At 36.5% G+C, this 72,089-nt stretch overlaps 1 pseudogene; it reads left to right on the forward strand.

Moving 5' to 3' along the window:
- The first annotated feature begins 2,951 nt into the window (after nt 1–2,951).
- LOC114099481 (RCC1 and BTB domain-containing protein 1-like) lies at nt 2,952–38,593 on the forward strand (annotated as a pseudogene).
- Nucleotides 38,594–72,089: the final 33,496 nt, after the last annotated feature.

Below are 72,089 nucleotides of genomic sequence, written 5' to 3' on the forward strand. Positions count from 1 at the left end.
AGAACCCTAAAGAGAGAAATAGAAGAAGATCTTAGAAGATGGAAAAATATACCCTGTTCATGGATAGGCAGAACTAACATCATCAAAATGGCGATATTACCAAAAGTTCTCTATAGGTTTAATGCAATGCCAATCAAAATCCCAACGGCATTTCTTGTAGAAATAGAGAAAGCAATCATGAAATTCATATGGAAAAATAAAAGACCCAGAATAGCAAAAACAATGCTAAGCAGGAAGTGTGAATCAGGCGGTATAGCGATACCAGACTTCAAACTATATTACAGAGCAATAGTAACAAAAACAGCATGGTACTGGTACCAAAACAGGCGGGTGGACCAATGGTACAGAATAGAGGACACAGAAACCAATCCACAAAACTACAACTATCTTATATTTGATAAAGGGTCTAAAAGCATGCAATGGAGGAAGGATAGCATCTTCAACAAATGGTGCTGGGAAAACTGGAAATCCATATGCAACAAAATGAAACTGAATCCCTTTCTCTCGCCATGCACAAAAGTTAATTCAAAATGGATCAAGGAGCTTGATATCAAATCAGAGACGCGCCGTCTGATAGAAGAAAAAGTTGGCTACGATCTACAGTCAGTGGGGTCGGGCTCCAAATTCCTCAATAGGACACCCATAGCACAAAAGTTAATAACTAGAATCAACAAATGGGACTTACTCAAACTAAAAAGTTTTTTCTCAGCAAAAGATACAATAAGAGAGGTAAATAGAGAGCCTACAACCTGGGAACAAATCTTTACTCCTCACACTTCAGATAGAGCCCTAATATCCAGAGTATACAAAGAGCTCAAAAAATTAGACAATAAGAGAACAAACAACCCAATCAACAAATGGGCCAAGGACCTGAACAGACACTTCTCAGAGGAGGACATACAGTCAATCAACAAGTACATGAAAAAATGCTCACCATCTCTAGCAGTCAGAGAAATGCAAATCAAAACCACCCTAAGATACCATCTCACTCCAGTTAGATTGGCAGCCATTATGAAGTCAAACAACAACAAGTGCTGGCGAGGATGTGGGGAAAAGGGTACACTTGTACATTGCTGGTGGGACTGCAGATTGGTGCAGCCAATTTGGAAAGCAGTATGGAGATTTCTTGGAAAGCTGGGAATGGAGCCACCATTTGACCCAGCTATTCCCCTTCTCGGTCTATTCCCTAAAGACCTAAAAAGAGCATGCTACAGGGACACTGCTACATCGATGTTCATAGCAGCACAATTCACAATAGCTAGACTGTGGAACCAACCTAGATGCCCTTCAATGGATGAATGGATAAAAAAAATGTGGCATTTATACACAATGGAGTATTACTCTGCATTAAAAAATGACAAAATCATAGAATTTACAGGGAAATGGATGGCATTAGAGCAGATTATGCTAAGTGAAGCTAGCCAATCCCTAAAAAACAAATGTCAAATGTCTTCTTTGATATAAGGAGAGTAGCTAAGAACAGAGTAGGGTCGAAGAGCATGAGAAGAAGATTAACATTAAACAGGGATGAGAGGTGGGAGGGAAAGGGAGAGAGAAGGGAAAATGCATGGAAATGGAAGGAGACCCTCAGAGGTATACAAAAGTACATACAAGAGGAAGTGAGGGGAAGGGGAAAAATAATACAAGGGGGACAAACGAATGTCAGTAAAGGGGGCAGAGAGAGAAGAGGGGAGGGGAGGGGAGGGGAGGGGAGGGGAGGGGGGATAGTAGAGGATAGGAAAGACAGCAGAATACAACAGACACTAGTATGGCAATATGTAAATCAATGGATGTGTAACTGATGTGATTCTGCAATCTGTATATGGGGTAAAAATGGGAGCTCATAACCCACTTGAATCAAATTGTGAAATATGATATATCAAGAACTATGTAATGTTTTGAACAGCCAACAATAAAAAAAAAAAAAAAAAAAAAAAAAATTTAAAATACTTGAGAATCAATCTAACAAAAGATATGAAAGACCTCTGTAATCAAAACTACAGAACACTAAAGAAAGAAATTGAAGAAGACCTTAGAAGACGAAAAGATCTACCATGTTCTTGAATAGGCAGAATTAACATTGTCAAATGGCCATACTAACAAAAGGACTATACAGATTTAATGCAATTCCTATTAAAATTCTAGTGGCATTCTTCATAGAAATAGAAAAGGCATTCATGAAATTCATTTGTACCCCTCCAGAATAGCCAAAGAATCCTTAGTGAAAAAAGTGAAGCAGGAGGCATCACAGAATTTTTCATTCGCTTCTGATTGGCAATTTTAGTATACAGAATCAGGATTTATTTTCTGTTTCTTTAGGTCATGTATGCTGGTCATTTAAACATGGTGCTCTTTTAAAAGACACTTCAGTGTTAAACCAGTGTCCAGTTTCCCAAAAATCTTTATATTCTTGCTACAGATAAATGTAAATGCTTATGTTTTTCTTATCACTGCCAACGACAGGGATGTCTTCATTCCTTTTTGATATGCACAACTATATTTTTATACTTCAGAGCAAAGAATGAGGGGAAACAGGCAAAGTTAGTAATGCAGTACATCACACACTTTTGAGGAGTAATCTGATAAAGCAACTGTTGGAGTATCTGGCTTGCCCCTGTGCTCTTGTATTACTCTTTGTTCTTGTGTGAGGGAACCTGGGTTTGCATGGAAAATATGTATCACAAATGAAGGGGATGGGAAGTTTGTTTATTTTTCCCCTTAGAGATACTAAACAAGCAATATATGATGCACCTGTTTTGACTGCAACCCGTCATGTGAAGTCAAGTGTAAAATTTTATGCTTATGGTGTCACATTATTGCTCAAAAATTTTAGATTCTGGAACATTTCAGATTTACAGATTTTGGATTAGGGATTCTCAACTTGTACTTCATCATGATCCATTTACCAAAGCAGAGATGTCAGTTTACAGGAACTGCTGGAAGTCACAGTCATGGTGGATGTAGGAATGTGACCAATCTTCACTTTGTTCTCCCCTCAAGAATTTGCATCTATTTTGAAAGCATGTGTCTTTGCCATCTCAGCCAATGAATCTCTGTACATTAATGACAATGATGAGATTTTTGTGTTTGGACTGAACTATAGTAATTGTCTGACAAGTGGAAATAACCAGATCACACTTGTAACTGAGACACTAAAATCCTTAAATGGAAAGATTAAAATCCTTGGTTATGGAGTTGGCCCCCATGTTTTCCTCAGCACTGAAGATGGAGTGGTCTATGCCTAAGGTCACAATGGATACATCCAGCTGGGGAAAGGAATCACCAACCAGGGTATTGCTTCCATCCATGTCTGCACCAATCTTTTGATCAAGCAGGTGTTGAAGTAGCTTGTGGATCATATAACAATGGCTCTACCAGCTGATGGAAAGGTGTTTGTTTCAGGCTATATCAACGGTAACCAGGTGTAATTAGGATCTACAGCAAATCAACTAACTCCTCAAAAGTGTACCAACTGTTTATTGATTAAGAGGGTAATTGGTATTTGATTGCCTATGGTCAGATCTTGTCTATGATAGTTGTGGACAGTGTGAGGTGCTTGGATGGGATTATAGTGGCAATGGTCAGCTAGACTTAGGAAACATCAGCAACCAGCTGAGGCCTGTGAGATTGGTAACCTTATAGATCATGTGTGTAAAACAAATTGTGGCTATGCACGTACTCTAGCATGAATAGATAAGGGCTTGCTCTATTCCTGGGGAGCTTACATATATGTATGGTTGGAAACTGGCAATAAAAATAACCTAACTCCAGCACCAATTGTGGTGGAATATAAAGGGTAGTGGGATTACTGCCTGTCATTTCATCCACATGTCTACTGACAAGACCCAGGGCATACAGATGTCCATGTGGGGCCTGTATTGGAGGCCAATCAGTAATCCTTCTCTATCTCACCAACTTCTGCAAGGACAAAGTGGGCTTTCTAGTACTACCTTCTATCTGTAGAACATGGAGATTTTATAGCAGTAGTAAGAGTCACTGAATAAATACATTTTAAAGTGCTTCTGGGAATCAATATCAAAGGCTTCATGTAATGAAGAAAGAATCTGATAGACCAAAAACTGCCTAATCTAAAATGTTTAATTCATGTCCATAAAGTTGTTTTGAAAATCAGGTGAATACTTTTCAATTCGTGTTCCACTTATATTAGAATATGAATTCATGAAGGACGTGATAGAAATAGACCAGTTTTCCTACCTCATGTATCATGCCTTTGACCAGTTACTCTGCAGAGACACACTGGATCTGTCACCCAAAGATGTCATAGGTCTTTTAAATGTGGTGGCATCTGATTGTGAAGACAGACTGAAAAAACTTTGCCACCACATTATCAAATAAGGAATCACTGTAGAAAATGCCTTCACATTATTCTCCACTGCATAAGATTTTAGAAGATAAGATTTAGAAGACTTCTGCTTTAAGTTTTGCATCTATCATTTAAGGAAGATACACAGATGGTAACATTTTGACAAATGCATGGTCCACTGTTAAAGGAGTTCATTTATAAAGCCAGTAAGGGTGGAGCTTCGAGAAAATCGACCTAACAAAAGAGATGAAAGACCTCTATAATAAAATCTACAAAACAGTAAGAAAGAAATTGAAGAAAATCTTTAAAAAATAGAGATCCCATGTTGTTTGATTAATATTAATATTGTCAAAATGATTAATATTGTCAAATGGTCATACTACCAAAAGCATTATACAGATTTAATTCAATTCCTATTAAAATTCCAATGATGTTCTTCATAGAAATAGAAGAAGCAGTTGTGAAATTAATTTGGAAAATAAAGAGGCCCAAAATAACCAAAGCAATTCTTAGTGAGAAAAGTGAAGCTGGATGCATCTCAATACCAGACTTTACATTATACTATAGAGATATGATAACAAAAACATTTTGGTATAAGAACCAAAACAGGCATGAAAACTATGGAATAACATAGAAGACACAAAGACAACCCCAAATAAATACAATTATCTCACACTAGAGATAGGTACCATAAATGTACATTGGATAAAAGATAGCCTCTTCAACAAATGGTGCTGGGAAAACTGGAAATCCATAGGCGATAGAATGAAATTGAATCCCTAATTTCACCCTGCACAAAATTCACCTCGAAATGGATCAAAGACCTAGGGATTAGACCATAAACCCTACATCTACTAGAAGAAAATGTAGACCAAACTCTCCATCATGTTGGCTTAGGAACTGACTTCCTCAACAACACTCCTAAAGCACAAGAAATAAAACAGAAATCAATAAATGGGAGGGTATAAGACAAAAAAGCTTCTTCATAGCAAATAATAATATGAACAGAGGGCCTACAAAAAGGGAGAAAATCTTTGCCACCTGCCACTCAGATAAAGCATTCATTTGAAGGATATATAAAGAATGCAAAATACTTAACACCAAAAATCAAATAACTCAACTAAAAAATGGGCAAAGGAACTGAACAGGCACTTCACAGAGAAGATATACAAATAGTCAACAAATATATGAAAATATGTTCAACATCCCTAGCAATTAAAAAAATGCAAATTAAAACTACACTGAGATTTCATCTCACTCCAGTAAGATGGCAAAAATTAAGAATACAAGTAAAAATAAATATTGGTAAGGATGTGGAGGAAAGGATACAATCATACATTGGTAGTAGGACTGTAAATTGGTGCAACTACCATGGAATACATTATGCAGTTCCTCAAAAACTTTGGAATGGAATCACAATTTGACCCAGTTATCCCATTCCTCAGTATATACCAAAATAACTTAAAATCTACATTCTACAATGACATAGCCACATCAATGTTTATAGTAGCTCAATTTGCAATAGCTAAGCAATGGAACCAATGTAGATGCCCTTCAACAGATGAATGGATTAAGAAAATGTGGTATACATAGACAATGGAATATTAACTCAGCCATAAAGAAGAATAAAATTATGACATTTCCAATAAATGGATAGATCTGGAGAATATTATGCTATGTGAAATAAGCCAATCTCAAAAACTATAAGCTGCATGTTCTCTCTGATATGTGGATGTTAACACACAACATGTGGGGTAGAGGGAGAATAGAAGTTCACTGTATTGAACAAGGGAGAATTAAGGGAAGAAAGGGAGAACAGGAACAGAAATCTGACATAAAGTTTTCCTATATACATACTTAAACACAACACAGTGAATCTCCATATAACATTCAACCAGAAGACTGGTATCTTAATTAGAATAAGATGTACTCCATATGTTATGGTTTGGGTGTGGAGTATCCCCCCAAAGCTCACATGTGAAACAATGCAAGAAAATTTGAAGGAGAAATGATTGGGTTATAGCCTTCACCTTATCAGTGGATGAATCCCTGATGGGATTAACTGAGTGGTAATTGGAGACAGATGGGGTGTGGCTGGAGGAAGTAGTTCATTGGGGACATGGCTTTGGGGTATATATTTTGTATCTAGAGAGTAGATTATCTCTCTCTTTGCTTTCTGATCTCCATGTGAGCTGCTTCCCTCTGCCACAGTCTTCTGCCATGATGTTGTGCCTTATCTCGAGCTTTGGGGAATGGAGCCGGCCTTTTATGGATTAAGACCTCTGAAACCATGAGTCTTCAAATAAACTTTTCTTCCCTAACATTGTTCTGGTCAGATCTTTTAGACACAGCAAAAAAAAAAAGCTGGCTAAAAACACCATGTTTGTATAAATATGTCACAATATACTGTCATATATAACTAAATAGAAATTTTAAAAGTTTTTTTAAGCTTTTTTTTTTTTACAAGGCTGCTGGGCTATGGGTAATCTAGGTCTCTGTTGGTGATGTGCCCAGCTTGTGCTCTACAGGTGATGTGATTCTGCAGGTAAAACCCTTCAGGTTGTTTTTTGCACATTTGTATTCTCTGTAGGAATACTGAAGGATGTTCAACTTTCCCTGAGGCCATTTTGAACAGTTCTCATTTTAGATATGTGTATTTTAAATGTGACCTTCCTTACGTTTAGGCTGGAACATTTTGAATGTTTAGCTGTTTTTGGTTTTGTTTCTGATTAGAGGAACTTCTGAATTTGTAAAAAAGGCAGTTGTTGACAACTGTCCTGGGTCAAATAATACAACTTCTTGATGCCACAAGCTGTCACAGTGTGTGAATTGTGAAATGAACCTAGTGACCCACCAGAAATTAAGGATGCTATCCTGGAGGTGGGTTAGGTGAAGTACTGCTGTTAGTTGCTAGTCGGTACAATACCTTGCTGGAAAGGACCGTTACGATTATTTGAGGCTTTTGTAGGCTTGCATTTATAATTGATGGATTTTAAGCTCTAAGGTACATCAAAGGTGTGTTCCTTTAACATAAGTTAAATATATTAAAATGATAATTGAGTAAAAGTAAAATTCTAGGCTTACAAAAAATTTATATGGATTTAAGCACATAAATAGTAGTCATGTAGAACTGTCCATGGAAAACTGAAACTTTGGATATATTAGAATCCCCACTGCTTATTCAGTGGTATTTTATTTCACTAATATTCAATTTGCAAAATAAAATTTATGTTACCCTCTCACATTTAAATATTATAAATTCTAACTAATAAAGAAAAACAAAGTATATATATAGTGTACCCTTTCCTTTCCTGCTATGACTGTTATAACGTCAGATCTGCTACATCATGACTTGAAGAAATGGTATTACAAACACCTTTCTTATAGGACTTAATGGAATTTGCTTTGTCTACATTATCTAGGCCAAATTCCATCAAAGACTTACTGATTGGAAATGTAGTCACCTTTCATGTTGTGTTTTTTCCTCTTTTAGTTGTGCTAAATCTACTGTTTAGCAGACCTTAACCTTGCAAAGGGATTCTAAAATCATAGTTTTCCTGGAAAGGCTCTATTTAAAATGTAGCTATTGTTTTGGTCTGGTTAAGGAATATGACTCTGGGATATAAGATTTTTATCAGTTTTATCATGTGTGTCTATTGAATTTGCATTAAGAACAAACTCTGCCCTGTTCTCTGGTCTATTAACTCATTTCCATTCCTATGAGTTACATTAGTATGTTGTTGTATTTGTGTGTTTATGTGTGTAATTTATAAACCTGTCATTTATTATAGACATCTTTAAATAGAAATTGTATTCATTTTTCAGTAAATTATTTCAGTGAAGTCCTATACTATAGGTTGATTTTGCAATGTTTATTAGGGTGAAATGGAGTAAACTGTGTGGAACGTGTGGGTTTCTGAATAGGACCTGCTCTATAGCATTTGTATTCTGTTCAGCTTTGACCATATTAATCTGTTTCTTCTTCTAAAACATGATCTTGTGATTACTTTATGATTTTTTTCTAAGTATTAGAAATAATACAGGTAAACTATTTAAGGCAATTTCCTCAACATAATAAGCTTTTGGTAAAATGGTTTTGTGATTGTTTTTACTGCTTCTGTTGTTGTTATTAAAGATGGTCATGAAGTTTTAAATTGTTGCCAGGGTTATATTCTTTAATGTAATTCTTCCATGTATTCATAAAGAAAAAAATATTTGAACAGAACTACATATATCATCTGTTCAACTGATATATTATATCAGCTGCTCTGTAAATGTATGATTTTAGGAGCTATGATGAATGAGAAGTTAGCAAAAATTAGGAAAGTAAAGTTAGGTATGGTTGTGAAAAGGAATAAGAACTACAGAAACTACAAATTAAATTGCTTTGTCACGTGTTTTTCTTGTGTTTATTCACCACATCATTCAAAGTATAAATGATCATAACCTGTTTATAAACAAAGAAACTGAGGCTTTAACAAATATCTTTCTCTACACCACGGAGCAAGGAAGCATAAAAAGCATGAAGCTAAACTTACATCTTTATAAATCCCTAAAGCTATACTTTTACTACCATGAAATTTGTCTTAGCAGTCATTGTCCATTAAACTTTAATGGCAAATTGAGAAAAAAAAATGTATCAAAAATGCAAGTAGCTTTTATGAAGCTGAGGTGGGTAAAAAAGGTTGGCAGCCAACTTGGATAACCACCAACCTAATGTACTACTAATATAATTAGGTAAAAATAAACTAACTTTCCTAATACCAAATTTTCATATATGTATCTTTTATATATATAAAAAGAAAACTCTCAGACAACAATTATTTCCTCAAATCAAAACATAAAATAATAAAAAAAATTGTTTATACACTAGAATGATAACACTGTAAACATATTGAACCGTAAACAAAAGATCAAAGAGAAAATACAAAAAATAAAACTGGTAGATTAGGATTAAAGAATTATGACTTTTCCTTCAAAATTTAAGTAATGTCCAGATACTTTTCCAGGATACAAAATAAAATTGAAAGTGAAGAATTTCAATGTTACAGAATTTAAAAGAAAAAGAGGAACAGAAGAAAACATACCAGATAAACAAAATTTAATGGAAAATATATCTAGATCTCATGGCAGATGACACGGAGGCGAATGCCTTGTGGTCTTTTTATCTTTTCTTTATGTATTTCAAAATAATGAAAGCGCAATTTGTTCAAGACATGTCTCATCTTTTCCCCACAGAACATTGAAATTTGCAGCTACTTCTAAATTGTTCACTCATTCACTTATTCAAACATATTAAGATTGTTGGTTCTAGCCAGGCACAGTGGTGCACACCTATAATCCCATGAGCTGGGGAGGCTGAGACAAGTGCATTGAGAGTTCAAAGCCAGCCTCAGCAAAAGCGAGGTACCTGGCAACTTGGCGAGACTCTGTCTCTAAATAAGGATGTGGCTGAGTGGTTGAGTGCCCCTGAGTTTAATCTTCCCCCCCACACACCAAAAAAAATTATTGGTTTCTTCTATCCACAGGGCACAGTGCTAGGCTTTATTAGGAACACAAAACCAACACAGTCTTGAACTCAATGCCAGAAGACTGTGAGCCAAGTAAAGCTGATTTAAGGGATTCTATATGCCTCTGGGTGATAGGGCAAGGTAGAAAGTTACCAGGGCTTAAAAGGGATAGTGCAAATGATATATTCCAAATTGAGACACAGAATCAGGATACTATGTTTGGCTAGCATTGTCAGAGAAGGCATTACAAAAGTGAAGAGCTTGACAGGGCTATTTTACGTTCATGGCAGATACTTACTTGATGTATACAAGGTCCTAGGTTTGATCCCTAGTGTTGTGAAAAACAAAACAAGCAAACACAATGACAAAACTTAGCATTTGCTGGTAAATGAATACAACTGGAGAACATCATGCAAAGTGAAATAAACCTCAGAGCATCAAGGGCCAATGTTCTCTCTCATAATGAGAAGCAAGAGCAAAATAAGAAGAAAAATTTAAAAAGGAGGGATTCCATGAAAATAGAATGGACATCAGTAGAGAGAGGAGAGAAAGGAAAGAGTGAGGGAGGAGGGATTGGGAAAAGAGCAGGAATTCAGAATGAAACTGACAAAATTATACTAAGTACAAAAATAAATATATCACAGAGTTTTCCACCCATTTACAAAGAAGAAATAAAAGAAAATATAACTAAAAAAATGGAAGACCATTAGAGTAGAGGAAGGGAAACAGAGAAAGGGAGAAGGAGAAAGAAAGAAAGAGGAAGTATTTGCAACATTTTGTAGAACCAATTACATTCTATGCTTGTGTCAAAATGAACTCCAGTATTCTGTATAACTATAATGTGCTAATAAAACATTAAAAAATACTGACACACTTAAAAAAAACTTAAGTCCTAAAAAAATAAGCTAGACATCCTCAGAAGGATATTGACACTTCTGTAACTATAAAAAATACTTCATTATTTTTCCATAAAATTATAAACCTAGTAATGATTTCTCGGCCACTTTATTCCAAAGTGTATTACACAAACCACCAGTCAACCAACAAACCATTTAATAATTTACTTATCGTAAGCTTTTGTGTTTGTACTAATTTGATTTGGAATATTATGCTCTGGGATAAGAATATAGGGGTATACTAGTTTGTTTTGGTGAATCTCAGTCTATTAAGACATATAGAATTTAATAAATTGTTATACAAAAATATTGTATCTAATTGTAAGGATTAATCAGGAGAGCTACAGGTTTGGGTGATTCATTATGCTGCTTAGCTGCTTAGCATAAGCCATGCTGGCTGTATACTTCACCATTCTAGGAGCAGGATGATCTTTAGTTTCATCCATTTACCAGAAAATGCCATAATTTAATTCTACTCTATGACTGAGTAAAACTACATTGTGTTTATATACCACATTTTCTTTATCCATTCATCTCTCCATTGGCACCTGGGCTGGTTCTATAGCTTAGCTACTGTGAGTTGTGCTGCTATAAACCTTGATGTACCTGTATTACTATAGTATGCTGATTTTGGTTCTTTTGGATAAATACCAAGGCATGGAATAGCCGCGTTCTGTGATATTTCCATTACAAGTCTTTTGAGGAACCTCCATACTGCTTTTAAAAGAGATTGTAATAATTTGCAGTCCTACCAGCAATGTATGAGTGTATCTACTCCCCACCACATCCTTGCCAGCATTTATTATTATTATTATTATTATTATTATTATTATCTATTTTTCTATTTTTTTTTAGTTGTTGATGGATCTTTATTTATTTATATGCAGTGCTGAGGATGGAACCCAGGGCCTCACACTTGTCAGGCAAGCACTCTACCACTGAGCCAAAAGTCCGGCCCCTATTTATTTTCTTGATAATTGATATTCTGAGAAAAGTGAGATGAAATTTCAATGTAGTTTTGATTTACATTTGCCTGATGGCTAGAAATGTTGAACTTTTTTTTCATATATTTGTTGGCCATTTGTATTTTTTTTTTTTTTTTTTTTTGGAGAAACATCTGATTACTTCTTTTGTCCATTTGTGGTTTGAGTTTTGTTTTTATTTATTTACTTCATTTTATTTTTTAGTATTAAATCTTTGAATTATTTACATATTCTAGATATTAATCTCCTGTTGGAGGAGTAGCTTACAAAGATTTTTTCTCTCATTCTGTAGGATTTCTCTTGATGCTTTCAATTATTTTCTTTGCTGTACAGAAGCTTTTTAATTTGATGCTGAACCTCGTATTGAAACTGATTTTATTTCTTGAGCTTTAGAGGTCTTGTTAAGATAGTTGGTATCTGTGCCAACATATTGCAATGTTGGGTGTATGATTTCTTCTAGTAGTTGTCAAGTTTCTGATCTAATTTTGAGGTCTTTGATGCTCTTTGAATTGAATTTTGTGTGGGGTGAAAGAAAGGGATCTAGTTTCATTCTTCTACATATAGATATCCAATTTTCCCAAAACCATTTATTAAAAATGCTATATTTTCTCTCATGTATGTTTTTAGCACTTTTGTTGAGTATTAAATGAATGTAACTCTGTGGGCTTGTCTCTGTGTCTCATATTGTATTCTATTGGTTTTCAGGTCTATTTTGATGGCAAGATCATGCTATTTTTGTTGCTATAGCTCTATAGTGTATTTTGAGATGAAGTATTGTGATACCTTCAAGTATCACTCTTTTTGCTCAGGAATGCTTGGGCTATTCTGGGACTTTTATTACTTCAAAAGAATTTTGGACTGTTTATTCTAGTTCATTGGTATTTTGATGGGGATTGCATTAAATCCATATATTATTTTTGATAGGATAGCCATTTTGATAGTATTATTTCTGCCCATCCAAGAATATAGGAGATCTTTCCATCTTATGAGTTCTTCTTCAATTCCATAATTTTCATTGTAGAGATCCATCACCTCCTTTGTTGGATAAATTTTCAACAATTTTATTTTTTGAGTTTATTGTGAAGGGAATAGTTTTCCTGATTTCTTAGCAGAATCACTGTTGCAGTAGAGGAAACTATTGATTTATGTATTTTGATCTGTTATCCTGCTACTTTGCTAAATTTGTTTATCAGCTCTAGAAGTCTCCTCTTGCAGTTTTTTGGGGTCTTCTAGATATATGATCATGTCATCAGCAGAAATAATTTGACTACTTTTTTCTATTTATATTTCTTTAATGTTCTTCTCTTGCTTGATTGCTCTTGCTAGAATTTCAAAAACTTTGTGGAATAGGAATGGTGAGAGTTGACATCCATGTCTTCTTCTCAGTTTCACAGGAAATGCTTTCAGTTTTTCTCTACTCAGTATAATGTTGGCTTGTGTCTCCTTGCTTACTATTGGTCTGTTTAGATTTTCCGTAGTCTCATGGTTTAATTTGGGCAGGTCATATGTGTTCAAAAATTTGTCAGTATCTTCTAGTCTTTCCAGTTCATTGAATTATTGAAGTGTAAATTTTCAAAATAGTTTAATAATCCTTTGTGTTTCAGAAGTGTCTGTGGTGATATCTTATTTTTCATCCTTGGGTCTCCCCCACAACCCTCTCTTTCACACTGTTTGGCTAAGGCATTATTAACATTATTCATCCTTTTAAAAAAACAAATATTTGTTTAATTAATCTTTTTTACTGTTTTTATTTTCCATTTCATTAGTTTGGCTGTGATCTTCATTATCATTTTTATTCCAACTGATTTTAGAAGTATTTTCTTCTTCTTTTTCTAGGCCTGGAGGTACAACATTATATTATGTATTTGGGGGTCTTTCTATTATTTTAATGTACATAATCAATAATATAAACTTTTTTCTTAGAACTGCCTTCACCCTAGCCCAAAGATTTTGATGTGTTGTATCTCTGTCCTCACTTGTTTATAATTTTTTATTTCTTCTCTGATTTCTTCTATGATATATTCCTCATTCAAAGCTATAATATTTAATTTCTATGTGTTGAAGTGGTTTTTATTTTTATATTATTGATTTCAAATTTTATTCCTTTATTATCTGATAGGTTGCAAGGAATTATCTCATTTCTTTCTATCTGTAGATTTTCTTTGTAACCTAAAACATAACCTATTGTAGAGAGTTTCATGTGCTACTGAGAAGAAAGTGAATTCAGTTTCTGATGAGTAACTATTCTATATATATTTGTTAGGTCCATTTGATTAATAGTGTTTATAGTTCTGAAGATTCTTAGTTTATGTCTGTATGACCTTTCTATTGGTGAGAAAAATGTAAAATCACCCAGTATGATTGTATTGTGATCTATTTGATTTTATATCTTATTGAATAGGGTTTATTTTATATACATATGTGCATGAATATCTGGGGCATAAATATTTACAATCATTATATATTCTTTTTAGGTGATTCCTTAATCCAATATGATTCTCTTAACCAGTATGAACTTCTTTCTTTTCTAAATAATTTTGTCTTGAAGCCTACTTTGTCTGATAGAAGCATAGCTACTCCTGCTTGCTTTTGGTCTTCATTTGCATGGTATATCATTTTCCATACTTTCACCTTCAGCCTGAGGATTTCATTCCCTATAAGGTGAGACTATTTATTGTAAACAACACATAGTTGGGTTCACTATTTATATCCCTTATTCCAGTCTTTTTTTTTTAAGAGATTAGACCATTTGCATTCAATGTTATTGCAGAAAGATGATTTTTATTTCCTGTAATTTTGACACATTTCTAATCATTCAGGCTTGAGGGTACAGTATCAAATGATAATGGAATATCTACCAATTTAATATAAAAAGTGTCATCTAAAATATTTAATTGACATTAGAACTTCTTGCGATAATCCATTATAAAATAGATTTCTCATTCAATCTTCCTAATTTACGTTTCATCAAGGTTTGCAACCTTTAGTAAATGCCCACTACTCTTTGGCTTTACTTTTTTGTTTTCCTGCATATAGAGACAGTGATCATCTCTGATTCAATTCAGGGAGACCCCTTTGCTTTTTTGGTATGCCTGGGTACTTACTACCTTTCTGTTGGGTCAGAGAAGTGACTTAGCAGACAAGTTATTCCCTTTTAGGGGGCATAGTCCTATTTTCCCTTCTGAAGGAAAACTCTGTGGATCCAGGGCTATCAAATCCACTGTGAGTTCCCATGTGTATATTTTGGAGTGTGTGTAGTGTGGTGGTCTAAGGTGGAGGTATTATAGTCTGTTTTATGTGGCACTGGTTTGCTTATGATGGGACATAGGGCTGCTTCCCCCTCTAAAATGCACAGGTTGCAAGTCAGTGTGTTTGTATTGGGCACACCTGTTGGTGTTGGTTTCTGTTGGGTGCTCCTCTGTAAAACCCTTTGTGGGGTAAACTGCCATCGTGTGTTCATGAGTTTCTCTGGGGTCTGCTTTGAGTTATCCTCAGGAATTATCTTCTATGGGTTTTTGCATCTGAATGAGAATTGAGTTAACTGGAAATTCTGGAACTCCTAGAGGACTGGAACACTGGAGCTACTTCCGTTCTTGCCTTGGTTTTCTCACCAGCCCGTTCTTATCTGTCACCCAGGGACCATAGTCTGAATGCTTGGAGGGTACCATGCTGTGTTTGCTGGCTGTTTCTGTTGAGTGCAGGGGCACTGGGTACGGAGCTCAGGGCTCTCATGATGACTACTGTGGGATACCATCCTCCCCCTCCCCTCTACAGGGGCTTCTTTAAAGTATTATAGAGCTTATTGGCTGTCTGCAAGTATGAAACCTGTAAATGCAGATTCTCTGTAGGTGATCTGTGGTGCAGAAGCCTGTATCCAGGCTGGTGTAGATCACTGGAGTACCATCCCCGTGACTGGGCCAAAATGTCAGTTGGTCTGCAGCATCTGAGCTCTTACTACCAGTGGCTGTAAATCATGAATGCCCACTACCTTCCATTGAGAATTCTATAGAATTCTAAGCACTTGCTATCTAAGCACTTGGTGGCTACCTAGAATTGTGAGGACTGTGAGTACAAGCACTCTATGGGCAGCACAGAAATTTCCACCCTGTCTGCTATATTTCACTCCAGTTTTACCTGTCACGTTGATGGGGTAAGGATGTCAGTTGACCCGTCTTTGACTGAACTTCTGCACACACTGTGGGGAGCATTGGGTTGGAGTTAGCACTTCCCAGTAGTGATTAGTCCTCAGATCAATTCAGATCCATTCTGCTTGTCTTCCATGGGGGTGGGGGGTTAAGTTCCACTAGCAACAATCCCTTCACAAATTTTTCTATAAGGATTACTGAGCTAACCCATTTCAGAAGCATTTTCCTAGTTTTATTTGTTAAATCTATCTGAAGATGAAGAAGCTGTATTGATTGAATTTCTTCTAGAAAGGCTGACCAGCTGTGGAAGCTACAAATTGGTCCTGCCTGGCACAGTTTTCAGCCCATAATTTGGGCTAAACTGTGTGGTTTCCTTCACTGTTTTTGGTGGTCCTCTTTTAATTTTGTCTGCTTTTCTTTCCAACTGTTGTTAAAGAAGTAAGCCTATGGGCTTTTCCTGTCCCGTTTTATTATTTTTGTTATGCTCTACCTAGACCCTACCCTGATCAGCATTTTTACTTGAGTTTTGTTGTTGTTGTTGTTGAAAATGCATCAGCTTTTATATAGAGAAGTAACATTGACAACAGAAATTATGATTAATTTCATTTCCAAAAGCGCAGTAGTTAGTTTCAGCAGTCTTAGCATGTTAGAGAGTTCCTTGGTTCATATTCACTAATTTTGTATATAGTGAGGAAATCTTTCCCTATCTTCAGTTCCTGGCATAGCACCATGTTTGGGCTTGTGGTTCCATCCCAGTAATTACAGATCATCATCTAGAGTCTCAGTATTCCCTCAAGAAGTTCTTGGCATAATCTGCAGAATCTTTATATTTTCTGATATATTAACTAAAGAAAAGCTCTCATAAGCTGCTTCTTTCTGACTCTTAGCTTTTGGTTTCATTTATCTGCAATGATAAGCAGACTATCCTGATTTAAATTTTAACTCTGCTTGCACTGGATGAATGATTCCATGTACCTTATTTGCCTATGGGTGAACATTAAATGTCCAAATCTATGTAATTATGGCCAGCAAATTTCAGTTCAGAGCTGTTATTTTGCATTTTCTCCAAAGGATAAACCGTAATCATTATTTCCTTCTAGTCTATATTTCTGAACACTGCCTTACCTTTTACCAGGAAGTCATTTGTGTTTGCTTCAGACCCAGTCTCAAGATGCCTATTGCTCCATTATGGTGAAATCCCTGGATTTATTTCTAGATGATATACTTTGAGGGGAAATCTGCTATGGGATCAGTGTATGCAGATAGATTGCTGTTTGTTTGTCTAATAAAGAGGTATGATTACAGTGTACAAAGAATTGGGAAGGACTTAGTAATCAAAAGCCAATTGAAGAATATAGAACAGAATAATGATAATCTGTATTCTGCAGGAAGAAAGAGAATCTAAAAGTCCCTGTTATCAATAGTTTTGTAGATTAGTATGTACACTATTGCTTATAAAAATATATCACACCTTATATTAATTACAATAACTTTATGAGGTAAAAAGGGATAATATGGATGATATAATTCTCATTTTACAGGCTGAGAGAATTCAATAAGTTTAATAGTAACCCAAATTGGTTTTAAGAGATCTGAATTCTGGGCCAGCCTCTTATTAAGCCAGCTATTCTTTTTTTTTTTTTTTTTTTTTTTAATTTTTTATTGTGGGTTGTTCAAAACATTACAAATTTCTTGACATATCATATTCCACACTTTGATTCAAGTACAAATCACTTATTTTCTCTTAGGCACTCAGTCTTATCATTGTAACAGAGGAACTGGATTTTTTTTCTTGGTACTGGAGATTGAACCCAGAGGTGCTTTACAGATTTTTCACTGAATAGAATATTTCACCAGTGTTCAAAAAAATTGTTCCTCTTCATTTTCTCAATCTGGAGAGGAGGCAGAAAATGAAAAGGAACTATAAGAAAAAGAATGTATACACAGGAGAAATGAGAGAAAGGAAAAATAAAGAGACACTGGATTAGATGAGAAATGATAGTGAAATTCTCCAGAAATATGGAGGCTGAAAATTATTTGAACATTGGTAAAATATTCTATTCAGTGAAAAATGTTTTTTTTTAATATTACAAGTGTTATGTTCTTCACCCATCCTACCCATTCCTGAAATCCCAATAATGAAATATCACTGAAGTCTAATCTACTCAAGGCACTATAAAAATATTTTCCCCTAATTGTAAAAAATCTTGCTAAATATTAAATATAGACAAGAAGAGATAATTCAACAAGGAAGTGTAAAGTTGAGAGGATGGAGAGGACATGAGACTATAAAAGCTGAAAACTGGTAGAGATTTTGGAGCAAATAAAGATTTCTTCAGGACACTGAATTTAAAGAGTTTGAGAATTTTTCCACATATTAATATCAATAGGAAGAGAATAGTCTGAGTTTTCTCCTTATCTCACCAGTCTACCCTGGCATTTTCCTTGCTAAAGGAAAAAACAGAGAAAGAAAGGCAAAGAGGAAGAAAAATAGGGGAACCAGACAAAAAGAAGAAATAAAGGAAGGAGAAGAAGATACAGAAAATTACTAAAAGAGAAAAAAACAAAAGAAAAGAAAGTAGAAAAATTATGTATTATTGCAGGAAGGCATCTTAAACTTTGAAGCCCAGTCTTATCATCCATCTACCACTAAGACAATTTTTAGAAGCCTTGACTCACTCGGGGTAGCCACTGGAAGAAGACCAAAAGGCAAAGTATATGTTGACATAAACTTTTAAGGAAAAATTGGTATTTGACTATGAAATTGTAGTGTCTTTGAAATAGCACAAACTACATGTGATTTGAGTTTAACAGGAAATAGAAAAATCAGCAATTTTCACATAAAAGATGAAAGGAGAGAAGGAAGATCCAACTTAAAAAAAATCTCCTGGAATGATAATTCCACGAGTAAGTTAAAGGTGCAGAAAGATGATGATATTGGAGTTTTCAGAGGGCATTGAGACATAAAGTAGCTATGGGATTTGAAAAAAAAGTTCATTTTTAGAAGATTACTCTGACAATAACGTTAGATGGATTGAAACTGACTTTGGTATTATAAGGCTTTAAACATAGTCCAACTGGGAAATATAAAAAAGCCTGAAGAACAACAAATATAGAGGGAATAATGGATGAAGATAAGTATAAGTGATATTTAAGATATAATGTTACTGAAATCTAGAGCTAATTGTAAAAATCAAACAGAGGAAGTGTTAGGAACTATCTTTTAGATACATGGCCTTGATCAAGTTTGCCATTTATAGAATCATTCTTGGCCAACAGGGAAATAGAGAAGATCAAGTGAGTGAGTAAACTGGTTTCTAAAATGTCATGTCTCCCTTTAGAAACTGGCCAGTGTCTCAAGATGAAAGTTCTTTCCAGGGAACATCTGCACACCTAATGTCCCACTTTCTGGTCTTCTCAACTTCACTGGTTTTCATCTCTTTACTATTTTTGCCCCCATATTCTCAAAGTCACACCATGAATGTCACCAATATCCTTTATCTTGCCATTTGTAATATCCTCAATTATACCAAACGCTCTGTTTATTGTAATCATTGATTTATGTAGTCTCTGCTTAATACAGTATACCTACAGATCAGATACTCCTTATATGGCAGTAAAAGTAACCATATCCTTCCCTTTCAATATAATTCTACAAGAATCTGTGATTATTTTATTCAAAATCAGGTCCTTCCCTCTGGAAAATAATTCCTGGGGGAAGCCATTTCTTGAGGAAGGCCCTTAGTAAGTACTTGACACATTCTAGGCAAATGTTGACTGACTCTAAAACTGTATTTGAAGAAAACAAGTCTAGGGGCTTAAATTTATCTTATACAAGGATCCATTTAGTTACTCCTTTAAAAAAAATCTGTTTGCTTTGGATAAATCACTTACTCCATATCTCATTTATGTCATGTCATGCATTAAATGTATATAATGTTAACTTATATATCTCAAGTACTTTCTTTGGAATCCAAAGAGATAATTTAAGATTGCTAAAAATAAAAAAAAAAGTGAATGAGATATTGTAAGTAAAAGAATATAAGTTTAGATGGCAAAAAATATATGAATATGTCTGTTCTTACTATTTATTGCCAAGGACATAAGCTCATTGATCTTTTTTTATAGCAGTATGTAATCCAAGCTTCTAGTTTATTTGCTTTAGATATGAAAGCATAAATTTATTTTTCATTTACACTCCAGCAAGTTGGAGTTGTGAGTACAAATAGAGTAAAATGTGTGTTGATTTCCACAGTCTCTAGAAACTGGCATTTCTGTTATTTCCCAGTCCAGAGATTTTTAATTTAACAGTATTTCACATTAATGTTAGACTTGCTGTAGGGTTCTTTCTTAAAACATCCAATGCCGTTAGGAAAAGTTAGCTCTCAAGCTTTCTGAAGTATTACTCATTTATAAAGTATTCAGAATAGAGAACAATGGAAATAGCAGAATGGAGACCCACCCAGAGGCAACATGTCTTCGTTCTGTAATGTTAGAAATACATGACTTGCTGGCTGCCTTGCTTACTTAGTGCTGTATAGCTATTTTTTAAGGTGCTTATGAGAATTATTTTTCCAGATCACCCACATTTTGTGTATAAGCAAATGGAGTTTGCTTCTGCTGTTCTAAGAACATTAAATCAAATTGTGTTTCAAGTTATCTGTTGAGAATAACACTGCATTATTGTATGTAAAAAACAATATACATATTGTATACTAAGTGAGTCCCGCGGACATTTTGAAGCTTATAAATTTGTTTGATGGACAATAGCTCATCACAGTTTCAAAACAGGCTTTTGAATTAAGCAGAGCTGCAATTGTGATATCCTTGCAAGAGACTTGCTTAAAATAATTTGAATATATGGTAGGGTACAACCACAGATGTTTGGGATTAACTAGAATCTTTCAATAAACAGTTCTGTTAAAGCATTAACAATCATCCAATGGGCTGATAATTTGAATTGTGTAATCAGGGTAGGTGTTTTTATGATATATAACATAATATTTTGCCATGTTATTGATGGATTTGTGATTATCACTAATTAACTAGGTTGCATCTGCTGGTGTTAAAAATGAAAGAGAATATTTGGATTAGACAAAACTGGATATAAATCACCATGAATTTCTTTCTATCTTTGTGTTTTTTTGAAAGGTTACTTTTTGACTTTGAGATTCTAATTCTTTATTCTTAAAATGGGAATAACAAAGCTTTCTTCTTAGAGTGGTATATTAGTGAGATTTTTCACTGCTGTGACCAAAAGACCTGACAGGAACAAGTTTAGAAGAAGAAAAGTTTATTTGGGGACTCACAGTTTCAAGTCTCAATCCATAGATGGCCGACTTCATTCCTCAGATCCTGGGATAAAGCAAAACATCATGCAGAAGAGTGTGATGGAGGAAAGCAGATGTGAACATGATTCCAGGGAGCAGAGAGAGACACAGCTCAGCTCACCAAAAGTAAACCCCAAAGGCATTCTCTCAGTGACCCACCCCCTCCAGCCACACCCTAGGGGTCTGCAGTTATCACTCAGTTAGTCCCTATCAAAGGATTATGCACTTATTGGTTTAAGGCTCCTAATCCAATTATCTTACCTCTAAACCTTCTTGCATTGTCTCAAACTTTGGAGGGACACCTCACATCTAAATTATAACAGGTGGTTATGAAAATTAAGTGAAATAGAATGCAGCTATTTCACTAAAGTAACAAACACAAGTAATGAAATGTAATTGTTTTTCTGCTCTGCCCCTCCCCTTTAGCCTGTGGCCAGCACAGGCTTCATAAATGAAGGTTGAGCTACCTGAGAAATCCAAAGGGAGTTTGAATTAAAGAGACAGACTCTAATTACCTTTAAACCAGCTCCAGGAGGGCTTCTCCTACCTATAGCCTCAAGCTACCTATTAGAGTAGCGAGGTTTACTGAAGAGGCCAGCGAGAGAGAGAGAGAGAGAGAGAGAGAGAGAGAGAGAGAGAGAACACGCCAGGGAGTGGACTTTTATTGGGGAACAGGAAATCCCACAGAATGAAGATTAAGGGGGGCAGTGTCCCAAGGTCAGGTGCCACGATTGGGTCTTCAGGGGTAGTGGCTAAGCACGCCTCCACACAGACAAGCCCTCAGACCTTAGAAGGGTGGGGAAAGCTCTGGACACAAAGATGTGTCTAAGCGCCTCTTGCCCATCCAGGAAGGTAACTCAAATCGCATGGGAGGATGGCTTCCCAAACTCCCCCCCCACCCCACTGCAGAGAACAGTGGGAATGAAAGTCACAGGGCATTGTATATGCATGTTTAAAGTACCTCTTCCTGCATTACCTTAATATTATGCAATTCTATTATAATGAAAATACAAAATATTACAAATTTCAAGGAGAATTTCTATAGTAAATAACAAAAATATCCATTATATCATCCAATTAATATTACCATGAATATTCCAGGTGAATTGGAGACAAGCTGTGTTATTGTACTGAACTATAAATACGGCAACCTGTATAAGACTACTGGGAAATGTAGTGAAGCATTCTATTGCTATTATTCATAAGGATTTGTTTTTTTCATATGAAAACAGTGGGTCGATATTTTTTATATCTATGGTGTAATTCAACAATTAGTTGAATTTTAATACATTTCAAATTTGTCTATTTTTATTGAATTTATGTCAAACAACATGGCATTTTATGAAAATTGTTACCTATTAATGTATACAATTTGGACATTAGCCACGCATAGTAGTGTACACCTTTAATCATAGCGGCTCAGGATGCTGAAGCAGGAAGATTGAGAGTTCAAAGCCAGCCTCTGCAATTTAGCAAGGTGCTAAGAAACTCAGTGAAACCTTGTCTCTAAATAAAATACAAAAGAGGGCTGGGAATGTGACCCAGTGGTTAAGTGCCCCTGAGTTCAATCCCTGCTACCAAAAAAAAAAAAAAAAATAGATTTTGACATTAACAAATAACAATAGCCACTTTTAAAGCATAGGTTAAAGATATAGTTATTTTAGAAAAAAAAATGGTAACAATAGTTAAAAACCACTTAATAATATCTAAAACTAAATCATTTTATATACTTGAGAACATATTTACAGTGCAGACAGTCCCTCTTTTATTTATTTATTTATTTGCAAGTTTCCTAACATACATACATTTTGGTAATGATTTAGTTAAATACAACCAGCTCCCAAGAACAAGGTTAAAATTTCAGTTACCATGAAATATTAACTATGAGTAATTGAAAAAAGTACAAACTTTACTGCTGTACCGCTTCAGTCCACAATCACTAGGGAGTTAACTGATTCACATCATGATAAATGATCAATTGCATCACTCCTTTCAGAGTCTGTTGGTGTTTGGTCAGTGTGCATCTGTTATTTATTATCTCGACTGACTGCAAAGTAGGTGATTGTGTTGCCTCCTTGTCTACTGAGGTTAAGCTCCTTGACATTTAACAATGGAAAGAAGGAATTGGTAAAGGTGAAAGTCCAGTGAGAAAGGAAAAGTGAAAAGTGATGAAAGTGAAATTTGAATAAAATATAAATTGGAATTGTAAAAGGAATAGCTGTTTGTGAGAATGTTGACACCTTATGTTCCAGAGACTGGATATGCAGCCAAAAGAACTTCGTAAAGGCCAGCTTATTAATGTAACTGTGGAAAGTGTTTATAATGTAAAAGATGTCCCAGAGAAAAATGATAAAAGGGTAAAGGAAAAGATAAAAGACTCTAAAACATTTTACGACACTGAAATTATAAGAAGTTAAATATTAGAAAGTGATCGAGAATGACGAGGATGGCACTTTACCTAGGCACAGAACTTCACCTAGGCAGGAAGCCAGGTGACGTTCAGAAAGCTCAAAATTTATCAAGTTTCTAATGTGTTCAATTACAATGTACAAAAATAATTTTACTATTTTTTAATTACCTTATACATTTATACCTATTTTAACAAAAAAATAAAGGTCATAGATAACCAGAATGTTTCTCATTGGTTATTATGATACCCTTGTGTGAATTCAGGTTGCATGGGCATTTTTACAGCCCCGTTTGCAAAGTGAAAAGTGCTTGTAATGAAGACATTAAAAAGTATAAAGTGAAACTTGTACATAGGTTTCACATTTTAGATGAAAGAGATGAATAACTCAGGGGAATTTTTTTCTTCCAAAGGGCATGAGGAAACCTAAATATATTCTTGTATATCTTTCATCCATACTTATATATGCTTTCATCTCCTCAGGGTTATCCAGTGGTATGGTAGAGGCAGGAATTCAAATGTAATTTCTTTTAATCTAAATTATGTATCTTAGAAATATAATAATGAACAAGTCTTTATCTGTGAATGTGGTCATTTCTGTTTTAAGGCTTCTCACATCTAGAGCTCAACCTTTTAGCATAATATGTGTTCACAAGTGAAGTTGAATATCCTAAGGAGCTAAATACTCAAATAGGGCTGACAAATTTTGAAGGCTCAAGGCCTTTCAGAGAACCTGCTGATCTGAAGGGTTTCCTTCTGTTTACTCCAAGTCCATGGATTCAAATTTTTTTCTTAGAAGCTAGGAAAAGAAATGGAATGAGTCACTTTCTTATGGAAGTCTGGTAGGTTTGTTTGAAGTGTCTGGTACATGTGTGGGAATGGCAGTTTTTCGACTCCCTCCTTTTTATAACTATCTGTTCCTATCATTCCTTTCTGGATTTGCTCTGATACCTGGTTCCCAAAGTTCACTGCAGTGATTTAACCTTTTTTTTTTTTTAAAGGTATGTCAAAACAGGAAAAAAAGAGAGGTTAAAGGTCACATGATTTTTTGATAGTATAATTTTAAAAAAAATATTTGCATCTCATACCCTAAGGAACTTAAAAGTAATCTGACATATGTCACTGAGTTCTTATGTTTTGAGTAGAGAGAGACCTAAGTAAGTCACAGTTTGATAACTATTTTCATGACCTGTATTAAGTCAAAAAAGTAACTAATTGACACATAACAACCAAATTTAACAACAATTGCTTTTTTAAAAAATTGAATTTGGAGTCTAATGTGTTCTTGAAGATTGAAAGGAGTTGGGGTGAGGTTTTGCCCCATGAATTCAATAAGGGTTCCAGTGGTCTATCACTCCAAGGGCACAATCTGCTGTGTTAACGGATGATGAACTACGGAAAGGAAGAAGGCACATCTGTTCCTCATTGCCTTGTCCTGTAACTAGTCCACCTCACATCCAGGCATATTATGTTGGTGACAGTGTATCACATACATGTACTACATGTAATGGGTGAGATACAATCAATTGATATATCCAGAAAAGTGGTGGGATGAATATTGGTAAACATTCACTTCTTGCTATATGGCCCTTTTTATACCCAGATTGTAGAAAAGCAATCACCGGCCCAGGGTCAGCCACACCATTCGGGTGGTCAAGTGCAAAATGAAAATTAAGGACTCCTTGTTCTAACAGGAAGAAAATGGAGCTAGTGATTTTTTTGTTGTTGTTGTTGTTGTTGTAAGGTGTTCATTATATATTTTTATATTACAAATTTTTGTTGTAAGGTATTCATTATACATTTTTTTTATGTTAAAAATTGCAAAAATAGGGGCTGGGGATGTGGCTCAAGCAGTAGCGCGCTCGCCTAGCATGTGTTCAGCCCGGGTTCAATCCTCAGCACCACATACAAACAAAGATGTTGTATCCGCCGAAAACCAAAAAAATACATCTTAAAATTCTCCCTCTCTCTCTCTTTAAAAAAAAATTGCAAAAATATAAAAACATGTTTCTTTCTTCACTCACTTTGTCTTGACATACCATGTGTTTGTTTCTTAATTTTAATTTGCCATTTCATGTTTTCCTCTTTGAGGCATTGAGATACTTTTAGGGCTTATATAGAACCTCACATGCATGGAGAGCTCTGTTTCAGGCATGTGTTGTGCGCATGATTTAACAGCTGCTAGTGCCCTGCCCTGCAGCTGCTGAGCCAATGTGCCTTGCTGGCCATGATTGGAGAGGTCAATATTCCTTCCTCTCAGCCTGTCACCCCAACAGCTGGTAGATAAGTGGCCCTCAAAGGATTGCATCCACAGCCACGGGTAGTACCTGGATCTGAGGTGAGCTGGATTCATATCTCCATGGAGTCCCTTATCTAACAGCTCTGGGGCTGCCCAACTGATGTAAAGAGAGTGTCATCATGAGGCACTGTGGAATGTGCATGCCCAACCTGGAGTCTCCTTATGATTTTCCCAGGCCCTTGCTAGGAGTGAATGAATAAAGTGGAATTCTGCCTTCCCATAAAAGCAGAACCCAGTCCCTATTTCAGGAGAAGAGTTATAGCAATCCTGGAGCAGAGGAGGAAAGAGTGAGGCTAGGAAAACACAGACTCCAGGGAGTGTCAGTGGTTGAGAATCTGTGCTGGGGAGTCAGGGAGGTGGTAAGAGTTGGTTTTATCCCTAAGTCAAGCTTACAAACCAATGTTCTATTGTCCCATTGAATTTTACCTACAAAAGACAAATTTGTTGATAAAACCATTGATAGTTTCAAGACAACTGCAGAGTATTAATATTCTAAATGAGGTCCCTGTTCAACTCCACTGGTTATATATATACCCATGAAGCCTGCTATGAACAAACCACATTATTTTATGCATCCCAGGCTCCCTCAGAGATGCTGTCATTGCAAAGGTAGCCTTAGGAGCCCCCTTTGTGTCCCATTCATCACCCTATTGTGTCTCTGTGGAGGAGGTAGGTCTATACAAGGCTTTTAATATGGGTGCCCTTTCAAAATTAATAATTTGTGAACATTTTGCCCAAGGCTTTTAGAGGGTCACTTTTTCTTCCTGAAACTATATTTTTTTCTTAAGCTTTGTTTGGTTAAATAATTTAAGGAATTATTTTTAAGTTATTTCTTACTAAAGATCTTCCATGATCACTCCAGATAAAAAAGGGCTCTCCCTTTTATTGGGTGATTTCCTACAAGTGACAGCATATGTATAAAAATCACCATTGAGAATTTCAAAACTCTCTTTTATTACCTCCATTCTATACACTGAAAAATTTCATCATAACAGGCATACACAATTGGAAATCTTTCTCTTGATTTTTCTGAAATAGCATTGTCCCTGCCTACATGGAATTCTAGGCTTTAATAACTAGCCTTTATGCAGACGCCTTTTTTGAATCAATTGTTGCCTAATTTTCTATTACATTTGTGCACATGACAGTCTCTTCTGGATTAAATACAATTTCCTCCCGAAGAAGGTCTTATTTATCTATATTTTCCTATGATGCATCCACCCTTATGTATCACATACTAAGTACTCAATCATTGTTTGTGATATGAGTCAATGAATTTAGATTAATATAAATTTTTGTATTGGGAACCTCAAAAGGAAGTACACATATAAGAAACTAACCAGGACTGGCCATGTCAAATTCCTTTGTTTTAGGGTAACTGAATATCCTTATATCCTGCCTGAAATCAAATGAGTCAGTCTTCTATTTGGGGGGAAAAACAGTATGAACATAAATATTTGGGGAGCTTGGCTCTCTTTGCAACCTGAATCTTCTGACAAGGGATAAAACTGGGATTTCATGGGTCTCCTGTGTGCCTTTTTTTTTCTTTTGATATGTCATTTTATCTTTCAGACCATTTTCTGTTTGCTTTCATCTGCTAGAAAAGGTTCTGTCCACTTGTCTAAAATGGTAATCTCAAAGTTGTAAGGATCCCCAAAGTCAGACTGTACATATGTTTGCACACCTTCTTAACTCAGAGTACTCAGCCAATTGAGTGTGTCTTCTATCTTGAAAATAGTAAAGTCCCTGGGGTTAGCACCATCTCCCATGGTTCCCGTAAAAATCAAGTTGCTTCTTCACTTTCCGTTGCGTTATGTTCACATAGCATCCATCAAGGGAAGCTTTGGACTGATACTGCTTTGCCTTTTAATTCATTGACTAAAATATGCATGAGTGAGAAACTCTTAATAATCCAAGATGCTTTTTACAAAGAATTGCTCAAAATGATAAATTATAATATACTACCATAAAGCTGGGACTTATTATTAGAATATCAAGGTGATTCAGCCAAGTTAGTTCTCACTCATTACTAAATGCCATGTTCTTAACAGAAGTAATTGCTATTATTTTTCTGCTGATTCAAGGCTCATCACAACTCACCAACACAATGAAACGTTATTGAATTAACTCATTGTGAACTTGAACACATCTCTGCGTCCGTCCCTTTACTTGTGGTATTTCAAGCTTCTTTTTTATTTACTTAAAATGTTTTGCATTCATTTGTACTATAAAATAATGTAACTCAATACCACATCATTTGACATATAACATATGTAGTTTGGCTATCACTTATTATATAACTGGCACTAAGTGCTTTATCCAAATTAAACCATTCAATCATCTTAACAGATTGTTGGTATTATTGCTATTTTATATGTGAGGATCTTGAGGTTTAGAGTTTTTTTTTTTTTTTTTTTTTTTTTTTTTTAGAGCATGACCATCAAGGCATATTCCAGAAAAACACAAAGAAGCTACTAAACCATAAATTCTCAAGATAAGGCCAAGGAATCTACATTTGGGTTGTTCATTGAGTGGTTCAGCATAAAAATATTTTTAAATGTGTGTTTAGTCTCCCCCCCACTAGACGTTTCTCAAAGAAAAGGAACACAGCTTTTATCTGCTCCAAATTTCTCAATTATTACTAAGAGATGTTGTATATATGAGATCATTCTTTGTAAAGCAAAAAAACATGGTTTGGGGAATGAGGTAAATACAAAATTCTCATTTTTTCTTGGCTAAAGGAGAATATCAGATCAACTTCAATGAAACCATTGGGGATCAATGAGACATGTTTTACAAAGATTTTACATTTGCATTCCATGTATTGAATATTAAAAAGAAAATCAGACTACTGGGTTAGAGAAAAAATGATGCCTGTAATCAGTTCCATGTAATCAAATTTGGAATATATCACCTATAAATAATTTTTCATGTGATTTGCTATGTCCTTTTTTTTTCTTCTTTTTTTCTAACTCAAAGCTTTTACTGTAGATTTAAATACATGATCCATATACCAATAACTGTGTTAGTATAGTAGTAGCCAGCAGAAGTTATTTAGGGGTGAGTGAAGGTTCAGATATGTGGCAGCAGTGCAGAGGAGAGGTGACAATTTTGAAAATGAAATTCTGTTTGTTTGATCAGGAAGGTACCCAGTGTCCTTTTAAAAACCAATGCAGCAAAAGGATGAGACTTATAATAAGGAGAAGGAAACAGATGATCAGAAATCAATTCTAAAATCTATATTCAACCAGGCTCAGTGGAAAGGTGAGCACTTGGGGTGATGGTCAAGAGAAGAGTTGGAACTTTCTGTTTGACCCTCCTGCCCTGGCCAAACACCATTTGTTGCCAGAATATAGAAAAGTTAGAATTGTTCTCCGTGAGGTTCTATTTTTGTTGATAGAGTGATTCTCATAATGGATACACATTGGAATCAAGGAGCTATAAAACATGGATGCCTGGACCTCAACCCTAATTCTGGCTGAATTAGCCTGGAATTTAATGGGCATAAGGATTTTTATAAGTGTCCATGATTAGAGTTTGCCACTAAGCCTGGAACAGCTGCTGAGCATTTGTCCTTCCCTTGTATTTTGATTTCAGCCAAGCAGCCGAGCCAAGTCTTTGCATCCATCCTTGCCAACACTGAGAAGGCCCTGGGAGCAGGTGATTCTCACCATCATTGTCCTTGTTACCACTTCTCTGAGCTCCCCTATTTTTCTCAGGGCTGGTCCTGGGATTCTTTACTTCCATTTGCACCTATTGCCCTTGGAGATGGCTCCTGCTGTAAATTTTTCAGTGACTTCAATGAATGAGTCAATAAAACATTTAAGCAAGGAAAAAGTATCCTATAGTGAATTGCAAGGACTAACGAGGCAAACTGGCAATCCTGTTTCTCACTTGGATGGAACGTACCCTAACCACATTAACAACTACTTTTGCCTGTAATCACAAAATGAAGAGATGGCTCCCTGATCTGCCATAATCTGCTAATGAATGCTTTATCAGGGGAATGAATTAAAGAAATTCATTAGGGAACTAGGATGAACGCTTAAGAGGATGATCCTCCACTCTGCTGACACTGGATAACCTGAAGAGTTTAGAAAACTACCTCTGTCAGGGGGTGACCTCCACAGGTTCTGAGTTAATTTGCCATCTCCAGATCTAGACTTTGAGGTTTTATAAGCTATTCAGTTATTTCAATATGCAGCTAACTTTGAGAACCAATGCTTTAATGAGAAACTAGTTTTTAACATAAAGAGATTCAGTTTAACAAAATGGTAATTAAGGTAGGAGGAAGCCAGGAACAACTGATGTCAGTTGTGAGTATTTAGAAGGAAGAAAGAACGTTGCTAGGCAATGGTATAACCCAGCCTGGGAAAGGAATATTAGGAGGACCCAGAAGAACAAATGAAAGCCAGATGGAAAAGTCACATATTATCAAAAACAATAGGGAATATTTCATTCCTAAATTGTGTGGGTTTTTTTTTAAGCCTGAGATGATTCTTAAAATTAGTATGATTTGAGGAGAGCAATGATTTCAGTGTTATTATTCTTTTATGCATTTTGGTAAATGATGTTTTTGAAGACTTGGGGGTGGGGTGCAGGAAAAGCTGTGAATAAAGATGAAAGAAGAGAACCTGCTGGCTTGTCACTTCTTAATTTTGGAGAAAGGAGATAAATTAGACAAAGGAATGCGAAACTTTAGTATGCATGCCTACAAAACACAAATTTTAAAACCTAGATCTGTCTCATGCCCATAGTACTGTTTGTCTGATCTTAGGCACGTTAACTGTCTTTGTATTTAATTTTGTTATAACATATAAAACAAAGGAATGAGTAAAATAACTCATAGCATTGCTACAAGTATCCTGTAATACAAATGATGCAGAAGTTCTTTGCTTAGGGAGCACATAGTAGGTTTTCAGCTAATTGTCTAAATCAATACACAATATATCTTAATTATTCACTAAAACATTTTTTCCAAAGTAATATTTGAGCACATTCTAGCTGTTTACTACTTATTTTTTCCAAAAAATATAATAACATTATATATATATATATATATATGTTTATTATTTATTATAATATTATTATATATGTGTGTATATATATATATATATATATATATATATTTTTTTTTTTTTTTTTTTTTTTTTTTTTTTTAACTTCCTGTCTTGTAGGTCATGAAGAAGCAAAAGAAGATTCTCTTAAGTTAAACAGGTTCACTTTTTCTTTTCCTAACAAGAAAGTAGTTATGGTTTTGTGTCAAGAGCACTGAGGTGTGCTCACATTTTTATTCCATGGCAATCATTGTGAGGCATGTCAGTGCTAGTTCTCCATTAGCAAAGAGTTTTGTTTCCATTTGGTCCTTGTTCTAACAACTAAAAAGCTGAGTTTCTCTTGAGCTTTACCCTCAAACTTGCCCATCTATCTCTGCCGTTGCCCCAATGTCTTCTCCAATACTTTAGGTGTTACAAGCTTACCCTTGTCCCACAAAACTGTGGCTAACTGGCTGCAGTGTAAGTTCCAAGGAACTTTTAGCTGAGAGTTTCTATTTCTTGAATAGGCATTTCAATGCACTATAAGATGCAGATTAAAAATCATGGCAATTTCAATTGTGTAATATGAGCTTTGTGGTGAGTGTGTTAGGGGAGATGTTGGGGAGCTAGAAGCTTTGCTATGTGCCCCTCACTCATACCGTGCAGGTGACCATGCCTTTGTTTCCTCATAAAAGCAACTCAGTTTTCCTGTCCAGGGCTACTTTTGATCATGTGCTATCTCTAATTATACAGAACAATTCTAAAATGCATCAGTCTAACTTGGTTGCTCTTATTTTTTTGACATAAAAAACTAAACATGTTTATGGAGAACCATGTGATGTTTCAGTATATGTATACTTAGGGTGATGTTCAGATCAGGGTAAACATATCTATCGCCCTGAATATTTGTCCATTTTTGGTGGTAAAAACATTTAATATCGTATCTCTTAACTTTTTTGAAGTATATAGTGTATCATTGTTATCTATAGTCACCTTACTCTTCAATAAAATACTGGTTATTCTCCAGTATTGTAGAATGCATGTATCCATGTAAAAAGAAAAATCTAGATTGAAGCTTAGCACCTCTGCTTGAACACGAATGAGTTTAATCCAGGTGAATAGTCTTTAAGGAGTTAACTTAAAAAAACTAATACACTTCCAAGAGAAGGCTTACAAATACAGATCATAGACCAATTGCAAGCTTTGTCCCTAAAGTTTCATGTATACCCAGAAATAGGTCATTCCCTGTCCAGGTATGCACACAGAGCACTATCCTCCTCAATAACCAACAAGTTATTGTTGGTTCCATAGCAATCATTGTGAGGCATGTCAGTGCTAGTTCTCCATTGAGTTGAAATTAGTACTGAATAAAACAGTGACCGGCTAATCACTTTATTAATAACAGTGAAGACATATAGTATTTATTATGTGAAAAATGTTTCTCTAGATGCCTGTATCTGTGAACTTTTAAAATCCTGACATTGACTTTATGAAATGGGTAATAATATTTTTCTTCATTTTATATCTGAGAAAAAAAATATTTAAGTATATTATATGTAAAGTATATTCTGCAGTTAATTAAAATTACATTAAAACATGTAAATTTCTACAGATTTGATTAAATTCAAAATAAGCATTTAAAAATATTTTTAGAGTAGAATTGTGTTTTAGTCAGCTTTTTCTCTGCTGTGACCGAGTGACCTAAGAAGAACAATTAGAAGAAGAAATGTTTATTTTGTGGCTCTTGGTTTCAGAGGTATTAGTCCATAGATGGATAACTTTATTCTTTGGGTCCAGAGGTGAAGCAAAACATCATGTCAGAAGTGTATAGCAGAGGAAACCAGTTGAGATCATGGCATTGAGGCGATGGGGAAGGGGAAGGAGAGCGGGGAGAGAAAGAGGCAGAGCTTTTCCATTTAAAGATCAGTACCTGATGGAAGAGGCAGGAAAAGATTTTATTGTGAGAATTAAAAACTAGAACATAATTCCAAGGAAGGAAACCTATACTGAATTCCAGAGTTTAGGTTACTCCTCAAAAGCAGCCCTTTCTAGCTCCAGGATTCTTTCCAAACCAACTAGATAACAGTGGCCAATAAACAAAGAAAAGTCCATTTGGACCAAATTAATTTGATAAACTAGTATGCAATTATCTTAATTTGTTAAGAAAATAGGACTCTATTTTATTCAATTATGGTACTTGGAATAGTGACACCTTGTTTAGACAGAAGTCAAATCAAATGCATGTCCAGCTGTCTAGAATTAAACAAAACACAAAATACATCTAGGAAAAAAAAAAGTAAAATAATCATCCAAATAGCCCAAATGACATCTGGGCACCAAAGCGTCATTGAAGATTCCACAAGATTATTGATCAGATTCAACTCAATTTATTCAACCTTGATGAGTTTGCTTCTTGCCTGTTACTATATTATGTGCAATTAGTATAATAAATTTTATGCTACTAACAATAGAAACCTTGTTTAAGATGGTGCAATTAAAGGTACTGATGAACTCATCATGAATTGTCCAGATAGGCCCAACAAAAGCACTAGCATCCTTTGTTAGAGTCTGTAAACAAGTCAAGATGTTATTTTGCTACAGCCGGACTACTGCAATCCTTGAGTGGGGGGTTCCTTTCATGGTCTTTAAAAGGGAAATCAAGGAGGAGCATCAGAGAAGTAAGAATGCTATTTACTAGCTTCAATGATTGCAGAGGACCATGAACCAAGAAGAGAGCAAGGAAAGATACTCCCCTAGAGTCTCTAAAGTGGGATGATTTTAGTCCAATGAGACCCATTTCCTACTTCTCACCTCCAGAACTGTTAAAAATACATGTGCTTTAATTTGGTACAGAGTGAAATTAAACAAATACAAGTTATTTGGTTCATGAAAAATTCAGTTTGAGACATTTGATTAGCACCCCCATTTTCTGAAATAGAGAGAGAGAGGGAGAGAGAGAGAAAGAGAGAGGAGAGAGAGAGAGAGAGAGAGAGAGAGAGAGAGAATCATCATATGAGGTTGATTGTTGTGCCATTTATTATCCAGTTTGTACTCAGACCCTCTCCTCACCCTTTCCCTGCTTCACTCAGTGGGGCAAGGCGGGTGACCCAGCAGACTTAATTTCTCAGGCTCTTTTGACTAACTACTTTACTACTAGATTCAGCCAGTGGGGTAGGAGTTTGCTAGTTTGGTTGTGAAGGCAGGAGGAAGGGAAATGACAGAATATCTCTGCACCGGTCTCCTTTCACTGATCTCTGAATGTGATAGGGATCTTTGTGCCTCAGATACAAACCTAGGGATATTTTCAGCAGCTTGACAAACATGTCTGTGGTCCTATTCTGTGCTAATGTTCCTGGCTTTAGCCTGTGTTAGATGATTTCAGGCTCCCAACATGCCAAAACACATTCTCTTCCCATTGTCTTTCAGTTTTTTTCAGCAGTTGCATATTATTGAGGAACTGCAATATGACCTGAGAGTCTAGTAGCTTTCCTATCATCTGTTTGACCCAGTTCATTGGATAAATTCCATTAATACCTCGAGAGCTTCTGTTTTCCTCACTGGAACATACTATATGTAGTAAGCTCCCAGAAGTATGAGGTTGTATAGGTAACTTCATATGTAATTCTAATAGCCACAGTTGTTGGTGAGCAAGATCATGTTTAGATAGACTCTCAGTCCTATGATCTGTGCATAGGATTTATTCACTAATCAATCAGGGAACAGTATCCTGTATAACATGATAAGTTTGAGGCTGATGATAACACTGATATTGCTCACTGTGCTCATGACAATATCAATGATGATTATAGAATTGCAGAAGTGGAAAACCATGATTGAATGATGGTTTTGAACTGGGCCTTTGTTATTGAAACAGGTTGTGTCTGGATAGACTGTTTGCCACTTTGTAACTCTGACCCTTGATGGCTTCATCTTGGTTGTTGCAGCTGTAATATGATTACTATGCACCCTAGTGTTATATTTGGAGAGAATATTGAGAGTCATAGAAAGAATCAATGCATTGGCACATAAGAAGTTCCCAAATGATAGTAATAGTACTAATATTTTATAGTGAACCTCAGTATTAGTAAAGAATTCTGCTTTTCCTAAATATGACCATTCTCTTTTAAATAAATTAAATCTGCTCACATGGATTTATAATTTAAATCCACCTAGCATTTATCGTTTTGCAGTTCTTTTCACTTATGTTCTAAAGCACTGCCCATCTAGCATAAAGAATTCCACATATTGGTTTTTCCTTGGTCTTGTGTTGCCCTGCTCAATCTGCCTGAAGGATTTCTCTTTGCAAATCCATGTTTAGGCTCCATAGACTACCTCATCACAGTCTCAATATCAAGCTCTGTCTACCTGGCTGGAGTGTTCTATTTTTTTGCTACTGGGCTACTTCTACAGTAGGGAATCATTTGTTTCTTTTAACCCTTTTGTATCCTGCATAGTTGAAGAAACAACAGGAGTCACTTACCTGCTTGAGGACAATAGAATAATATTCTGCATAAAAAGAAAGACGTTTCTCCCAGATATTGAGGACTACTGAACAAATTGAACAAATTGTTGTTCCCCTTGTTCTATGAAACAATGAATACAGCCATTTTCTGAAAATGAGTATTGTTAATCATTGGATCATTAACCTTTACAATGTCAATGTGTTCCCCATATCAAATTCAGTTAAATGACTGCTAGAGGTAACAGTTAAGGGAACATTTCACATAGATGAACATATTAATGCTTTATTTAGTTCTAAATGCACTGTGAAGGATTTAGGTAAGAGCTAATCTATGTTAAAAAAAGCAAAGTACTAGAAAGAACAATTTCACAGCAAGAAAGTGGGAATTTGACAAATAAAATGTAGCCTGCCTTCTAATCTTTCACAGTTCTTTGTTCCCTGCCTTTCATTGTATCTAATATTTCTCCTTCTCTTTCAATGAAGAATTCACACCAAGAAAATTGTGTACAAAGTAGAGAAAAAGGGATTACATTGTGTGTGCACAAGTGTGTGTGTGTGTGTGTGTGTGTGTGTGTGTTTGCACCCTAAAGCCAGTGTGTGTGAGGCCATCTCTTGTTCTCAGTGGTAATAAATTGTTTATTGATATCTTCCAATTTTAGACAGGAGAGTTACTTGTTTCCTAGCTCAGAATTACATTTTATACACCCCTTTTCTTTGTTCTGATGTTCCATTGTTTCAGAGCATGTTGAAGTTCATGAATTTTAAGTTTAAGAAAGTTTTGCATTGTAAGGAGTTTCTTGGATTAGCTCTTTACATTTAAGTTTAACAGGATTTGTTAAATAATCTCTTTAAATTTTAATTTCATACAGAGGGCCCAGGTTGAAAATCAATAAGTATTTTTTTCTAGGTATCTAATATGTGGTTAGTTTTCTATCATTGTCTGAGCAACATATTTGAAGAAGTTGATTAAATATGTTAAACTTGCTTTGAACATGGAGAAACATATTTTATGTTGGAAAAACCAGCCACATTCACAGGAGGCAGCTTGATAATGAACTTGATATCATTGAATTAAGACATACTGAGAAACTAATGTGACTCCATTTTTAAAAATAAATAAATAACAGCAGCTTCTACTTCAAAGCCTGTACTAAGGAAGGGGGCATGACCCTTGTCCTTGGAAAAACCCACAGAGCACTCCTAAGCACATACTCACCCTGCTGAGTTGTTTGTCTGTAAATAGCTGGAGAGGTCTGTGGGGCCAGGTGTCCTTGACTCATTCAGGCTAGGTGAGGACCCATAGCAACCCCCCTAGCAACCTCCAATCAGCATGAGACAGGGAAAATACCTAGAATGCCAGATGACCCCCAAGTAGTTTATGGTGTTATGCTCGAATTCGGGACCCCCAAAGACCACCAGAGACCCAAGATCGACGTAAGCAGCAAAGAGGTGTTTATTGCGAGCTAGCTTGGTCCTCCGCACGCACACACAGCAACTGGTGACGCTGAGAGGCCCTGAGCCCAGGGTTTGCAGCATTTTTATACATTTTTTGGAGAGGGCAGGGACTTCACATACATCATAGCCTCTTTTAGCAAATCATCACACACCGCGGGAAAATCAAATAACAACTCTAAAACATGATTAGTACATTCACTGGTGGGAACAAGTTGGGTAGGGGTGATTGGTCAGTACAAAAGGGGTATTCGTTTGAACTGATTGGTTTGAACCAAGAGGGGTGTACGTGCTGAACTACATGGTTTCCCAACTTGTTATTAACCACCATAAACCACTGGGAGGGTTATCTGGCATCCCAGGTATTTCCCTGTCTCATGCTAATTGGTGGCTGCTAGGGGGCTGCTATGGATCCCCACCTAGCCTGACTGAGTCAGGGACACCTGGTGCAGCAGATCTCTCCTGTTATTTGTAGCTAAACAACTTAGCAGGGTGGGAATGTGCTTAGGAGTGCTCTGTGGGTTTTTCCAAGGACTAAGGTCATGTCCCTTCCTTGGACAGGCTTTTCTCCGAGGTAGAGGCTGTTTTTTCATTGGTAGTTGATAACATGTTGGGAAACCATGTAATTTAGCACATACACCCCTCGTGGCCTAAACCAATCAGTTCAAACGAATCCCCCTATTGTACTCACCAATCACCCCTACCCAAATTGTTCCCGCCATTGAATGTGCTAATCAATGTTAAGAGTTGTTTGATTTTCCCGCAGTATGGAATGATTTGCTGTGTGATGTTGTGATGCATAGAGTATCCCCCCAAAACCTATAAAATCTCACTGAACAAAGGACCGGGACTCACTCCCTGGGACTGCTGCATCAGGAACAGTTGTGAGTCCAGGCTTGAGCCTGCAATAAAGACTCTTGTGTGCCTGTGAAAGACCCTAGCCCAGTAACCCCGAGGCTTAGTTACAGAATAACCAGGGCATGTCACAAACCTGCGCAGGCACCAGAAGTGTTTTTGAAATCAGTTAAGTGAAACCGATTAAAAGGGAAAAACAGGATGGTTGGGAAAGAGCAGAAGAATAGATTCCAGGGCATGCCTGACTAAACAGGGGCTAATAAGCAGGAATAGAAAAAAAAAAAAACAGAGTGTTCATATGTAACTGTCATATGGTGTAATTCCAGGAACATAAAATGAAAAATAACTTTACCCTTTAGGTAACCTGTATGTTGGGTTCAAAATAACTAATAAGAAACCTGTTGCTTACCGCGCGCGCGAAACCTGCCCCTTGACCCTATAAAAAATCCTGTACCCCAAAGCCCGGTGTGCCAGTTCACCGAAGCTCCGGCTGAGGTTTCGCTGGGCACCCGCAGGCGCCTGTGTATCAATAAATCACCTCTTGCGTTTGCAGCCAGTGCCTCGTGCGTCTTTCTTGGACAGGGAATCGGTGGGTCTTTCATTTGGCGAGCCAGCCAGGAGAACTCCTGTAACCCCGTCCGGATCCCTGCCCGAGGAACACCCGATAACCACTGGGAGGTAAGCTGGCCAGTTCGTGTCATTTTGTGTCTCTCTCTGTCTGGTTGTTATCTTGTTATCTGTTCATGCGCAGCGTCTGTACGATTACGCGTAATCGCTCTGTATTCTGGGCAGCTTGAGAAGGAGTTGACGAACTCGGACTTCTCCCCTGCCACCCTGGGAGACGTCCCAGGGGCTCAGGGAGGCCCATCTTGGGGGGCCTCCAATGTTCTGTAGAGTACACTGTACTCGTGGGTGATGGAGGTGACAGTATCCCTCCTCTCCCTAATCCGTCAGGTACGTTCGGTTTGTGCTCGAGCCGCGCAGCGTTCTCTGTGTCCAGTCTGATATTTGTGTCTGTCTTCTTGCCTTTGCCCGAAGCCGCACAGCGTTCTTTGTGTTTTGTGTCCTGTCTGATTTGTATCTGTCTCCTTGCCTCTGCATTTTCTCACTCCATCTAAGACTAACATGGGACAATCTATAATAACTCCTCTGAGTCTTACTCTTGATCACTGGCAGGACGTTCGGAACCGGGCCGACAACCTGTCAGTAGAGGTCAAAAAGAAAAAATGGATAACACTCTGCACCGCAGAATGGCCATCGTATGACATCGGTTGGCCTAAAGAAGGGACATTTAATCTTGATTATATCTTGCAGGTGAAGTCCCGAGTTTTCATCCAGGGACCACAGGGGCATCCTGATCAAGTGCCCTACATCGTTACTTGGGAAAATTTGGCTTCTGACCCACCTTCTTGGGTTGCCCCTTTTTCTCACTCTAAGCTTCCTCCCTGCTCCCTCTCCGGCGGCTCCACGCTTCCAACGCTGCCGCCTGAAACTCCTCCCCTACCTTCTGCCCCACTTATCCCAGTCCCTACATCCCCTCCCAAAACCTCTAGGCTTTACCCCATTCTTGACAAATCTGAAAAATCGGCCCCAACAGGGACAAAACAAAAAAAGGTTTTGCCCCCAGAAGATGCAGTTCTTATAGATTTGATGACTGGAGAACCCCCACCCTATCATCCCCAACCTCTACCTGCCCCTGATCTTAACCAGGCATCCTCAGGGGAAGAAAACGAGGGAAATCAAGAAGATTCGGCTCCCCGTAATCCTCCAGAGCCTTCCCCTATGGTGGGACGACTCCGCGGGCGCCGAGAACCTCATGCCTTAGGGAATACATCTAGTGCCTTCCCCTTACGGCAGACGGGAGGCCCAAATGGCCAATACCAGTATTGGCCCTTTTCTGCTTCTGATCTTTATAATTGGAAATCCCTCTCTTCCCTCTCCGAAGTGGTGTTACAAAATAGAAGAGGATTAGATCTATTGTTCCTCAGGGAAGGTGGTCTCTGTGTAGCTCTAGGAGAACAATGTTGCTTTTATGCTGACCATACTGGGGTAGTCCGAGAAACTATGGAAAAGGTTACTGAAAGGCTGGCAAAGAGACAGAAAGAATTTGAAGCTCAACAAGGATGGTTTGAACACTGGTTTAGCAAGTCCCCATGGTTAACTACTCTGCTATCCACCATAGCAGGACCTTTAGTTATCTTACTGTTACTCCTGACATTCGGACCTTGCATACTTAATAGACTAGTGCAGTTCATGAAAGAAAGACTTTCTATAATCCAGACTATGGTTCTAACTCAACAATACCAATTGCTCAGACACCAAACAGGGTCACAGACAAGCTTAGCCCAAGAACCTGAACAGGCAGGACAATGGATATAAGATTCTATCCATGATAAAGAAAAAGGGGGGAATGAAAGACCCTAGCCCAGTAACCCCGAGGCTTAGTTACAGAATAACCAGGGCATGTCACAAACCTGCGCAGGCACCAGAAGTGTTTTTGAAATCAGTTAAGTGAAACCGATTAAAAGGGAAAAACAGGATGGTTGGGAAAGAGCAGAAGAATAGATTCCAGGGCATGCCTGACTAAACAGGGGCTAATAAGCAGGAATAGAAAAAAAAAAAAAACAGAGTGTTCATATGTAACTGTCATATGGTGTAATTCCAGGAACATAAAATGAAAAATAACTTTACCCTTTAGGTAACCTGTATGTTGGGTTCAAAATAACTAATAAGAAACCTGTTGCTTACCGCGCGCGCGAAACCTGCCCCTTGACCCTATAAAAAATCCTGTACCCCAAAGCCCGGTGTGCCAGTTCACCGAAGCTCCGGCTGAGGTTTCGCTGGGCACCCGCAGGCGCCTGTGTATCAATAAATCACCTCTTGCGTTTGCAGCCAGTGCCTCGTGCGTCTTTCTTGGACAGGGAATCGGTGGGTCTTTCACTTGCATCGGATTCAGCTCCTGGAAGTCTACTGGGGTCCCACGAATCTGGCATAACATCATACATACCAACATACTATAAACTGTTAGTCCTCTAGTATAGTTTCAGCATGTCTCCATATGGGAGACTCTAAAAGGGTCTAACAAGATATGGATGCCCATGGGTTTTCCTTTTCCAAGAAAGAGAAATAGAATAAAATAACAGAAATTATTTTTTAATGGGTGATACTTTGAGTTAGATTTAACTACATGATAGTAATTTGCACATTTGTGTGATTTAATTAATATTAGTTAAACAAAAAAAAAAAGGATGGGAAAGGCAGTGGAGCACAACAGACACTAGTATGGCAATTTGTAAATCAATGGATGTGTAACTGATGTGATTCTGCAATCTGTGTATGGGGTGAAGGTGGGAGTTCATAACCCACTTGAATCAAAGTGTGGAATATGATATGTCAAGAAATTTGTAATGTTTTGAACAACCCACAATAAAAAATTAAAAAAAAAAAAAAAAAAAACTTATGCTTCCAAACTGTTCTTGACACTCAATATGTCTAATACCTCACAAACACCAACAACTTAGAAATTAGGATCTTGTGTGAGGAGGCTTCAAAGATTTGCTTTTTCAGTTGTCCATCATCTAAGCCTTTCACTGTGTGAATACTATCAATCAACTACAACTTCTCCTGCCACTTCCATATCACTCATGTTAGGCTGCTTCTATCGGATGCCAAATCAGCCCATCAGCTTCATCAAGTGGGTGAAAATATCCCTCAAACCAATCATTTCAAGCCCTGTAGACAAGACACCTCACCGATTAAATTAATGTTTCACTCTTCAAAACACTGCACTAGTGTCATAAAGACACAGGCTTTATGTCTAGGTTTTAACACCTTGGTGCAACATTACTTACAGCCATATTGCTATATGGATAATTTATCTTCAGCTTTTTATCACTTTATATTTTATGCTCAATTGTCCTTCTGTAGGGATCCCTAGGGCTTCTATTTGTCATTTTTTTCTTTAAAATTTGCTTTCAGAATTAATTCTCATTCTTAAACAAAAGTTAAATTTTATTGAACAACATTTACACTAGTTTGCACACAACTGAAAGTCCTTAGTGTGGTTTCTAGATGATAGCTTCTATTAAATACCTTAATTTAAAATTTTGTGTCTCGGATGCCAGAATGAGAGATATTTTACAGGACGGAGCCCCCGTCTGGTGGCCCTGAAATCACTCCATGCGTACAGCAGCAGATCTCATTCACCTTTAAAACCTCCCATTCTAGTAGGTTTATGCGATCTTATTTTTCATTTTGAGCATTGCCTCTGCAGAGCCCTAAACTTAGGAGTGTAAGTAGGTCTGTAGAGAAGGTAAACAAAGAAAGGCTTGGAAAAATGATGTGATTGTCAATGTCTACATATCTAGCTAGTGACTGGGTCTAGAATTCAGACATTGTGGCCTCTATCCCAGATTTATTTCAATTATTTCAAACTTTCTACATCACTTTGGGGATGAATTGGAACATAAAATTGCTCATATAACTATACCTTTAAGTATGGTACTCATACATCTCGGTTTGATGGGAACAGTCCAGTTTATGTCATTGTCTAGTGTAGTTAATATCTCCACCTTTTATTCTGAAAAATGTCAGCCTTTGGCTGTTAAAGTATACAATTGCCTTAATTTAAAAATTTTAAGAGATGATCCTTTGGGAACGAGGCTTTATTTCCTTAAAAGAATCCTGACCATAGTATTTGCACCAAACTTTTACCTACCTCAAACCCTAGCTTTGTTTTAATTATTCTTGTAGTTATTCATTGGCCTCAGATTTCCTCACGAATCCTGAATGTTACATTTCCCATTTGGGACTTGGATTATACAGCTGTGATAACTGACATTCATGCCTAGATAAGGCCTTGCTTTTGTTTTTGTATTTATATTTTGGCATCTTCTGCCTGCACTTCCTGGTTTTCAAACTCTTCTCCATCTCAGAGTGCCGTTTTTCTTCTCACAGCTCAGAACAGAGAGTGGGAAACATCTTTTCCCCATTGTGCTGTGAGGTCGCAGGCTATTCTATGATCCTGACTCTTCTACGACTGTTAGGAAAATTCCTAAATCCTCTAGCATGTTTTAATACTTTCCCCTGGAATAGTCTAAATTCTGAATCTTTGTGATTCTGCTTGGTGGGAATGATGGTCTACTCAGTGACAGTTCCAATGTGCAGCAGCTGATGGGTTTGCTGCCCAAACATTTGTGATTTAATAGCTGTCAGAGCTTTCCAGTTGGATTCCAGCTGACCATTTGGCAACTAGGAAAGGAAATAATTAATAATGAACCAAACCTTTCTTTCAGTTTGTGACCTCATCACTACATACATTATCCTCTTCTATCATCTTTTATAGGATTTGAAGGGTGCCTTCTTGATCAATTTTGAGAGGAGCTTCAAACCAGCATAGTAAATAAACATGTTGTATCAGAACTTCATTAGTTGAGCCCAAACTGTGTCTCAAGTATGAACTATCTAATCTTTAATATATTAAATACAATACAGAATCTCACTGTGCCTCAGTTTCCTAATCTGGATAATGGATACTATTATAAAAATCCTACATTATAAGGTTATTTTGAGATTTGGAAGAGTTACAATACGTTATGCACACAGTGTATGCTACCAATTAGTGTGGATATTTTGGTGTAGAAGAACCAGTGTGACTGGAAGTAGTTAGCATTCTGTGAATACTGGCCAAATGGTATGTTTGTTGTCAGGTGAAGTTTAGTGCCTGGTCCAGGTTAAGGTAGCATAAGCTCTGATTTTTTAAATCATTGTTCTGTTTTAGTGGTCACATGTTTTTCCTGCCTATAGGGAAATGGTTGAAGAAGAGGGGATCAGAAGGGAGACAGGTTAGTATATTGTAGGAGAGATGGCCACTACAGATAACCCTCTGTTACTGGAGAATCTCATGCCAGACAGGAACTTTGACTTGGTGATGGTAGAAAGGAAAATAAGTGAGAAGTAAGAACATACAGGGTAGGCTTTATATTAGGGCTTCCTAGAAGGAGGGAGACACAGCACTAACCGGTGTCAGGCTGGCTTCTGAGGCCTCTGTGGAGGGCTACTCCAAAAGAGTGCTAAGGCTTTGAAATGCTAATTGGCTTGAGGTACAATTCAAAATCCTGCTTTCTTTCTCTATGAGGTTATTCTAACTGTGAGCAAGACTTGGTCAGCCAGTCATCCTGGAACCAAATGTTAGTTTCTTATGTAAATGCTGAGTCTCCTATATAAATATCTCTGTCTTGTGATAGGGATGAATTACTGTAGCTGTTAGGTGGGAAATGGAAGAGAACAAAAATCATGGCAAATAACAAGTTAAGGGAGAGTCCTGGGAATTTTCCATTTTGGTGGTCTCCAAAGTTTTTATCCTTTATATTGTTTGTTCTCAAGAGAGTCATGGCAAGAGTATCCTGGCCCTACTGATGCATCTGGTCTCTGAAGCTTGTAAGGTTGTTTAAGGAGAATGGGAAAGTGACACAGCAAGCTTTTAATACCTCACAAGCTATGAGGTAAAATGTAAGAACAGAGAAAAGAAACATACTATCTTTTAGCAGCTGAGTTAAGGACCAGGAGTGCACATTACTGAAAGCTCAATCCTAGTCCTGATGCCAATTCAATAACAAGGATGCGGTTTTGAGAAAAAGGAAAGAATAAGCTGTATTTGCAAGCAAAGGAAAAACACAGGGGATTCCTGTCCCACAGACTGTGATTCTGCCCATGGGAGATGGGGGCGGGGGGACGACGACAGACAGAGGGGTTTAAAAAAGCTATTCAAAGGCTACATTCCAGGTGTGCCCTGACTGGTGGTCCCAGGTGCAGCCCTGATGGTGCATTGAAATTGATTTGTTAATTTAGGAGATAGTCACTTGCTAGTTCTTCAGGTGACATCTCCTTCCTGTGGAGAACAGATAGTTCAAAGTGACCTTATTCCCTGTCCCCAAGTTGGAGAAGTGGAGAGAGAGAAGAGGAAAAGAAAAACATGGCCCTTTTAAAATAAGCAGCAAGGGCTATATTCAAAAGGTAAGGGGGACCATTGTTAAACATTTTTTGCCCCTTGTGATAGACCCAACCTGATCTTTTCTTAAAATTGGGAGCAATCTCACCACAAAGCCATGAAAAAGATAATTTCAGCTTTACTATAAATTACTGCAAATTCTGAACCTGCTTGGAATGCCTGCCCGTGCCTTGAACTCCCCCATGCCTGGCTCTCTGACCAGATAGCAGCCCTCTCTGAAACTTTAGTGGCACCTGACAAATCTTGGCCTTCCCTGGCCAGACAACGACCCTCTCTGAGGCTCTAATGGTCCTCATAAATTCTGATGTTGGGGCCAGCAAAAAATGTAATCTTTGTCAGAGTTCTGTTATCTGTAACCCCCCTTTTGTGTAACTTTCTGGGCTATAAAGCTGGGCTGTAGGAAAGGTGGGGTTGCTGTCTTGTTCCCGCCGTTTTGGGAGGGAAAGGCAGCCCGGCTGGTCGAAATAATAAGCTTGCTTTAATTTGATTTTAATTGGAGTCAGTGGTCTTTTCTTGTGTCCTGGTCTAACACCTTGTACCTATGATGGTTTGTCTCAAAACGAGGAAGAATGAGTAGGCTTGCCTAAGTGTGGAATTTAAAACAGGTGGAGATTTTTTTTTTTTAATTATCCAAACCAATATATCAAAGTCATGATTCGAATCAGTCAGGGCTGAGTCCTGTTCTCCCAGATATTGAAGATTGAACACCCAAGAAATGCTGATGCAAGGTTTATTTAACAGATAGAACAGAGACAGTCTTCCCCACTCAGAAGGGGCCCCAGAGCCGGGTGTCCAAAGAAGTGGGGGTGTCTTGCCCCTTTTATAGGTTTTAGATTTCCTCTCATGCCCTCTTCCTCCACTAATCTTGCCTACCTAAGTGCCTGCCACTTATCTTGACTAAAAGGTGAGCCAAAAGGTGGGCAAAAAGTCTTCCAGGGGTGCCTCCCCGTTCTGCCCAAACAGGCAGGAAAGGAGCCCAGGAGCTCCTTCATTAAGACTCTCTCCCCTGAGGGATTGGAATGTTAATTCCTTCAGAGCCCTTCCTCCACCCTTACCAGAACCCATCCCTGATCCAACCGGTTGCTAAGGTAACCTGTCCCAGGAATTGCCCCTCCCTACCCTACGGGGAGCTATAAGGTTATGAATTAATGTGTTCTGGGCTGCACCATCCTGCCCTTCTGCCTTCAGCCCACCTGTTTCTCACCTTTTGGCCATCCCACCTAGCATCTCCTGGGCCTAGTCTCATAAGCAGTTAGGAGAGAAATATGAGGAAGAGAGCAGGAAAACAAAGGAAGCCTAAGACCTATGAAAAGGCAGAGCCACCTGGCTTCTTGGGATACTGGTGAAGCCAGATTTAAAATTAGGTAGTCAGTGTAGTTAAGTAAATCGGGTCTAATATCCAATGAAATCTAAAATGGAGGCCATGCTGACAATGATTCCGGGAAAACTCAGGACAACTCATGGAATGTTAATGAAGTCCCAAAAAAGCCCTAGGTCCAAAGTCCATCCCAAAGGAATGTTAATGGAATCCAGGAAACAGCCCCCAACAGATTGGGAGATAGCCCATCCCAAAGAAGTGATAATGAAGTGCTTCCTGCCCGGATTACTTCTTTGGCCCACCTGTGTTCCAGCCCTTCCCCCTTACATTCCATCACTGTCACGAGCAGCTTCTCAGCCTTGTCTGGTTACCAGGAGTTCCCTTCCGGATATCTGCACTGGACCCCGGACCGCGACGTACGCGAACACCAAGCACGAACTCGATTGCCTTTTGAAATGCTGGTTTATTCGCACACCACACAAAGCAATACACGAGGTGGCTGGCACACAACTGCACGATCTTACTCTCAGGCGACGAGAGTTAGTTGTGAGCAAATACATGGAGTTTCCCTCGCGCTTATATACTCTATATGTTTACAACAAACTTGTTTATGTCTAACTTATCTAACATAAGCACACTACCTAGTTACATCATCAACTTATCTAACATGGGCATACTATCTAGTTATCCTATAACCAAAACATGTTTACAACTAAAAAGTCACTTAGTCACTGCAAAGTCCAAAACAAGTCCAAAACAAGTCCTTTTGCTGATTCATGTTGTTTATTCATCCTTGATGTTTACTCCTGTCAATCACCAAAACTATAAAAAGGGGAGACAACCTCACTTCCACGGATTCCACCTCTTGGGTTCCCTTTTTTCTCCAGGAGAAGTCTTTTCTGCTGTCCTTTAATAAACTTCTAATTTCTACTCTGACCTTGCCTTGGCGTGCTCCCTGGTGTTATTCTTCAACATTGGGGAAGCAAGGACTCCTCACCAGTCAACACCGGTAACACTGGGATACCAGCTATGGTCAGCTTCTCCCTCCTGGGAGACGTCTGTTACCCTTTTTAAAATAAACCCTGCTTTATATGCTTGCCTCAGCGTGCTTCTCTAATGTTCAAACTTCAATACTTGAGGGAGCAGAACTCATCAGCAATAACCGGTGATATCAATCATACCCAATTATTTATTACTTACACTGACTGTCCTTTTGCACCACCCTCTCAACCTGCCTCCATGAGAACATGAGGATTGCAGGTGAGAGCAACAAGAAGGGTCTGAAAGCTCTAAGACACAACCCAAGAGTCGATAGGAGGAAGAATCAAAAGCCAAGTTCTCAAAGCCACAGAAAATTCAGGAGAATCTCTGAGAGAAAAAACTGTGAACTTGTAACAGTTTCATGCTAAGTTCATCCAGATTTGATTCATTTGCAGGTTTTAGGTGAATCCACCCATATATGAACACGTAGAGGTAAAGAAATAGTCTTGTGTATGAGCACTCTCATTTAGAGAACTATTATTGCTCTATAATGAGGCGGCCACTGGAATGGCCATTCATTAACATATATGACCTAAAAAAATTAAAAAAAATGAAGAACCAACTTACTGATGCTTTCATCTTTATTTGTTTCTTGTCAGTCTTTTGTGGATGTATATACCTGTAAAAAAGCCTAAATAGGGTGTATTTATATAACTTATGTAAATTAATTCTGTTAACACATACAGAGAAGAAAGGTCAAGGTAAAGAATATCAGATCTTCTTGGTTTAATGAGCCACTTAAAACTACAATTGAGAAAAGGCAATATTGAGCATGTCTGTAACAACAACACAGATGGCTAACAAAAGCCTTTCTTATGGAAATGAATATTGAATTACACTCCAATTGCTGAGAGGAATAAAGATAAACATCAGCACAGGGAGATTCCATGAAAAGGGGAGGGCCATTGCTATTTCAGGAATAAAGTAAGGGATAACAAAAACTATTAATAGGAAGTAAGAATGGAAAGGAAGACATGGAAAATTCTTGAGTCACATCTTTGGGCAAGACAATATCCTTTTTGTTCTCTTTCATTTTACCTTTTCAAGCACTAAATAAACAAATGGTAAAAGGAAACTGTGATGAATAAACTCAGAGGTACAGAAAACACTTTCTCTAAAGTTTAGGACAGCATATACCTGAATCACCCTGAATGACCCATTCCATGATATTTTTTTTTTTAAACATGATTACATCAGTTCATCCATCCCAACTCCCAACATGTAATTCTAATGAGGAGTAGAAAATACTCTTTGTTTTATTACAATATCAAGGACTCCACTCACATGCTTTTTGACTCATGTATTTTCTCTGAAATTTACATTGATCTGAAGCAAGATTCCTCCCTGAACCTGCTGGTCTCTTGGTTGAGATGCTATTAGATGAACATCTCCAGTCAACACTTGTTGCAAACCCCTCTCTCGGACATTTTCTATTTAAGCAAATCACATCATAATTGTAGAAACTCAACCTGAACATTTTCCTTTTCTTCTTACCCTTCTTTCAATTCCCAGTTCTTCCAAAAATAATAAATATAAAGGAAAATAGATGGAACCTGAGAATATTGTGTCAAGTGAAATAAGCCAAACTCAGGAAGTCAAGTGTCATATGTTTTGTCTCATATGTAGAATCTAGAGAGGAAAAAGGAGGTAGTGCTCTGGGAAACTCATGGAAATCGAAGGGAGATCAGTGGAGTGAAGGAAAGGGACCAGGGGGTGGGAGGAGGAAAAGAAAATGGAAATAATGGGGAATGATATGGGCCAAATTATATTATGATATTGTGTGCATATACAAATATTCAACAACAAATTCAACCATTTTGTACAACTATAATGCACTAATAAAAATCAATTGGAAAAGATACTTGAAATCAAGCCATTCTCCCCTCCTCCTATTCTGCACTGACTGCATCCAATTTCATTTTCCTTTCATCTAAAAGAATTTTTTTTTTTTTTTTAACTTTCAATCATCCTTTTGTCTTTCTATTTTGGTCATCTTTTTCCCCTGCTGTGACCAAAAGACCCAATAAGAAAAATTTTAGAGAAGAAAAAGTTTATTTGGGGGTTCATGGTTTCAGACACCTCAGTCCATAAAGGGTGGCCTCCATTGCATTGGGCCCAGAATGAAGCAGAATATAAAGACAGAGAGGTGGTGGAAGAAAGCAGCTCAGGACTTGGCAACCAGGAAGCAGAGAGAGCTCCTCTCAGCAGGGATGAAATATAAACCCCAACAGCAATCGCCAGCAACACATTTTATCCAGCCACACCCTATCTGCCTACAGTCGCCACCCAGACAATTCACTCAAGTGGATTTTTTAACAAATCAGCTTAAGGCTCTCAGAACCCAGTTTACCTCTGAAATTTCTTGAATTGTCCCACACATAAGCTTTTGGAGGACACCTCATATCTTAACCATAACACTCTCCCTAAATCAATCTTAATTTCCTTTCCTAGTATCCAAATGACTCTTAGGGCCATACTTAAAAGCATTCACACCATCCTAAATTCTCTTTATTAAAAATGAAATGACTTTCTAACACATGATTAAAAAACAAACCAACTAACCTAAAACAGAGTGTATTTCTAGTCTGTAGGGTTCCCAGATGAAACAAAACCAGTAGAATACACATATAGAGAAGATTTATTATTAAAGAAATTGGCTCAAGTGATTGTAGAGGCTGGAAAATCTAATATTCTCCTTGTGAGCCAGCAGGCTTGAAACACAAGAAAGCTAATGGTACAGTTGCATGGGAGGTCAGTCTTTGCTCTATTCATGCCTCTGTCTGATTGGAGAAAACCCACACACATTATGAAGGGCAATCTTCTTCACCAAAAGTTTATAGATTTAAATATCAACCTTATCCACAGACACTTTCCAAGTGGACATGAAACTTTAACCATCACACCTTCAGAAACTTAAAACTAACCAAATTGCCTATTTTTTTTTTTTATATTGCCTGCTTTATACCTAGTGCTCTAGCTACATGGAACATTCTCTTTTTCTCTATTACTTTCAATATATTCTTAATAACTACCTACTTTGTGCTAGTCCCTGAGGAGAATGTGAAGACAAGTGATAATCTTTGTCTTTTGTTTCTTTACCTTTGTTTAAGTTTTACTTTGCTGGATGGAGCTCCCTCCCCCACTTCCCTCCCCAAGATCAGCATTGGCAAGTAAAATCTCAATTATCACGAATGTTCTTAAATCCCACTTCTTTCTTTAAATCTAAATCCTAACCATATTTTTAAAGTTGCCTTTATTAATTATATATTTGCACTATAATATTATAATTAGACTTTTACATTTTTGCTACGTATGTGCATACATATATTTTGATTTCTTTTTATTTTTGAAATTTATTTATTTGCTGTTCTATTCTTAATAGCTGCAGGAAGGAATTTTATACCCAGTCAACAACCCAGTTCCTGGCATATGGGAAATATGACAGACACAATATCATAGAGAGAGACTTGGTAAGCCTACTTCTTTCATATTCTGAAAAATCTTAAATTCAGGACTTCTGCACCCAGGTGGAAAAAAAAATAGCTCATCACTAGAATATAGTGATACTGTGGAGCTGATATGTTTTGTTTCACTAAGTCTGTGACCCTTAAATGGCATCTCCAGCCCCCTCAATATAGAGAAGATTCAATGCCATTGGATTATCAGAGGAAATGGTTTAAAGAGCCATGTGTTTAAGAGAAAACAGTATTTTGTGTGTTATGTCAAATTTTCTTATGTCACGGTAAAAGGATCCCACTGTCTTTTCCTTTTGAGCACATTCTCTTTATATTTCCTAGGTCACACTTTACAGGTTTTAACAGGATGCTCAATAAAGCTGAACAAACTGAATGAGAGAAGCCCTTCAGATATTTTCTTTCTTCTCCAGTCAAGTCTACAGGTTCCATAATTTATGGAATTATAAATATTTTCTTATGTGAGTTGCTTTCAGACCTGAACACGTTATACTCTTTTAAGAAAATTTTAAAAACTGTAAGCCTTATTCCTACATATTTTTTCATACTTACATATTTTTTATTTAATAGGATCTTAGTATTTCATAATTTTACACATATGGCTGCACACTCTTGGCATTTGAGAATCATTGATCTGGGCAAATTTGTCACCTCTCAAATGAGGAGGCCACTGAGTTAATCAGCCAATCAATGTTACAGTTACATTTGAACTTGGTTCACCTGATTGCTGGTTTGAGCATCTGCTAGTTAACATTGCCACTCCTAATAATGGATGACACATTTTATTAACCTGACTAATAAAGAGGCAAATTTATTGAACTTTAATTTGGCAAAAGCCATAGGTCCTGAGATCCAAAATTTCCACAGGAACCACCTGTGTCCATTTTCCTGCACAAACCATCAGTTTGATGAAAATATTTCTGTAGAGAAGACAGAGTATTCAATTTAAAATAAAACCAGAAGAATTAGCCTCATATACATGGTGTTACAATGAGCTTAATTAGGAGATAAGCCAGGATGGATAGCATCTCATCTTTGTACAAATACTCAAAAAGCAGCAGAAGGAAAGAAATGGTGTCACAATCTGGAAGGACCAGTAAAGTCAATAAAAAATTCAACTTACACCAGAGCCACATATCAGGTATAATTTGCTAATGGTCTGGCACATTGAACACCTTGGAAATAAAATTAGGAATGAAATCCCTTTGCATTCAAAAGGTGCAAAGAGTTAGTGGAGTTAATAGATTTTATGAAAGCATTTTCTGGTAGTTTGCTCTGACTGAATGTAAAGGCTAACCTGGTAATTGCAGAATAATGAAGCACAATCCAAGGCAGGGATGATAATGTCCATGAATGGCAATAACTTTATCAGCTAAGAAGGGATTTTCTAAAGCTGTTTGATCCAAACAAGATGTTTCAGCTGGAGGTGCACATATTTTCCTATTATGATAGTCTGCTGATATCAATGAAGAAACAAGATTGGAAGAAAGAAGGCAAATGTGCAGATGTACAGAATTCCAAGTTAGGTTGCACAGCAGATTTCTTATAAAAATAACGAATAACATTTACTCAATAAGTCAGAAGAATGTTATTCTGCTTTCAATAGTGTTATTTTAGGGTTCATCATTTTTAGAAAGATGACATACAACAATTCCCCGAGATTTCAAAATTTTTAATATTTTTAAAAAATTACTTTTGCCTTATTGGCCAATAATGGAATACCTAATATTTTCTTTATATGAGTGATCTAGACTTCCCCTCCTAGGTTCAGCATTTCTAATTACAGAACATTAGAGTCAAAATAGAATCATCTGAACTTGGTTCTCACTGCTGGTTTAGAGGTAAGACCAGATTAGAAGCTTCAGAATCAGCTGGGAAATGAGAATTACAGACACTGGTTTCCTTTAAGGTGACTATTTACTAGGACTGAGAGGATCTAGGAATTTGAAAATCTTTTCAGGTGCTACAAGTATATAACCATTTTAGGAATTTTGTTTAAGTGTAAGAGGCTTCTGTAGCATCTCAGAAAAAAAAAGCAAAATTCTGACACTTAAAAAAAAAAAAAAAAAAAAAAAACCTCCCATGACAGAAATTAATTAACACTTAAGTCACACTTTAGTAATAAAAAAAATTATATTGAGTCACTAGTTTATTCTATATCAAAACAACTTTTGTTTAACCTATGGCATAAATCTATCTGTACATGCTGTCATCAACCACACTTGTGTATATGTGTTATTAAATGCAAACTAGGTCTCTGTGCTTCTTATCTCATCCTTGTTTTTACCATTTCCAACTTAATTATTACACTAAAAGACAAATTGCTATTTGCCAAAGAAACTGTCTTCCTGCACCCAAGTGTCAGGTTACACCCAGGCTCTGGGATAAACATGGCACCACATCACATGAACTATCAAAATGTAACAAATAATATGTTTGATTTTTTTTTCTCCTATAAAAACTATCAATTTTTCTGTCTGGGAAAGCCCAGGTATGTAGATTAAGGAAAATGTCACGAATCTCTCCCTTGTTCTACAATATATAGAAACCATAGGAAAACATTATCCAAAACAATCACGTCTAATTGAAAAAAAAAACCAGTAAAACTTCAGTAATTTTAAAGTTGTATATGTGCATATGTATGAAAGTATATCTAGGGTATATAGAATGGAGGGTTACAATGAATTCAAATAGATATCTCTACAGGCCTTTTTTAGTCAAAGAAAATTAGGGGATTAATTCAGGTGAAAACACTGTTAACACTGTGAGATTCAATCAGACTCCAAAATAACATTCAGGTGGCTATGTTGAACGAGAAGACAAAAATCATAAATATGAAAATCTCATGTTTATTTTGAATCTGGTGATTTGTATGTTTACTGTTTAAAAATTACCAGAAATGTTTCCCTGCAGTTATACTATAATTAAATTCATGCAAGTCTCTATAAAAATAAAATAATCTTTTTGTGCCAAAGAGTGAGCAAATTTATTGTCCTTCAATCTTCATTTGAATGCCTATATAACTGGTTTGAAATGACTAGTGACAAAGATGATACAGAGAGAGGTACTATGAATATCTAGGGAGCATCTACCCTTGCTACTATTTCTCCACTTATACCACTGGGCAGCTATGAAAAGTTTTGGCATATTCTCATCACTGTGATTTTATTCCTTGTAAATACTGCCCCCCTCCCACTTTTTTTCTTAATACTTCCAATACTCCCCTGTATTTGAAAAGCTATGATTATAGGCATCGTTCCCACTCTAATTGATTGTAAAAAAGCCAAACTACTATACTTCTTACAAGGCTATTTGCATTTTAACAATAATCAAAAGTTTCCTAAGTGGATTATATTTTAGCTATGGAATTTCAGGTCTTCAACTGTTCATTCATTTAACTATTATTCAGTGAATGACTTATGTAAAGAACTTAAGGCTAGGAAATTAAATAATGCTCAGCATGCCTGCCACTAAGGTGTGCATACTTGTGTGGATGAGACAGGCAAACCATTTTAAATTGCACATATTACAGTGAATCCAGGTTTCCCTAGGAGTAGAGAGAAGGAGTGTTTCCCTGGCAAGTGTGTCTGCATGTGCAGGGGCAATCTGGGGGACATTATTATTGTAGTAGGACAAAGACAAGTGTTCTTCAGAATCAGTTTATGGTAATCTGGATGAATGTGGTGGATGAAGAAAGGGTAAGGGAGCAGAATTCCAGATGCAAAAAAAATGTATGTGCAAAAGTCCAGAAGAATGAGAAAGAAGAGTGATTTTTGAGGAATAACATGTGGTTAAAGATTTCAAGGAATAGAGGAAGAGATAAGAAATAAGGAAAAGTGAATTACAAACAGAAACCAATCGTTTTCAGTTTGTGAAAGCAGATATTGAAGTATGCCATTCTATGAATACAGAAAAAAAAATTTTTTTTGCTTATTTTTGTTTTTTTCTTCGAGATATAAAGTACTGGCAGCAATGTATTATTCATTTCTTGATTGAGTAGAAAACAGACCAAATTCATGAACCTTTATGATATAGGACAAGATATTTGTGGTGGGTGATAAGCACTAAGTCTTTCATTTGATTAAAGTGTTAGCATTTTCATCATCTTCTTTCCTAGAGACTTTAATTTTTTTTTTTTTTATTTCACTATAGCACCACATTTTGATGTTTGACTCTAAAAGTAAGTTGAAATGAATATGTGCAAGCTTTCTCTTGATTCATCATGGAAACTATTGTTCTACAAGAATAATTTTGAATTTTATTTTATTTTTTTTAGTTTTCAAAGCAATGTAGCTGTGCTAGTTTCCTGCTACTGTAACAAGATACCATGGGAATTATCTTAAAAACAGGAAAGGTTTATTTTTCTATATATATATGTGTATATATATATATATATATATATATATATATATATATATATATTATAATTGATAGACCTTTATTTTTTTATTTTTAATACATGGTGATGAGAATTGAACCCAGTGCTTCACACATGCCAGGCAAGTGCACTACCTCTGAGCCACAGCCTCAGCCCCAGGAAAGGTTTATTTTGGCTCACAGTTTTGAAGGTTTCAATCCATGTTCCGCCAGGTAGAACATCATAACAGGAGCATGTGGTGAATGAAGCCCTTTCATCTCATGTCCAAGAATGAAAGTGAATAGAAGAGACAGACTGAGGTGCCTTTTAAGGGCATGGTACTGATAATGTAAGATTTCCCACTAGGTCCCACCTTTCGGTTTATATCACTTCACAATAGTTTCATGGCTATTTTACAAGACCAGACATTTTCACATGACACTCTAGATCCTAATTATAGTGGTAGATATGCACGCTTGGATTTGGAAATACATGATTCTTAGCTTATTTCTGTTCTTTATATCCAGGAAGCACTGTTACCCCATGCTGACTATTAAGCTTAAATGTACATGTCATTACAATGAGCTAAGGGTTAGCACACCTATGGTACTGGATATAACAGTCAAGTCTCACATATGAGTAAATCAGAGGGGTATGCTTCATATTTTTTGTATTAAAGTAGGCCCTTAGCAACACTGCCCCTTAAGTATACTGGACTTCCATTTCCAACCAACTGTGCTGTATGAATATTTCAACATTTTGTATATTTGAAAGAACAAATAGTATCTAGATACATATTATAAAACACAATAATCCTGTAGTTTGTCTTCTTCTCAACCCCTGTCCTAATCTTCATGAGGCCACCATAGTTCTTAAACATGTAACCTTCAAAGATTTTTTTCTCTGTATTTCTAGATAATTTGCTTATAGTTACTATGTTTTACTATATTTACATCATGTTTATTACTTTTTATTGTTGAAAACAGGCTTCCCATACAGACATCCAAATTCAAGTTCCCATACTTCAGCTCATTTTGTTCAAATGTTTACTTTACAGGGTTTTTAATCTACATGATGATTATTCCATAAACATTCCTTACTGATCAACCCAATAATAACTGCTGCTAAGACTTTCTTTCTCTTATAGAATCTTTATGAACATTTCGGTCACAGGCGTCTTTGTCTTTATTCCAGAGACCAAACATAGTAGCAAACAGTCCATCATCTCCATTGTTTTTCAAGACTTGTCCCTCTGTTCATTTATCTTCCTTCTTTGTTTAGTCCTGGGAAATTCAGGTTGTGCTGTTACATTGTAGGCGACATTTATTTGCTAAAGAACTAAAAATGTTTGATTGAGTTACAGTTGCCAGAGAAGAGATTTCTTGATTGAAATAAACTTTCATCAGATTATAAAGTTTATTCACAAATCCTGGGTTATCAGTAAAACAAATAATGAAATTCTTTTAATCCTCATTTCTTTTGCATATGATCTGTTTCTCTTGCCCTTATAAATACATTAGAGATTTTTCACTTTAGTTTATATATCCTTTCGTAAGAACTTGAATTGCTGTGAGCTTTTTATCATTGGATGTACCAACCACTTATTAATATGTTGTTCCAATTTCACATAATCCAGTCTTGGAAAAGGTTCTTATTGTATACTATTACATATTATATTTATTTGAAATTTCTCTACCTCCACTTCTCCTCTTTCATTTCTCTAAAATTCCCATCATTTCTGATAGTTGGACCTCATTGGATGTGATCATTTGTCCTTTTTGTTCTACTTTCTAGAAGATTTTCTTCACTTTATATCAACACTTTTAGTGTTCTTTAATTACTTCAGGTCATTTAAAAAATTTCAAATGCCTTTTTTTGGGTGTTTTTATAATATTCTTCTTTTGCATACTTAGTGATATATATATATATATATATATATATATTTACATACATATATAATGTGATAAATATATATACATAATATATATACACACACATATATTTATTACACATATATATATATGTATCTCCTTCATGTACTGTTTGAATTATTGAATATGATTTTTATATATCCTTCCCATTCATGTAAGATGTTTTCTCAAACATCTAGTGATCATGGACTTTTTAAAATAATTCAGAAGAAGCTACTGAAAAGCTGGCTGTGACCTCAAGTTAATAGATGGGGCTGATACAGGATATAGGACTTAAAGAGGTTAGGTAAGAGAGCTGGATTTTTGGAAAGAAGACCCTACATTCTAGCAATTCCAGCTTTTAAAGATATTTTCCCATCACATTGAGTTTTTCTGGAACCTGCCTTCCAATGTCCAGCTTATACAGAAGACAGAATGACATCAGGATGACGGAAGGTACCTGGAATATCTCATCATTCACTTTTCATCTTCCAGTTTATTTCTGTTTCCTTTGTCACCTGAGCTCTCCACATACCCCTTCCCTACCACCATGTCTAGAAATATAGGGGCTGTCAAGTAAAATATCTTCAATGAATACCTTTCCACAATCTAAGCGGGACTTGTTATATGACCAGCAGATTGAGGGTGAAGCAGAGGAAGAGAGAGAATCCCATGCTATCAGGACTCAGAAGACAAATTTTCATCTCTCCTTTTAGCTTGACACACAAGCCTATCTTCTTTGGTAACCTGTGCCATCAGGCCCAGTTCTTCAAAACTTGAGTCCTGTGAACCTTGCTTCTCAATTCTACCTCTTCTGTAGGCACCACTCTGGTCTGCTAAATCAGATAAAGATCCTTCAACCTGCTGAGTCAGTTAATCTTCCTCTCCTGTCCATTTCTATCTTCTAGGACTCCATTGGCATGTTGACCCCACCATGGCTAAAATCTCAGTTTTTCAACCTTTGTCGATTTCTACCATCTCTTTATTGCCATGGTAGTGAAATCTGCAGGCAAATACATTTCTGCCTTCAATTCATTGGTTTAACTCCTTGTCAAGATCTGGCACTTTTCTCTCCACATTTTAAAAGAAGGATTAAAGTACCACTGTACTAACTAGTAATTAAGAAGGCCCTTTCAAAAAATTACTTTCCTTCTGAAAGCAGTATTAAGGTGACTGACAGAATTCCATTTCCCTGACTTTTAGTACAATCTCAATTCTTTCAGCTTCGTAGCAGTCCCTGGGTTGTTAGAATATCTAAAATGACAGGGAAAAGTATCTGAAGGCAAAAATATCTTATAGAAGAAAGGACCCTAGGATTTCTGCCCAGCATAATGGCATTTTATTTCCCCTCCCACTGACTAAGGGGGGGTGGAAATAATTTTAAGAACTGACAAAACTATATGAAGGGTTTTATTAAAAACACATTTACGACAACATTAAGTAAGTTCCCATCAATTGTAATGAGACATTCATGTATGGGCAAAGTAAGGAAATAAAAACAGAACAATATAGGGTGTGTTGCAATCAATTTATGGCAAGTTCATCATTTCCATAACAAAATCATAAAGTATTTCAGATGCATGATTCATTTCTCGATTATCGGGGAAAGATCTCCACATTCTCAGTCCTTCTCCCCTTTTCACTCTTCTCTCCAGTGCTTTGGTGCACAGAATACTTTCCCCTCAAGTGGAGCTTTCAGTGAGCTCTTAGAAAGCAGCACAGGCCAGGCATGGTTGGGCAGGCTTATAATCCCAGCAACCCTGGAGGGAAGCAGAGACAAGAGGATCCCAAATTCAAGGCCATTCTAGAAACATAGTGAGACCCTTTCTCAAAAGAAAAGATCAGAAACCCATAGTGGAAGGGTGAACATTACCCTTTCCCACACTGGTGTTCTGTGAAACTATGTTAAACTGATAGAAATTAGAAACCTGCAGATAAATGACTCTACTTTTCTGCACCTCCCAAAAAAGCATGACTCCCCAAAGTATTGAGATATATTAATACTTTAAGTTTATGCTGTGTCACAAGGCTCCTATAAAAGTGAAAGCAGTCTTTCCAACCCAATACAACATGTTTCCTCTAACACCAAAAGGGGACTTCTAGTCCCTGACTGAAACCTGATCTTAAGCTCACTCCTATGGAGCCAGACAGACAGCTACAGCTACTCATCTGTCCCCAGGACATGGAGTCCATTCCTCACTTTGTCCAGGTAAGTACTTTCTTTCTGCTTGGTGCAATTCTCCTACCCCTGCCTCCTTCCTGAAGATGAACTCTAGGACAACAGCAGTCATAACTCAGATGGAGAAGCCATTGAGCGTTGTCACTAAGTCTCTATTTCATTACTGCCTTCTGAGTCATGCCCATAGGAATGGATAATTATGATACAAATAAAAACACTGATATATGAGAGGGAAGTTATTTCATGGTCTATATTGCTGTTCTGTGTCTCCATTATATTTGATCCCAGCCATGTGGGGCAGGCAGCAGAGGAACTGGGCTGACTTCTACTTCATATAATTTTAAACAGTAAAAGTGAACTGAGTTCACAGAGGATGGACTAAATTATTGGTCTTTTTATACCAAATCTAGATTCATTTCTAACTCAGTACAAGGTCAGCCTTTTTTTTCTTTTTAGCAATATGAAGTTAACTTTTCTGTGTTCATATATGTATATAACACAGTGAATCTCACCTTTTGTATAACCACAAGTCACTAATTTTAAAAAGCATATAAATAGAGGAAAGATCAGTAGCATAGAGGAAAGATAATGGAGGGAGAGAGGAGGGGAAGGAGAGGGTGTGTAATGGAGACTGAATTAGAGCATGCTTGTATAATTATGTCATAATGAACCCTAATATTTTGTATACCTAAAGTGAACAAATAAAATAAATAAAAAATAAAGAAAATAACCACTGTATCATTCATTCTCCAATATGATTGAGGAATGATTTACAGTTAGGGGCACAGATGTTGCATCTGGTTTGATTCAGGACTGCACAGCCATGTGGCATAGACCTATACCAGAATCCAGAGACTTAGAGCCCTGCAGAAGAAACTGCCACTTAATCTCTTGTTATTATGAACCAACAGTAGGGTTGGGGAGGTAATTACTAACATTAATTTTAAAAGCAACAATAAGGAATAGGAAATAGGTGGTGGAGATTAATCCATCTACCTAACACAGACCTTGAAATATGGGAGAGCTAATGTTCTGACTTTTCCAACTAATAGCTGGAAAACCCTGGTAAATTACTTAACTTTTCTTCTCTGAAACCCATCAGCTCTCACCTACTCTGTTCTTTCAATGATGAAATTACAGCTTTCTCTCCTATATCTTTTCTATTGAAACATTTCTAACATTATTCTCACATGATGGAACACCTCTTATTAAAAATAACAAGAACAATAAAACCTGTTTGTCCAATATTTTCTTTCAGCTGTAGCTGTGCCCCTCTGTACCACTTAACAGTAAAAGTATCTTTGAGATTAAATTTTTGTATCCATTACTTATGTACAATCTTTCCCTTTTAAAAATGCTAAAGTGAAATACATCATGTATTTTAAAATAGTGGAAAACAGAGGATAATTTTGTTTTCTCAATCCATTATGTTCTAATATTATGGCTTAAGGAATGGAAAATTACTAGTATCTTAGGGTGGTTTGTGTACTCCTAAATCCCAAAACACTCCCCATTGCAATGAAAACTGTTCTGATCATTTTGTGAATTCTTATTTTTCTTTATATTGTTTATATTCTTCTTCTTTTTTTTCTTGAAGTTGTAGTTGAACAAAATACCTTTATTTCATTTATTTGTTTTTATGTGGTGCTGAGGATTGAACCCAGTGCCTCACATGTGCTAGGAGAGTGCTCTACCACTGAGCCATAACCCCAGCCACTGTACTGTTTATGTTCTTAAATACCTTGTTTATTTTTGACAGTTTTTGAAAATGGTGTTACTGTATTACTGCATGCATTTTTGGGGGGGACCAGCTGCTTTTCTTAATCCGTGGATTTTTTGAGATTTGGCCAAACTTATACATGTTTTTGAAGTTTGTTTATTAGTTCTCCTGTAATTTCTTTAATTATATAGATATCTTTTTAATGAATAAATAGATATAAAAATTATTCATTTAACCATTAATAGATATTTATGAGGCTTATATATTTTATTACATATAAAGCAGTTACTTTCTTTTTTATTTTCTCCTCCTCCTCCTCCTTCTTCTTCTTCGCAGGGGATTGAACCAGTAGCACTGGTTCAATTGGTACCGGGGCACTTAACCACTGAGTGCTGACCCCAACCTCTGTGTATTTATGTATCTATGTATCTATCTATCTATTTTTGAGATAGGAACTTACTAAGTTGCTTAGGGCCTCTATAAATTGCTGAGACTGGCTTTGAACTTTTGATTCTCCCTCCTTAGCCCGAGTAGCTGAAATTACAGTTGTGTGCCACCATGCCCAGCCAAGGCTGCTACTTTCTTAAACACATATCTTAGGTACACAACTGAAAGAATTTCCTTAAAACTGATATTTACCAATGGAGTGGAAAGTCTTACCTGATCACTGTTCTTCTTTATGTGTTATCATGTGATTTTTTGACACATGTATACAATGTATAACATTCTAATAAGGGTAAGTGTATCCATCTCAGCCAGATATGAATGTATTTTCTTTGTAGTGAGAACATGTAAAATACTTTCCTATTTTTAAAAATATATCATACTCTATCAAGATCTATTTTCAACATACTCTCCAATAGAACAATAGAACTTATTTCTCCTATCAAACTATAAATTAGAAATCATTGATCGGCCTCCCCCAACTTCTTCCCCTGCCTCTGGTAATCATATTTTCTCAACCTCTCTGAGATCCACTTCTATAGATTCTACATTTGGGTGAGGTCATGTAGTGTTTGTCATTCTGTGCCTAATGTCTTTCACTTGACACAAAATCCTCTAACGGTATCTATGCTATCACAAATAACAAGATTTCCTTCTTTTTAACTGAAAAGTATTTCATTTAATATTTCTACCACATTTTATTTACTATTAATCTGATGATAAACTCTTATGTTGATTCCATTTGATGAATTTTTTACTTGTTTGAGTTTCCTGTATTCTGTACATGAACCCCTTTGTCATATGCTTTATTTTGCATTTATGTGTTTAATCCATCTTGAATTCAATTTTTTGTAGAATAAAAAAAATAATAGACAATTATCATAATAAATTATTATAACAAAATTTTCTTAAAAATTTCTCTTAAACTTAATGATTTAAAATGCTTTATTCCTCCTAAATTAATGTTCCATATATGGAAAAGCCTTTTTATCCTGGCATTTATATGTTGTTTTGTCATTTTATTTTTTACTTTAACACAAATTTTAATTAAATGCACATACACAAAAGGGCAAAAAGAAACTACATTTCAATGAAGGATAACAAATCAGATATCTGTGTAATAAACACCCAAATCAAGAGGCATACATTTGCTCATACTTCCAAGTCTTTCAGGTGCCTCTCCCTAATACTAACTTTCCATCTTTTAAAAAATTAGCTTTTTTAATTTTATTTTTTATTGTAATTTGTTATATATGACAGCAGAATGCACTACAATTTATATTACATATATAGAGCACATTTTTTCATATCTTTAGTTGTATGTAAAGTATATTTACACCATTAGAGTCTTCATACATGTAATAAATTAGCTTTTTTACTTGTAGAATTACAGTTCTTTTCCTGTGTTTGATTTTTAAAACGAAAGCAAATGATGGTTTTCTTCTGTATTTTGTTTCTATTATTCAATATTATAATTCAGTCTCTGAGAAGTCAAAAATGACATTTGGTTGAATTCACCAAAAGAAAGTTTTATTGAAGGAAAACTATTTCTGAAATGGTTCTCTCTAGTTTTTATATTTATTGCCCCATGGTTATCTAAAATATTGATTAATTTTGTGATGAACTTCTCTGGAAAAATTTTGGCTATACATTTGGCTATACATTTGTGGAATGTATCCCCATGGATGGTTTTAAATTTGGACACAATTATGTATAATTAGTGAACTGAAAGATAACTGAATAAAAGTTATCTACATTGAAGCATGTTGAAAAAATGCCATACACACACACACACAGATATGTGTACATATGAATTTCAGGATGGTGAAAATTCAGTCACATGTATATTTGTATTTCTAGTTGGACAGAAGTAAACAGACTAAGGAAGGTTAAATATTATCATTTTAATATTGTCCACATTTTCAAAATTGATCAGGTATTAAACAACAGAATCAGAATCACTATGATCTTCAAGTAGTATAAAAAATAAAACACACGCTATTGCAGTTTGGGTTCCCCCAGAAGCAGAATCTGAGATCAAGGTGTAGAGGAGATTTTTTTGAAGAGTGCTGTTGTGAGAGACACTTGTTGGGAAGAAGAGTCGTAGGACTTCTCAGGAGATAAGTTGATCATCATTGGAGGTTAAGGCTCAACCCATTCCATGGGTATCTCTAGAGTAGGAGTAGTCATTTTAGAGTTGTTCTGAATTGGAGGTTTTGTCAAGGCCTTTATGTGTCTGTTTCAATCAGATTCTGAATGGAGTTTCCCACAAGGCCCACCGTAGGAAGGGGCTGGGACTTTCTTTTATCTTCTAAAGATAATCCTAAATATAGACTCAAGTGAGTATCCTTGATCCTGAACACTCTCAGAAGATGGATGGATGGGTACCTGGGTCCTAGAGGCAAATTCAGATGTGACACAAAGCCATTTTCTGCTATTGCATATATACCTAAAATCCTGGGTGAAATTAGTGAAATGCCTGAAATTCAACATTAAAGAGCACATCTTCAAAGCCACATGAATGAAAAGGTCATTGCCTACAAAATACAGACTTTCAACTGACTTCTCATTAGAAATAATGAAAACTAAAGGAAAATGTTATGACAGACTTAAAACATAGTAAAAGGAGTAACAGCAACAGAAAAAATGAAGTACATGTAAACTAAAACTATTTTTAGACAAAGGGAGGATTTATTGTCAGCCAACCAACACTAAAAACAAAACAAAACAAAAAGGAATAAAAAGGAGGATTTATTCAGAAAGAAAAAAAAATTACAGAAAAATCACAGAATTTTAGGAAGAAACAAAGAGACAAGTTGAAAATGTGCAACTATATAAGAATGTTGATTAGATTGTAATATTTATCATGGGTGGTTTTTACATGAGTTTGTTCATATTTTCATGATAGTTTATGATGTATAACTATATTTTTTCAGTTTCTATTTGTATGTTGTGTTGCTATACCATATGTTCCAACTATACCTTTATATGTCAAATCCTTCAATTCTTAAAGTACATATTCTTTTCAATATCTCAATATTGTGATTTTCCCCCCATTACTCATTATTGGATGAGTAGGCTGGCATCCTGTTTTATTGCTAGCATTGAATTTGACTCTAATTCTTTGTAATAAATATGACTATTACATTCAAATCTGAAACTGTGACAGAATAGTTAGTTTTTTAATTGAGGTAACCAAGAAGAGGATCCATTCTCTCTTGTTTGTGGGTTTTTGCCTTCATAATTATTTTATAAAATTTAAAGGACTTCCCATTTATCCCATTGAGACACAAGTACAATTGCATTTGTGATGGCAAAAGCCCCAAAGAAGTGCTGAAGAAGTGGGTTATTATGATGAAGGAAAGTAAGATGTGTTGGTCTGACAGCAGTAATCCCATGTGGAAAGGGAAGAATTCTGGATTGTAAGAGGCTATTTCTTTGTTTTTAGAGACACCAAGAACAGTTATTTGAAGAAAACATACTTTACCCATTTCTTTAGGGTTTTATTCTAATACCAATTGTTCAGAATATCCCTGATGCCTAGGAGATTGTTCAGAACTAGTCTTCATTTCTATTGCCATTGATGTATTCATCCTTTTCTCTGTTTATCATCTTCGGATGGTGGGGAAGGAGGATCACAATTGTCAGCCAACGGGTCACTGGGACTGTTCCGGGTGCGGGATGCGGCTCAGCTCTGCCCCTACTCAAATTGGGGTGACATGACTACCACGCCAGCGGGCCGCTGGGCCTGTTCCAGGAGTGGGCGGTGGCTCTGCTCTGCCCCTACTCCAATTGGGGTGACGTGTCTACCATGCCGGCAAGGGCAGAGCAGAGCCACCGCCTGCGCCTGCAAGGTAGGCAGACCTGCGACCGACCGGCAGAACAGGCCCAGCGGCCCATCAGCATGGTAGACAGATCACCCCAATTGGAGGAGGAGCACAGCCGCTGCCCGCCCCTGCAAGGGAGACTTTTCAACTATACAAGAGCAATATAAATACATAGGGGGAAAATTTCAATAACACAACAGTTTCACCAAGCAGAAAGAAACGTGAGCAGTATGAAAAGACAAGGAAAGAAAGGACCACAAGCAATGCAGGTCAACTCAACTTTAGAAGAGGTAATAGCTGCAGCAGAAGGAATGTCAGATAAAGAATTCAGGATATACATGCTTCAGATGATCTGGAGTCTCAAGGAAGACATTAGACAGCAAAGTCAGACAATGACAGATCACTTCGAGAATGAATTACATAAACAGATCCAAGAAGCAAAAGATCAACTATACAGGGAGATAGAGGTTATAAAAAACAAACAAACAGAAATCCTAGAAATGCAGGAAGCAATAAACCAACTTAAAAACTCAATTGAGAATACTACCAGCAGAGTAGAACACTTAGAAGATAGAACATCAGTCAATGAAAACAAAGTATTTCAACTTGAAAAGAACATAGACAGCTCAGCAAGACTGTTAAGAAACCATGAGCAGAACATCCAAGAAATATGGGATAACATAAAGAGACCAAACTTAAGAGTCATTGGGATACAGGAAGGTATAGAGGTCCAAACCAAAGGAATGATCAATCTATTCAATGAAATAATACAAGAAAACTTCCCAGACTTGAAGAATGAGACAGAATCCCAAATCCTAGAAGCCTACAGGACACCGAATGTGCAAAATCATAAGAGATCCACAACTAGACACATTATAATGAAGATGCCCAACATACAGAATAAGGAGAGAATTTTAAAAGCTATAAGAGAAAGGAAGCAAATTACATTTAGGGGTAAACCAATCAGGATAACAGCTGATCTTTCAACACAGACTCTGAAAGCTAGAAGATCCTGGAATAACATATTTCAAACACTGAAAGAAAATGGGTTCCAAACAAAAATTGTGTATCCAGCGAAATTAAGCTTCAGGATGGAGGATGAAATTAAAACCTTCCACAATAAACACAAGTTAAAAGAATTTGCAGCAAGAAAACCATCTCTTCAAAACATCCTCGGCAAAACATTACAGGAAGATGAAATGGAAAATAACAATGAAAACCAACAGTGGGAGGTAGTACAGTAAAGGGGGGGGGGAATAATCAAAGAGGAAAACAAACCATGTCTAGTAACATAAATAAACAAATATGGCTGGAAGAACAACCCATATCTCAATAATAACCCTAAATGTTAATGGCTTAAACTCACCAATTAAGAGACACAGGCTAGTAGATGGATCACAAAACAAGACCCAACAATATGCTGCCTACAGGAGATGCATTTGATAGGAAAAGACATACACAGACTGAAGGTGAAAGGTTGGGAAAAATCATACCACTCATATGGACTTTGGAAACAAGCAGGAGTGTCCATACTCATATCAAATAAAATAGATTTCAAGCCCAAGTTAATCAAAAGGGATAAAGAGGGACACTACATACTGCTCAAGGGAACCATACACCAACAAGACATAACAATCATAAATATATATGCCCCAAACAATGGTGCAGCTATGTTCGTCAAACAAACTCTTCTCAAGTTCAAGAGTCTAATAGACCACCATACCATAATCATGGGAGAGTTCAACACACCTCTCTCACCACTGGACAGATCTTCCAAACAAAAGTTGAATAAGGAAACTATATAACTCAATAACACAATTAATAACCTAGACTTAATTGACATATATAGAATATACCACCCAACATCAAGCAATTACACTTTTTTCTCAGCAGCACATGGATCCTTCTCAAAAATAGATCATATATTATGTCACAGGGCAACTCTTAGACAATATAAAGGAGTAGAGATAATACCATGCATCTTATCTGATCATAATGGAAAGAAACTGAAAATCAATGATAAAAGAAGGAAGGAAAAATCATGCATCACTTGGAGAATGAACAATAGGTTACTGAATGATCAATGGGTTATAGAAGACATCAAGGAGGAAATTAAAAATATTCTTAGAGATAAATGAAAACACAGACACAACATATCGGAATCTATGGGACACATTGAAAGCAGTACTAAGAGGAAAATTCATTGCTTGGAGTTCATTCCTTAAAAAAAGAAAAAAAAAAAAAACAAATAAATGATCTCATACTTCATCTCAAAATCCTAGAAAAAGAAGAGCAAAACAACAGCAAAAGAATTAGAAGGCAAGAAATAATTAAAATCAGAGCTGAAATTAATGAAATTGAAACAAAAGAAACAATTGAAAAAATTGACAAAACTAAAAGTTGGTTCTTTGAAAAAATAAATAAAATCGACAGACCCTTAGCCATGCTAATGAAGAGAAGAAGAGAGAGAACTCAAATTACTAGCATACGGGATGAAAAAGGCAATATCACAACAGACACTTCAGAAATACAGAAGATAATCAGAAATTATTTTGAATCCTTATACTCCAATAAAATAGAAGATAGTGAAGGCATCGATAAATTTCTTAAGTCATATGATCTGCCCAGAATGAGTCAGGAGGATATAGACAACCTAAACAGACCAATATCAATTGAGGAAATAGAAGAAACCATCAAAAGACTACCAACTAAGAAAAGCCCAGGACCGGATGGGTATGCAGCAGAGTTTTACAAAACCTTTAAAGAGGAACTAATACCAATACTTTTCAAGCTATTTCAGGAAATAGAAAAAGAGGGAGAACTTCCAAATTCATTCTAAGAGGCCAACATCACCCTGATTCCTAAACCAGACAAAGACACATCAAAGAAAGAAAACTACAGACCAATATCTCTAATGAACCTAGATGCAAAAATCCTCAATAAAATTCTGGCGAATCAGATACAAAAACATATCAAAAAAATTGTGCACCATGATCAAGTAGGATTCATCCCTGGGATGCAAGCCTGGTTCAATATACGGAAATCAATAAATATTATTCACCACATCAATAGACTTAAAAGTAAGAACCATATGATCATCTCGATAGATGCAGAAAAAGCATTTGACAAAGTACAGCATCCCTTTATGTTCAAAACTCTAGAAAAACAAGGGATAACAGGAACATACCTCAATATTGTAAAAGCAATCTATGCTAAGCCTCAGGCTAGCATCATTCTGAACGGAGAAAAATTGAAGGCATTCCCTCTAAAATTTGGAACAAGACAGGGATGCCCTCTCTCACCACTTCTGTTCAACATAGTTCTCAAAACACTGGCCAGAGCAATTAGACAGACAAAAGAAATTAAAGGCATCAAAATAGGAAAAGAAGAACTTAAATTATCACTATTTGCAGATGACATGATTCTATACCTAGCAGACCCAAAAGGGTCTACAAAGAAACTATTAGAGCTAATAAGTGAATTCAGCAAAGTGGCAGGATATAAAATCAACACGCATAAATCAAAGGCATTCCTGTATATCAGCGACAAATCCTCTTAAATGGAAATGAGGACAGCCACTCCATTAACAATATCCTCAAAAAAAAAAAAATACTTGGGAATCAACCTAACAAAAGAGGTGAAAGACTTATACAATGAAAACTACAGAACCCTAAAGAGAGAAATAGAAGAAGATCTTAGAAGATGGAAAAATATACCCTGTTCATGGATAGGCAGAACTAACATCATCAAAATGGCGATATTACCAAAAGTTCTCTATAGGTTTAACGCAATGCCAATCAAAATCCCAACGACATTTCTTGTAGAAATAGAGAAAGCAATCATGAAATTCATATGGAAAAATAAAAGACCCAGAATATCAAAAACAATGCTCAGCAGGAAGTGTGAATCAGGCAGTATAGAGATACCAGACTTCAAACTATACTACAGAGCAATAGTAACAAAAACAGCATGGTACTAGTACCAAAACAGGCGGGTGGACCGATGGTACAGAATAGAGAACACAGAAACCAATCCACAAAACTACAACTATCTTATATTTGATAAAGGGGCTAAAAGCATGCAATGGAGGAAGGATAGCATCTTCAACAAATGGTGCTGGGAAAACTGGAAATCCATATGCAACAAAATGAAACTGAATCTCTTTCTCTCGCCATGCACAAAAGTTAACTCAAAATGGATCAAGGAGCTTGATATCAAATCAGAGACATGGCGTCTGATAGAAGAAAAAGTTGGCTACGATCTACATACTGTGGCGTCGGGCTCCAAATACCTCAATAGGACACCCATAGCACGAGTTAATACCTAGAATCAACAAATGGGACTTACTCAGACTAAAAAGTTTTTTCTCAGCAAAAGAAACAATAAGAGAGGTAAATAGGGAGCCTACACCCGGGGAACAAATCTTTACTCCTCACACTTCAGATAGAGCCATAATATCCAGAGTATACAAAGAACTCAAAAAATTAGACAATAAGATAACAAATAACCCAATCAACAAATGGGCCAAGGACCTGAACAGACACTTCTCAGAGGAGGACATACAATCAATCAACAAGTACATGAAAAAATCCTCACCATCTCTAGCAGTCAGAGAAATGCAAATCAAAACCACCCTAAGATACCATCTCACTCCAGTAAGATTGGCAGCCATTATGAAGTCAAACAACAACAAGTGCTGGCGAGGATGTGGGGAAAAGGGTACTCTTGTACATTGCTGGTGGGACTGCAAACTGGTGCAGCCAATTTGGAAAGCAGTATGGAGATTCCTGGGAAAGCTGGGAATGGAACCACCATTTGACCCAGCTATTGCCCTTCTCGGACTATTCCCTGAAGACCTTAAAGGAGCGTACTACAGGGATACTGCCACATCGAAGTTCATAGCAGCACAATTCACAATAGCTAGACTGTGGAACCAACCCAGATGCCCTTCAATAGATGAATGGATAAAAAAAATGTGGCATTTATACACCATGGAATATTACTCTGCCCTAAAAAATGAGAAAATCATGGAATTTTCAGGGAAATGGATGGCACTAGAGCAGATTATGCTTAGTGAAGCTAGCCAATCCCTAAAAAACAAATACAAATGTCTTCTTTGATATAAGGAGAGTAACTAAGAACAGAGCAGGGAGGAAGAGCAGGAAGAAAAGATTAACATTAAACAGAGACATGAGGTGGGAGGGAAAGGGAGAGAAAAGGGAAATTGCATGGAAATTGAAGGAGACCCTCAGTGTTATACAAAATTACATACAAGAGGAAGTGAGGGGAAAGGGAAAAAAATACAAGGGGGAGAAATTAATTACAGTAGAGGGGGTAGAGAGAGAAGAGGGGAGGGGAGGGGAGGGGAGGGGAGGGGGGATAGTAGAGGATAGGAAAGGCAGCAGAATACAACAGACACTAGTATGGCAATATGTAAATCAATGGATGTGTAACTGATGTGATTCTGCAATCTGTATATGGGGTAAAAATGGGAGTTCATAACCCACTTGAATCAAAGTGTGAAATATGATATATCAAGAACTATGTAATGTTTTGAACAACCAACAATAAAAATTAAAAAAAAAAACAATTGTCAGCCAAGACTAAAGTTTGCTTATGCATTTTGAAAGTTTTTTAACTTGTTTTATTTAATACTTCTCTGTAAACAATTCCATAGTAAGGCAACAAAGAAATACTACATTTTTAAAAACATAAGGTTGTTCTTGTTATTTGTACTGGTAAGGGTATTCACATTAGCATTTGAGTTTGTTTAAACTTTCATCTAATAATATTGTCAACAGAAATATTTGAATATGACTTGGTTTCCCACATAGGTATGACTATACTAACTTTGCTCTTAAAACATCTCACTTTAAAGAGGAGAAAAAAAAGTAGTTTTTAAAATTTTTGCCATGATTTTCATGTCATTTAAGGTTGAATGTTTCACTCTTCTGAGTTCTGAAATCCTCATCAGGATTCATGGCTTCAGTCTAGTTTTGCTACTGATGAACTGCTTGGAATCGGGCAGTTCTTTTCACCTCTCTAAGCTTTAATTTTATCTTTTCTTATTTGGTAAAATGAGAAAACATTACAGTAGATGATTTTACAGTTTCCTTCCAGCTCTGATGCTCAAGCACTTGTATAAATCGCTGAAGTTTGTTCCAGGTTATAAGATAAGCTAGTAATGGAATTGGAAAAAAAAAAGCCCCCAGGATATATCTTTAGCTATAATCAGTGACCTACAGGAAGGAAGAAATTTCATTAAAAAATGAAAGAGTAGAAGAATAAAGGAATCAAAAGTGACATGGCAAGTAATGGTAATGGTGAAAAAAATAATAATGGCAAAATTATCTAAAAACCAACCAAACAAAAATGATAACCAAGGACAAAATAAAGCAACACATGGCATGATTGCATAACTTTTTCTAAAGATCTGATCACAAAACCAAGGTTAGTAAATTCTGTCATTCCCCTACCTCTACAATTATGTGATATGCAAATATCTGTCAAATTGTAAATCTCCTTCATATTTAGCATTTGCTAAATTACTGTGTTCATTTGCCAGCATCCTCCTAAATCAGATTTACCTTTTGTCATCAACCTCACATGTCACTCCAAGTGATACTAATTTTCTACATGGCTGTCCTCCCATGTCACCTATTTCCTAAACCCTGGGTAGTACTCCCTGCCCTGAAAGGACCAATTTCTAATGTAACCATATAATGAAGTAATTTTATTTTCTGATTGTGGCCTACATGGGCTTTTACAAAGACTGGAGCAACAGCATCTTTCAAGAGCACCATATGGATGTGGCTAAATGAAGTTCGATGACAAGGTGGCGATGCAGGAAATAAAAAGGATGTGGTTACATTACAGAAATAAATGGCCTAGATCTCATTTTCAAGACTGATAGGATACAGTGGGGAAAAAAATGACAGAAAAAAGTACATCTCATGGATTCTGCAGTCTTTTTACTTGATTTAAATTGATTGCACAATTAACTCATGGTCATTACTATCCAAAAAAAAAAAGAAAGAAAGAAAAGGTCAGTTATATCATCAAACAAGTGTATTTCCCATAAGAGGTCAAAATGCTGTATTTGAATTTCAAAG

Source organism: Marmota flaviventris, chromosome 14 (genome assembly GCF_047511675.1).
Source record: "Marmota flaviventris isolate mMarFla1 chromosome 14, mMarFla1.hap1, whole genome shotgun sequence".
Taxonomy (NCBI): Eukaryota; Metazoa; Chordata; class Mammalia; order Rodentia; family Sciuridae; genus Marmota; species Marmota flaviventris.